Below are 72,089 nucleotides of genomic sequence, written 5' to 3'. Positions count from 1 at the left end.
TGGGTTGGAGAAGGAGAGTTTCCAAAATTTTGGAACTTTCTACTCTCTTGTTTTCAAATTTTTTTTAAACTCCTTTATGCTGACTTTTTTTTTTTAACTTTCCATTTTTTTTTAAAAGTCCTTTCTTAATCCCTCTTAGGTAAGAATAAAGACTCTTTTAATAAGTCCAAATCAACCCTAAAATAAACTTTCAGAATTAATAAAATTTTATTAAATAATTCAATAATTATTAATTACTTAAATAATTTTGAAATTCCAAAGTTAGTTTAATTACTATAAGAGTCTTTCTAACTCCAGCTAGCTTTAATTTAAAGCTTTAAACTGAATTTAAAGCTAAATTTTTATTGGACATAGATTTGGGTCTGGATCTGAATAAAAAATTCAAATCCATATCCAAAACAAAATTGGATCATGATCTGGATTAAATCCAAATTAAAATGGATCTTGAATAAGATCCAAATCCATATTAATTTGGATTATATGCATTGGATCCAATCCGATCTAACTTCGGATCCAGATCGACAAACTGCTCATTTAAAAAAAAATGCATTTTCTGGCCAACCAGAACTCAAATTTAGAAGAGTAAAACATCGTTGCTCTCAGAATCCTAAGACGCATCCAACAACATATTACATGAATATCAAATTCTGATTTTCGCTTGAAAATAACCTAAATTTTCTTCAAATTTTGCTTAAATTTAAAAATAAAAAACAAAACTTTTTTTCACGCTTCGATTGGTTCATTTCGACCTTGTCGATAAGACCTGGGCCAAGCTCAGATTCAAAAACATCGGTCTAAAATAGAGTTTCAAATGATTTTTCTCCCAGACAGCCAAATTTTTGAAAATCTCAAATTTAACTAAGTGTGAAAATACACGATATTACATCCCTACTCCCTTAAAAAAAATTTGTCCACAAACTTAGAACGTACCAAACAAATGTGGGTAGTGTTGATGCATATCCGCCTCAGGCTCCCAAGTGCACTCATTCAGTCCGTGATGCTGCCGGTGCACCTTCACGAACGAAATCATCTTTCACAATGTCTTCTCTTGACAATCCACAATCTCGACAGGTCTCACATCTGTCGTCAAGTTAGGTTGTACCTCGATCACCTCATAGTGAATCACATCTAAGGGGTCAGGTACATACTTCCTCAATATTGAGGCATGAAACACATCGTGGATCTGCAAAAACTGAGGAAGTGTTACTCGGTATACAGTCTTCCCAACTCGTTCAAGAACTTCAAAGGGTCCTACATACAGAGGACTCAACTTTCTCTCTTTTTAAACCGAAAGATACTCTTTGTAGGCAAAATCCGTATGAACATATGATCGCTAACCTCAAAACTGAGCTTTCTACGTCGCTGATCAGTATAGCTCTTCTGCCTACTCTGTGCTGCAACCAACCTCTGTCGGATCAAACACACCTGGTTCACATAATGCTAAATGACCTCTGGAGACTCCACTGCTCTCACTCCAACCTTATCTCAGCACACAGAGATCTATATGGTCAGCCATACAGAGCTTCATACGGGGCCATACCAATACTGACATGAAAGTTATTGTACAAAAACTCTGCAAGCTTCACATGCTTGTTCCAATCACCTGCCCAATCCAAAGGACACACTCTCAACATGTCTTTGAGCGTCTGGATCATGCGCTCCGATTGTCCGTCCATTTGTGGATGAAAAGTTACATTGAACTTCAAGGTAGTGCTAAGGGCTTTTTGAAGTTGGTGCCAAAATCGAGATGCGAAACACAGATCTCGATCTGCCACTATCGAACGCGACACCCCGTGAAGTCTAACGATTTCATCCACATAGAGATCAACCAAACTCACCAAGCTTTGACTGATTCTGATCGAAAGAAAGTGGGCATTCTTCGTTAAACGATCCAATATCACCAAAATGGCATCACACTCGTCGGGTCTTAGGTAATCCTACGATGAAATCCATCTAAATATCGTCCCACTTCCTCTCCAGGATCTCAAGTGACTGTATAAGTCCACCAGGTCTCTAGTACTCGATCTTCACCTGCTGACAAGTGAGACACCGGGACACGAACTCAGCGATGTCCCGCTTCATCCTATTTCACCAATAGGTTCTTTGAAGATCTTTGAACATCTTGGTGGAACCCGGGTGAACAGAATATCTAGACTTGTGAGCCTCACTCATCAGCTCCTCTCGCAACGCCTTTGGGACCCACTATCTATCTCCGAACATGATGGCCCCATCCTCCTCACGATAAAATAGTGCCTCTGGCTTCTGGGTACTCACGCATAACTTCTCAAAGTTTGAATCGGTTGACTGAAGCTCCTCGATCCTATCTATGATCTCTGGTCGTGATTGCATCCCAGCATAAAGGATGCGTTCAGAGTCATCAACAAAAGACTGTCATCTAACAAACTCCTCGACCAGATCTCAATTGCGTCCAATCAGGCTAACTGCTGTGACTGACGCCTTTCTATTAAGTGCATCTGCCACCATATTTGCCTTACTAGGATGGTAAGCGATGAAAAAGTTGTAATCCTTTAGAAACTCCAACCACCTATGTTGCCTCAAATTCAAATCATGCTGAGTGAATATGTACTTGAGGCTCTTGTGATCGGACAAGACCTTAAACTGCTCCCCATAAAGGTACTGGCGCCAGATCTTCAACATGAAGGCTAATGCTGTTAACTCCAAGTCATGCGTGGGGTAATTCTTCTCGTGCACCTTAGCTATCAAGAATCATACACAATAACATTTTTGTGTTGCATAAGGACACAACCCAGTCCGATCCCCGAATCATCGCTGTACACAACAAAACCATCTGTCCCAAAAGGCAACATCAAAACCAGTGTCGTGGTCAACCTCCTCTTCAGCTTCTGAAAGCTATCCTCACATCGAGGTGACCACTCAAACTTCACTTTTTTTGCAATAGTCGAGTAATTGGGGCAAATATACGCGAGTTCTGGATGAACCAATGATAGTAACCCGCCAATCCCAAGAAACTTCTGATGTCTGACACCATCTTTAGTTGCTTCCATGAGAAAACAACCTTCACCTTGGCCAGATCTACCTCCACACGCCCTTTGCAGAAATCACATGGTCGAGAAACATTACTCTATCGAGCCATCACTCGCATTTTGAGAACTTAGCATGGAGTTGATGTTCTCTCAGTGTCTGCAATATGATTCGTAGATGCTCTCGGTGCTCCTCCACACTCTCAGAGTAGATAAGAATGTCATCAATGAACATGATGACAAAGGAATCCAGCCATAAACTAAAAACCCAATTCATAAGGTTCATAAACGTTGCATGAGCATTGATGAGTCCAAAAGACATCACCAAGAACTCATAATGCCAGTATCTGGACCTAAATGCGGTCTTCGAAATATCCTCTGTCTTGATTTTTAACTGATGGTATCTAGAACAAAGGTCGATTTTCGATAACACCTTTGCCTCCCTCAGTTGATCAAACAAATCATTGATCCTAGGCAAGGGATACTTGTTCTTCACCGTCAGTTGGTTTAACATGTGGTAATCAATATAAAGCCGCATCGAACCATCCTTTTTCTTGACAAAGAGGATTAGTGCACCACAGAGAGATACACTCGGTATTCACACATGCCATACTGTGCACTTCGGATCCCTGTTAACCTGATTTTAGAAAACCTACCAAAAATCATAGGGTCTCCAAATTTTAGTGGGATTGCCTCATCATCTTAAAAACACTGTTCAAGAAACAGAATTGCAAAATTCGTTGCAATAAAATCTAAAAAATTACAAAACTAAACCCTCTTCAGAAAATATATCAGATAGATTCTATTAACTAAAGAAATTTAATCTGGTTTGAGGAATTTCTCAAGATTTACAGAAAAATCTTTTGACAAAATTCTTTTTATAGAATCTTTTTGTACATGTTATCTTTTGCCCAAATTTTTTAAAATTTATTTTGATCAGTGTTGATTAGGGTTTTATAGCTTTCAAAATCTTTGGTCGGAACAATCCTACTGACATGGTAGAAAATTTGTGCTCTATTACAATGGACATTTTGACCTCCAAACAGAGCCAAACGAAACAAAACAAGATTCTAAATTCAAGCCCTGGATATATAGAACATTCAGTATTTTTATTTTTATTTATTGACCTCATTTTTATAACGACATTGATTTCTTTTTGAGACTGGTCGGAACAAAAAAATAAAGACAGAATTACAACATCATACAACACATCTTTGATCATATTTAGGCTAATCTTGTTAAAATATTAACAAATATAATAAAAAATCATAAAACCTTCATGAAATATCTTAAATACGATTTCATCTATGCAAGAATCACAAGAAACATAAAAATAACATGAAATCATGAATTATTTATTCAATAACATGCTGTTTAATCATGCTATGCATGTCCTAAAATATTTTTGGCAAAACCTTCTTTCAAATGTTTTTTTGCATATTTTTAACCAAGATCTATGCATGAGACATATTTATAGCATCAAAATCCATGAAAAAACACTCAAAAACATGGTTCTACATCAATTATTTATGCTCAACAATCAAATGAAATACAAATCTATCTATTCATATGATTTTTGCTTTTTAAGGTTTTGGAGCTAGTCTTTTCTAAATTATTTTCTCAAAATCGATATTCTAAAACACCGTTTTGGGTTTTCGAAAATATTTTTCATGTAGATCCAAGTCTTGGATAAAAAGAGGGTATGCTAATGCATCCCGAAACATAACATCATAAAAGTAAAGATTTTCTAAGGAAAATACGCTTTCTGAAACGACATTATCACTTTTTTCTTCACTTGTACTTTGTTACAGGCTGGATTAGACCTTCACCAAGGTGGTTGAAGGTCTCTAATGGAGGTCTGGACTTCTCTAATGGCTTGGAGAAAGAAGGAGATGTGAAAAATAAGAGAGATATGTGCATCTCTCTCATGGGGGTCTCTATTTATAGATAGGCCTAGGCAAAAGTCTCATCTTTAATATAAGAAATTAATATCTATTAATATTTTTTATTAATAAAATAAATAAATAAATTATTGATTTTAACTTATTAAATTTTAAAATTGATTAAGCTAGAGAAGAATGGTGAGATCTTCTTACCTTAGCTTGGGTTCTAGTGACACAATAAGCTTTTGGGAGGCCTACAGACCTAAAGACTCAACAAAATTCGATGTTTAAATAGTCAATTTGATAGCCCTCAAAATGTAGATTGTCGTGGTGGTCTTATATTTTATCATATGCATATAGATCGGCAAAAAGATTTAGTTGATGTTGAAAAATATTGATTTTCTACCTACAATTAGGCATGAACTTCGGTCGATGATAAAATACTCAAATTGATACCAATTTGGGTATGTAGATAGTCGATTTCAATACCCTTGAAATGTGGAGCGTTGAGGTTGACTCCGATCTAATAGGTGAGCCACCGATCGGCCGAAATTTCTGTCAAAATAATAATAACATTGTTGAGAGCATCTGACCCTATGGGTTCAATCCAATGAGATTGGATTTAAATAACCTAAGTTATTTCTAACCCAATTAATCCTTAATTAGATCCAAATGTCATGAATTATATCCAACCTAATTGGGTTGGATCCAAATATCTTGAGTTAAATCCACTACCTAATATAAGGTTAAAATCCATATTAGACCCGAATGCTAATATTTAGATTCAAGTCCAATATCTTTAATCTAAACATATTAAAATAATTTACATTCTTGTTTATTCTACATGTTTTAAATTTTATAATTATTCTTGCATTGTTCTTTATAACTTGAGACTTAATTTCATAATAATTTGAAGTCAAGAAAATCAAGAATGTCAAGAATTTCAAGAAAACTAAGAAATTGCATTAATGGCATAGATGCAGTTAAAGTTCATCGTTTATTCATTTTAATTATCAAATAAAAATCTTGGATTTTACAGGAGAAGTGTATGTTTATATTTGAAATGAAGTTGAATGTTTGAGTAGGTTGGAGAGGATAGATGTTTAAGGAGGTTGGAGAAGTGTATGTTTATATTTGAATGTATGTTTCAGGATGTATAAACATTAATATATATTTATATTTTAATTGATGTTTGAAGTGTATGTTTATATTATATATGTTTGAGGAGGTTGGAGATGCTGAATGTTTGAGAAGGTTGGAGAAGTGTATTTATATTTGAATGTATGTTTCAGGATGTATAAACACTAGTGTATGTTTATATTTGAATTGATGTTTGAAGTGTATGTTTATATTTGAATGAATGAATGTTTGAGGATGTTTGAAGTGTATATTTGAACTTTATTTACCATTTTGTTTAATATAAAGTAAAAAAAAATAAACTAATATAAAAAATTTATTTTTACAGGTTTAAGGCCTATAACAGTGACATTCCTATGTCGTCATTATCGACCTTAACTCTATGTTGTTTTTATAGGTTGTAACAATGACTTAATTGTCGCCTTCATAGCCTATAACAATGAGTTAATTCTTCACGTTACAGGGTATAAGGGAGACATAAAAATGTCACCATTATAAGGTGGGTCATTGCTATTGGTGTTCTCAGTTTCAGCAAGATTCTTCTCCAGTGTTAGGTTACACATTAACAACGACCTATAAATGTCGCCATTATTACTCAACTGAGGCAAAAAGTTGTTTGTCATTCATTGTCGCCGTTATAGACCTATAACAACGATAAATAAGGCAAACTATTTAGATTACATATATGTGGGGTTTGAGACCCAAGGGGTTTGACCTAGTGGGATGGGGCCTAGACGGTTTTACAGGCAGTCTAGGTTCAAATCCCATGGGCATCACCTCCCGTGTAAGCCGAAGCTTGATGACTCATTGGGGTCGAGGGATAAGCCCTGAGAGTTTTACACCAACATAATCAATGACCATAAGTATGTCAGGCTGAGCCAGCGCGGCTAGGTCTCTAAGCCCAGACGGTTTGACGACCTTTAATATCAATCTGTTCCGTTAGTCAGTTCAGGGTTTACTAATTTCTACACGAGGAAATTAAGAGAACTTTTAGACCACTCAGGCTTTAAACATTGCTGCAACTTTCATGCATACCATGCTCTAGTGAAGTGGCTAAATGATAAAGCCAAGCTCCATATGAAAGCTTCGTTATTACAAGAATTTAAGGTCAAGTGGAGCATTGGGAGTTGGGGTGTTTATGGGTCGTGTATCCCAACGGTCAAGGTTCACCCTTACCCAGCAAATGAAAACTAGTAGGATAATCCAGATCCATTTGGGTCAAAAGAGAAAAACCTCAAACCCAACCCATATCACTTAAAGGGTATACACTTAAAAATTACATAGAAAATTATCAGGTCAGCCAAGTGGGAGCAGATAAAAGGCAAAATTATATGCCACAGTCAGCATGTACTCAAGTTGGGTCTGGATTGACCCAAATAATTGGGCCTGAATCAGGATAATTTGCATTTGGGTTGGGTCAGGTGTTCAACATGAACCTGTTCCATTGGCTGCACTAGTTGGGCAAATCGGTTCCACTCATCCCCGACGTCATCCCTATCTTGGTATCCTTGGGATTTCATTGATGCAAGTTGTTTGTTCAAATCGGACTCACAGATGTGATCCACATCATTCATTTAGTAAATATCAACATTTAAATCACCTAAATCTGACTCGTGTGCAAGACTTTTTGGCGATTTTAAAATCAACCGTTGACAAAATACAAATTTTTGCGATTTAAAAAATCACATTTTTTGTAGAAAAAATATGATCGAAGGATCAATTCTTGTTAAATAGAATGTGAAGTAATCGTAGCTCTTGGTTGGATGGCGCCGAATCGTCTTATGATCGATCCCATTGTAGTCGTGTGATGGGATCCATCTTCCCCTAAACCATTGAAATAATCCTTCAGAAAATAACACATGCCTAAGTTTAAGCCCAATTGTCCTCTCATAACTTAACAGGCCCTTATTGATCCAGCAACTTCATATCACTAAATCCCAACAAATCATATTTTTTTCATTTTTCATAAACTAAACCAATATAAAACAACTTTTTTCTTCTCTCATGAGCCATAAAGCAACATTATAAAGAGAGAAATAAAAGAATCTTATGTGCTTATCTCATAATCTATAAAAACCAGTCTCATGGTCTACAGAACTAGTAGTTAATGTATTACAGCAAATGGGAACAACAAAAAAAAAGAACAAGTACAAAAAAGTAGAAGAGGAGAACCCCAAAGATTTTCCAATCTCAGTTCTATCACTTGTACACACAATACCAGAAATCTTCAGGGAAGAACCTCCAAGAGTGCCAAAGATTCTGGGTTGCCCCTGATTGAGTGGATCATCTCTATCATCTATGAAAAACCACCACTCCACCAGCATCAAATGGACTCCAATCCTGGCTGAGAAGGGAGAGGGAATCGTCCATGGAGATATCTCCACCTGAGAGAGAGAGAGAGAGAGAGAGAGAGAGAGAGAGAGAGAGAGAGAGAGAGAGAGAGAGAGAGAGAGAGAGAGATGCCCTTTTCATGCTTTATCAAGAGGATCCAACAAGCATATGCTGCAGTCTCTCTTTTCCTTTATTATTCTATTGCTTCTGTCTTTTTCTTTCTTTTGATAAAAAAACAATAATTGGCATTGAGGATCCACTTAAAAAAAGAGTTGGGATAGTGAAGTATGTGTTGGCTGTAGATTGGGTGAGAATATGGCATTTAGACCACCAACTTATATATGTTTTTTAGGGAAGTGGAGCATAGCTCTTATGGCATTTGAATTGAGACCTTTCTTAAGGTATCATTTTACCATTTTTTTAGCTGTAACAGTTAACCGCCTGTTTGCTTCATTTTCATGACAAGGAAAGCTCTTTCATCCAGCTGAGCTTTTCCATGAAAATCCTTTGATAAGGTATTTTCATATGAAAAAGGGAAGGTGGTGGGAAAGACACTTTCCTACTATGATGCACAGGTCGTTTCACCCCATAGTGGGAAAGAGATGTCAGGTCAGCACTTTTACTTGAAGACTAAGGGGATTGTTAGTTTCAGGCAGGCAGTCATGCAAGAGACAGCTTTGTGGGTAGGTTTTAAGTAAATTAAATGCTCTTTAAAGTTTAGATTATAGGGGCCACATTTGAGATTCCATTTTATCAACCTAACATAAACCAAATGCAACTCAAAGTTATTTTATTTAGGTGGATGGGTGCAACCTAATGGGTCAGATACCTGAAAGCCCCTAATGTGTAACAGATTCTGAAATAGATTTGCTTCAAATGTGATTGCATACTTTATGGTGTGCCGCTGCACTTGATCACTCTCCATCTTTGAGATACAGCCTGTCATCTATGGGCGCAGACGATGATGGAGGGTGATCAGGTGCAGCATCACACTAAAAATATGCAATTACATTGCACCTGATCATCGTGAAAAGATCAGGTGCTATATGATTGCACAAATATTTGTGCATTAATCACCTGATCACCCTCCATCTTGGAGACAAGGCCTGTCAGTTGTGGGGCTCATAGTGACAAATGTTAAAAATGGCAAAATCTTGTTTTTCAAAAACTTGCGAGGATTTAAAATTTTTTCATAAATCTTATGTTTTTTTGGCAAAATTTTGACAATAAAAAATATATTTTTAGGAAAAAATAAATAAAAAATATATTTTTATGAAAAAATATTAATAAAAATACAGTGTTTTTTCATGATAAATAGCCGTTTAAAACGGAAATATCATGTTTAAATCATGGTATTTATGTTTTTCATAAATCTTGCAATATTTTAAAAATCTTGTGAGAAATTACTATTTAAAACTTTTAGGCAATTTCTCACGATATTATCGTGAGATTTTCATAAATCTCACGATATTTGTCACCATGGAAGGGCTCAAGGCCTGATGGAGGGCAATCAGGTGCTTAATGCACAAATTTTGTGCCATATGATTGCACTCGATCCGGACTCCTGGTCCTCCCTCCACAAGTTGTATGGCAGAAGAATGGAGCTTACATTCGGAACATGACTGCCCAAAAATTTTTCTCATAAAAAGAACCAAGGGTGCATTTGAATCCCTCATATCTGACATCCAAGGGAGATCCGCGGATCTCTCATCCATTTGGAGCGGAAAAAAGGCTCTGAACTCAGCATTTTAAATCCAGAATTTTAGTCCCATGGATCTTGCCACCTCTTATCCTGATTCAAATGATCTCTAATTGTAGATTCTTTTGGTACTTAGAACAATGTTGCTAAAATCGGTTCACTAGGTTTCTTAAAGAAATGAAAAAAATGGAATCGGATAGATATTGAATCGGCCCTTCTTTTTACCACATATGACATGTCATTAAGCATTCAAAATGTTAAAAATGTTTGAAAAAGTTTTAACTTGCTTAAAAAAATATTTAAAAAAATAAATTGAATCGACCTTGAATCGGTCCCTTTTGAATTGTCTTTGGACCGATTCCATCTGAATCGTTCCGAGTCAGACCCATTTTGACAACATTGATGCAGAGTGTCAGCTTAGAAGCTGGTTTTCATCTCGTTCAAATCATCAAATGGACTGAGCTATGACAAGTTCATCTAAAAGCTTTCTGATTATCTAGTTCCTGTTTTGTGCTTATTTACTTGAGAATATAAAAGAGAAGAGATGAAAAACAAAAGAAGTTACCTTGGCCTACCAGATCTTCCATGTGAACGTTTGCACAAAGTCATTGTCCTTTGCTGAAAAGTTGTACTTAAACCAAACTTACTTGTTTGCCTACATCCAAATTCGTAAAATTTTTGTTCCTTCATATATGAAAACTTTCTTTGAATTATGAGAATATGTGATTTTTTCTCAAATATATGAATTTTTTTCTTAAAATTATAAATTTTCTAAAAAAATATGAGAACATGTGCTTTTTTTTATGGAGGTTCGAAGATGTATGAGGACACTTGCAAATGTGAAAGTATTTAGTAAAAATGAGGTTTGCGCATTTTGGTGACAATCACAACAAAAAAGTATAGAATTTTTTTTATATATATAATGCAGTGAGTAGTAACTGCCTACCACTCACCTAGCGAGATACGAGTGGACTCACGTGAGCTAAAAGACATTGCTAAAGGCTTTAGCACTACTTTTGAGGCATAGCTCGAAGCTTTAGCGATGCTTTCAAAGCATTTCTAGAGGCTTTAGCACCGCTTTTGAAGTGGTGCTTTAAAAGCATCACTAAGTTTTTTTTTTTTAACCTTTAGCGATACTTTTGCAAATACTAGTTAGACGGCTATTTGCTTGCATGTTTTGGCATTCACAAATACATTACAAAATTTACAATCATGAGTTGCAAAAGTCTCTAAAATGTGCAAACCTCTTTTTATTAAAATCACATAAAAGGCAGAGGCAAGAGGATGTTTGCAAATGTGTGAGAAGATATTCATAAATACGAAAATATTTAGTTTAAAAAGGTATATACATTTTGGGGACCTTCACAGCTCATGGTTGTGAATGTCCTCAAAATGTGTGAGGCGTCTTTTAATAAAATCACATAAAGGGCACATGCACAAAGACATTTTGAAGCATGTATTTATATGACCTATTTTATTTTATTTTTAGGATGGATATCACATATTTAGATGAAAATTTATGTATTTAAAAGAAAATCACATATTTGAAAAAAAAAATCACATATTCACATATTTTGATTTTTTTTTATATTTGAAAGAAAATTGCATATTTACAAGAAAATTCTCATATTTGATAAAAAAAATTGGCATATTCTTATATTTGGGAGGAAGTTTGCATGTCAAAAGAAAATTCGCTTGTGTGAAAGGTAAAAATGTCATTTTAAAGCAAAAAATTTATGAATTTGAACAACGAACATATTTTAAAAATTATAGGGCATTTTTTTGTACAGTACAACAATTTTTCGTTAATTTAATACCCATTGAACAGAAAGACCTCTTTGCACTAACCTCAGATATGGCAAGGACGATATTGCAAAAAAGATAAGGCAAAGACATTTTTGCAAATTGCCGATGACACATAAATTATTTTGCTAAGCACCATTATTATTATTATTAGAGTTTACATGAGGCATCTAATGCGTGCCCAATTTTTAGCTACCTCTGGCTTCAAATATTTAGACATCCGACCTATTGAAAATTTGCTCCAACGACTGCCTGAGTTGTTTTTTGTTCCCACCTAACTCTAGCTGACTAAATTTGCAAATGATAATTTTGTTTTTTCTAGCCCTTTAATGTGGTAGCTACATTTAATGGCAAAATAAGTAATTTTAGAGAAAAAAGCAACTGAGGTAGTGATATGAGCAACTTCTTGAATTACTATGCATCTGTCTTAAATATTTGAAATCTTAGGTGGCTAAACAAAATATGTCCTAATTTGGCCTACATGTGACTTGCCCTTATTGTTTAAATAACCCCCAAAGAGAGAGAGAGAGAGAGAGAGAGAGAGAGAGAGAGAGAGAGATGCATATGAATGAAAAATGGGATGCATAAATAGATATGAGAAGCGATGAGTGATGCATATGAACAGTAAATCAAAATATGATGGTGAGGTTATTATTAGAGTCAACTGGTCGGGTTTGGTTAGGACCCATCTGGAATCAGACTTGGATCAGATGTTTTGGGTAGGTTTTCGGGTCCAGATCTAGGTCTAATCAGGTCCACTATAATAAAAACCATACCTCGACCCGATAAAAACTACATCAACCAAACCCGGTAAAACCATAACATTTTTTATCATTTTTATATTGAAAATTTGTGGGTTTTAATCAAAACTCAGGTCGGGTCGGGTCCTGGTCTGGTCTGGTATAAAATTTCACAAACAATACCCGGGTCCATGTATTAATCAGACCTTCAAGTCCTGACTCGGATCATAATCAGGTCTTCTTATTTATAACCATACCCGGACCCTATAGGGTTTGGTTCGGGTAAACCAGGCCGGTTGACACCCCTAGCAACTATGCAAGCGCATGAAAAATGAAAAGGATAAAGAAATGCAGAGCTTAGAGAATACACAAACAGTTATATGGTTCAGCTATATTGAGCCTACATCCACCGGGCCAAAACACATTGATTTTCTGGTACAGAATTTATACAGCAAGGAGACCAGCAATGGCACCAAAGAGATTGTGCCAAAAGAGGCAACAACTAAACAAAAAAGAAAGGGATATCATCCTAAGAGACGATCCCATGAATCAGGATTATCCTTCTTTCTTTTTCAAATTCTATTTTGCTCTTCCTTTCCAAGTTCTTTCTTCTGTCAAGTTTTCTTTCATTGAGGATAGGATTGAATTGATCTTTCTTATCTTTCCTTTTTCTGGATTGATTTCTCATCATCTTGCACCCTTTATTCATGTGATTGCTGGATTTAGCATCACAAACGTCATTCACATTATTGTTGGATTCACATTTCTTTCCTTCACATCCTTCATTCAAGTTTTTGTCAAATGGATCCCGCAATCACTTGATTGCTGGATTCACGTTTAATTTTTGCCTTCACAGTCTTGATCATCAGTGGATTGACTGGATTCCTGTTTCTTTCTTTCAATGGGCTTACCATAATTAATCTTCATTCACATGATTGCACCTTTCACTTTTGTGTTTTTTCATCTGTCACTCTTCCTCAAGCTTGGCCAGGAACATAGGCCAAGTTTGTTCAAGCTACTAAATTGAGCCTTTGAAATAGGTTTAGTGAAAATAGCTTCAAGTTGATTGAAGGATGGGACAAATTTAGTGATGTGTGAATTCTAAGCTACTCTTTCCCAAACATAATGATAATCGATTTGGATATGCTTGGATTTACTATTGAAACACAAGATGAATTGTCATATACAATGTACCGAGATTATCACAATGTAGAACAAGAGATAGAAGATAAAAATATCTTGATATCATGAAGCATGAAGGATATCCATGTAAGTTTTGGAATGGTCAAGGCCATGACCTAACAACATCCCTTTGCTTCTTAGCGCTCCAAGAAATACAATTGCTTCCAAGCAAGAAAGGTGCAAAACCTTGTTGTGGATCTTCTAGTAACTGAGCAACTAACCCAGTTCGCATTGGAGAAGGCATAGAGATCCATAGTGCATTGAGAAGTAATGCATAAACCATCTTTCATAGAATCTTTGACATACCTTAAGATTGTCTTAACTGCTTGAAAATGAAACTGCATGGGATTTTGCATAAAATGAATGACATAGTTAATACCTAAAGATAACTCTAGACTTGTAATAGTAAGGTATTGTAATAATTAAAGAGAAGCATCATAAAAATGAACATCTCCTTATCTTTCTTTTGTATTAATGGCAACGGGTGTAGAGATGGGTTTACAATCTTGCATTTTGGCCTTTTCAAAGATACCCCGTACATATTTTGTTTGACACAAAATACTCCATGTTTGTAGTATTGAACTTATTTTTAAGAAGAAATGAAGTTTGTCAAGGTATTTAATAGTGAATTCACTTCTTAATTTCAAGATGAACTCTTTTATGAATTCATTATTGTCATCACATAGATGAGAAGTATGAGACTACTCCTTTTGCTGCGATAAACAAACATGGATGGATCAACAACACTACAAAAGAACCCATACTCTATAAAAGCACCCAACGGGTCAAACCAAATGCAAGAGGCTTGTTTAAGCCCATACAAAGCTCTTTTAAGAGACATGTTCAGGATGCTTTGGATCTTCGTATCTGGGAGGTTGTTTCATAAACACTTTTTCATTTAAACTCATGTCAAAAAGCATTTTTGACATTGAGTTGTCTAATTTCTCATTTTTTATGGTAGCAACTGTGAGAACAACTCATATACTAGTAGGTCTAATAACGAGAGAAAACGTCTCATAAAGTCTATACCCTGACTTGAGTGAAGCCCTGTGCAACACTACCATCAGATTTTAATTTAATTTTGAAAACCCATTTTGACCCATGATATTCATGTTTGGCAATTTTGAAACAAGATCCCAGGTGTCATTTATTTGTTTCAATTTCTCATCTATTGTGGCTTTCCATCCAGGATGAGAGAGAGCAGCATGGATGTTGTTTGGCTCTTTTGGAATCTCATTTTCATGAATGAGATCTTATTTTGGATTGGGTCTAAAAATTTCATACATACTACGTGTTTCTATGGTTCTCACGCTTTGATTTGAAACAACATTTTTTATTATCGTTGAGACCTGAATTCTTACCTTGTTCATGATTTTCTACATGATCCAAACCTTCTTCATGATCATGTTGTAGAGGGTCACTTTGTTGTCGACTTTCTTCCTGATCTGACCAGCTTCCTTGATCACAACTCTCATTGATCACTCCATAATCATGTTCGATGCTCCCAAGACTTTCAAAAAGAAGCCGCTCGCTCTGATCAACGTGGTTAATGTGTTGCTCTTCTACTGATTGATTTCAGACCTCTTGATCTGCCCATATGGTTTCATTATGTTGATGTTGTTGAAGTATACATTCTACCGGTTGGAGAATCATAACACCTATAACCCTTACATTTGATACTGTATCCCAACAAAATGCATGGCAAGGACTTGGGATCAAATTTATTCTTAACATACCCTCTTAAATAAGGATAACATCTACAACAAAAATTTTAAAACTAAAATATAAAACTTGTCTTCTTCCTCAAGCATATCTTTAAGCATTTTTGCCCGTATGTAGGTTTTATAATAGTAAAAAACTATGCAACTTTTCTAAAACTTGCATTTCTAACGTCAACAGAAATTACAACATTTTATATTCAAGGAATAGAGCTTCTCATAAAAATTCCAAAAGCAAGAAGTGCATGGTTTGGCACTTTCCAAGCTAGTTTCCTAAAAAGCAAGCTTCCAAGTTTTGTATAAACTTATTGTAACTATGATCTAATTAAACATACCTTAGAAGGCTTGTTGGCAACTTGAGTTTGGCCAAGTTTTACTCACCTATGCTCATCAGTCAAAAGTCAAAGTTTGCTTAATCTCGATTGCCCAAATGCTAAGAGAATCCATGGGATGAGTTCAAACTTTCTACAATGACACAACTTACCTACAATGTATAGGATGTAAAAATGAACTTGACACAATCCATAAAAAAAATTGAATTTAACGCTATATATGCGTGGCAAGTGTGAAGGTGGTAGAATACAAATTAAGGGTGAGAAATTAGAAAATTGATCATGGCATCTCATTTTTTAACAACATGAGTAGAGTCATGAAATTGTGTTTCTATCATGTACCAAATGCAACTCACGTTGATTTTAAATTTCTTTAAGTAAACAAATGCAAAAAAAAGAAAGCCAAGTTGCTAAGAGTTATGGGTTTCTGCTGATATAGACCTCTCAATGTGATGGGTATAGATCTCACAGATGCTGATCAGATTAATTAATAATATCCAACTTAACGATCAAAACTCTCAAAACCCCATGTCGGGTTTGCTTGAACTCTGGTTTCGATGAGAGACCAAAAGACATATCATATGATTATTATTATTATTATTATTATATATATATATATATATATATATATATATATATATATATATATATATATATATATATATATATAGAGAGAGAGAGAGAGAGAGAGAGAGAGAGAGAGAGTATTTTAACTTTTGAGCTAATAATTGGGGTTTTAGTGGGGTATGATTATTCTTAGCCCATAGGTTTAGTTTATGTTTAGAGACTATCTAATCAATCAGTCCACATCACAACTCATTAGCACCATGTTGTTGCACTCATTATGGCTTTAACGTATTGATCATCATATCATGCAGCATAATAAGCAAAAGCTTCAAAAAGTCATGACAATGATTCATGACTTAATACAACCATAGCCATCTTGGTGATGGTTCTGCTTTAATTAAAGTGGACATCGGGCTGGGAAGGCCGCAAGTTGTTGGATACTGGGCTAGTGATAGGCTTATCTGAGCCTGTTCAGACAAGGTAATTGGGTCAGACCCATTTGCAAAATGAATAGGCCCCAACATGCACTGCCTATTAACTGGGTTGGGCTTAAAAGCCTCGGTTGAGCCCAATTGTAACTGGGTCCGAACGTGCTCAGTCCTGGGTATGGTCGGGCCCTAATCAGGGCCAGCCCCGCCTATCACTTCAACAACTTTTGCCCCAGACTCAAATCAATATGGGAAAGGCAACTAAGTAAGATGGGATCAGATGATGAGGGGCATCCCTGTCGATATTACTCAAACCACATGGGATGCCCATTTCTTAGATGCCATTAGGGGTGTCAACGGGTCTGGTTTACCCGGGCCAAACCTTATAGGGTCCGGGTATGGTTGTGACAAATAAGAAGACTCGATTAGGACCCGGGTCCAAACCCAAAGGTCCGATTAATACATGGAACCGGATATAGTTTGTAAAATTTTATACTAGACCCGGATCTGACCTGAGTTTCGATTAAGACCCACAATTTTCAATGTTAAAATGATAAAAAAATATTATTTTACCGGGTATGGTCCGAGTCTGGTTCATGTAATTCTTATCGGATCTGGTGATGGTTTCTCTTATAGTAGCACTACAACAAAGCAGTAGATTAGCGACGACCACATTCCGTCGCTAACCATGTTAGCGACGGATTAGCGACAACGCGGCGACAGTATGCTTACGTCGCGAATATTTCGACGCTAACTGGCGATGGAATAATTCCGTCGCCAAGTCCGTCGCTAATTGCGACGGAATAACGAGCGCTATATTCCGTCGCCAATCCGCCGGTACTAAACGGCGACCACGGCGTGGCGACGGATTTAATTCCGTCGCTAAGTCGTCGCTAGATTAATATGAATAGCGACAGAATCATCCGTCGCTAATCCGTCGCAAAAACGAAAAAAAATCAAAAAAAATTTATTTAAAAATTAATTACCGAGAACTGTACAATTTATATTTCCTGTACAATTTATATTTCCTGTAAATAAAAAACAAACCACACAAAAAAATTCATATAACAAGTATCTATAATAATTAATCGTTCCACCTTAAAACTAAGAAGTTTAATTATTTACAATTCAACAATTACAATTAGGAAAAATAAAAAAAATAGAACTTCTTCAACACAGTCCTCTAATCATCGCCAAGATTTTGTGCGTCTTCTTGTTCATTGTCTTTATCTGTCCCTTCAGCTCCACTACCCTGATTATCGCTAGCAGCCTACACAAGAAAAGAACAGTCAGTATTGATAAACAAAATATAATGAAATAAATTACACACTATATGTGATTCTATCATGTGCTCATGTGTGATCTAAGGCAATAAAAAAACTCTATATGTGATTCTATCATGCTCATATGTGTGCTAAGGCAGTCAAAAAATTGAATATGTGATTATAGCATGTTCATATGTGTTCTAAGGCATATAAAAAAACTCTATATGTGATTCTACCATGCTCAGATGTGCTTTAAGGCAGGCAAAAAACTATATATGTGATTCGATCATGCTCGTATGTGTGCTAAGGCAGTAAAAAAATTGAATATGTGAATATAGCATGCTCATATGTGCTCTAAGGCAGGCAAAGACAAAAATTTTATATTGATTCTATCATAAATGATATATAACATGTTCATATGTGTTCTAAGGCAGTTAAAAAACTCTATATGTTATTATAGCATGCTCATATGTGTGCTAAGGCAGTCAAAAAACAGAATATGTGATTATAATATGCTCATATGTGTTCTTAGGCAGTAAAAAAACTGAATATGTGATTATAGCATGCTTATGTGTTCTAATGCAATCAAAAAAACTTTATATGTGATTCTATTATGCTCATATGTGCTCTAAGACAGACAAAAAGTTAAATATATATATATATATATATATATATATATATATATATATATATATATATATATATATGATTCTATCATGCTCATATGTGTGCTAAGGCAGTCAAAAAATTGAATATGTGATTATAGCATGTTCATATGTGTTCTAAGGCATATAAAAAAACTCTATATGTGATTCTACCATGCTCAGATGTGCTTTAAGGCAGGCAAAAAACTATATATGTGATTCGATCATGCTCGTATGTGTGCTAAGGCAGTAAAAAAATTGAATATGTGAATATAGCATGCTCATATGTGCTCTAAGGCAGGCAAAGCAACTTTATATGTGATTCTATCATGCTCATATGTGTGCTAAGGCAGTAAAAAAATTGAATATGTGATTATAGCATGTTCATATGTGTTCTAAGGCATCTAGAAAAACTCTATATGTGATTCTACCATGCTCAGATGTGCTTTAAGACAGTCAAAAAAACTATATATGTGATTATACCTGAGAGGGACCTGAAATCGAAGATCCCCTATCCTGAACAGCGGCCTTGATCTCATTTCGGAGAAAGGGGGCGACGGTGTATTGGAAGTAGTTATTCAGTGATTCATTAATGATCTCGCGTACATCATCACCGGAAAGAATAGTCGGCTGCTTGGAGCTTATGTCGGCGCAAGAAGTCGGTGAGCCGTAACTGGAAGAACCAATAACTGGTGAAGTGTTCATATTACTCCCAAACCCGAACACGCGACCTTTTTTGGGTTCACCTGCTGCAGTCACCCATGCTGTAGGATCAAATGATGGATGCTGAGTAGCGTCTTCGCCATATCGCTCTACCATCTGTTGCTCATATGCCTCCTACAAAATAATGTTTAAAGTATTTATTAATAATTAATGATAACATTATGATAACTTGCATATATATTGCAATGATTATTAATAGAATTAATACATACCGTTGTCGTTCTCGCCTTCTCTGATACGAAGACTCCCGTGGTCTTCCGTTTATGTGTTTCTACAAACACATCCTTATATGGTACACTGCCTCATTTTTCTGCTTCCTGCGAAGTTAAATGATAAAAGATTTAGTACACAAATTTGCAACAATACTTATAAAATTAATATTATATATTGATGAGTTACCATTTTCTTTAGGTGGCGCCCAAATGTCTTAGATCCACCTGTGTGTAGATGGGCTTCGGGCATCTTCGATCGATTTTGTGAAGCCTTCGCAGAGCGATTTTTAAATGCATCTCCCGCCCACATATCGCACATTTCATCCCAGTAATCTCTCCTGATAGTAATAGGACTATGGCCCTTCCACAGTAATGGATCATCTACTACACCAGATGCTTTTTTTGCTGCAGTCTTCATAGTGTGCAGCATGTCTGCAAATCGATTGGCAGCCACCTTCTGCCACACCTTCCTTGCATCATTTTCTTCCACCGTAGTTGCAAAGCGATTCGAAGCCTACAAATATTTTCAGAAAGTTAGTAGACATTGCTTAAATAAATTAAATATGAAACACATTAACTATGAGGAACAACTGTATACCATGAATGAGGACCACAATATGTCTAACACCTCCTTTGGGTACTCTTTCCATTGAGCAACTGGTCCTGGTAGATGTTGAAGAAGTGAATTCCTAATCTCCCGTACTACTTCTTGTGGCTCAAACCTCGTGCTGCACATGAATTGTTACACAGTAAATATCAATATAAAATATTTAAAAGATATGCAATAATTGAAAACAAAATACTTACGGTCGATTATCGATATACACTATTCGAATGAGTCTTCTTGTGCCAGCCTGAGAAGACCCTGTTTCCTGTGTTGGCTGTTGACTTGTGCGATCAACTGGTGTAGGTGGGTCGTGTACAGGCGCAACATCATCTGTAAAAAAATACACACCAAGTTCTCAGAATGTGCATTTGAACTAATCACGCATCTAATTAGTTATATGATATACCTATCACAGGAGCCCGTGAAGATGAAGGTTGAGCCTGGCTACTACTGGATGAGCGACCACTATAACCTCCACGAACCATATTCTAACAAATAACATATGCCATACAATACATTCAAATAATTCACATCAAGTATTACAATGCATTCAAGTCATTCACATCAAGCATTGCAATGCATTCAAATAATTCAAATCATTGACATCAAGTATTGCACTAATTCAAATCATTCGTTAATTGCATAAATTATAATACATTCAGATAATTGAAATCATTCACATCAAGTATTACAATGCATTCGAATCATTCGTATCAAGTATTACAATACATTGAAATAAAATTTTTAATCATTCACACCAAGTATTGCAATACAACTCACATCAAGTATTACAATGCATTTAAATAGAGGTTTGTAGTATAAGATTTTGCTCACTAGCTTGAGAATTCTTCCTCGTCACTAGTTTGACTTTCTTCTTCTTCTTCTTCTTCATTGTTTACCCATCTACTTGGTACATTATTTGGATCACATTCCTCTATGAATGTTTCATCAGCCAATGGAGATATGACATGCATATCATGCGCAACATCGTGACCATAAGCGAAGTCACAGACATCATCTGATTGATAGTAATCACTGTCTTCAGCTAACTCATCTTCCTGTAACTGATCATACTCGGGGTATAGTTTGGATTTCACCTTGCAAACTGCCCACCATTCATTTCTATCTGACTTTTTTATACTCGGATATGAAGTATAATAAACTTGTTGAGCTTGCGAGGCTAATATGAATGGTTCATATGTTCCAAACCTGAATTTATGATTCACCTCCATAATGCCTGAAGCTTTGTCGAGTCTTGTTGCAGTTGGATCAAACCAATGACACTTGAATACCGTAACCCTGTTATTCAAGCATAAGTAAGTCAACTCCATTATTTCCTCTATAACAGCGTAGTAATCATGTTCATTTTCACCGTAGCTGCTACCCTTGACACACACGCCACTATTTATCGTTGATTTGTTTATACCGTAGTTTTTTGTATGGAATCGATAACCATTTACGATATACCCGTTGTAGCATTGCACAACTTTGGTCGGACCATTTTCTAAATCACATATTCCTTGATCTTTAACATCACCATTGCGAACCTACGCACAAACATAAACACTGATTGTGATCACGATCAATTAAGTAACTTAGTGTTGTTTATAAGTACAAAATTTATGTTAGCTTCTTTACCAACTGTTTCAACCACTCCACAAACTTAGTTTCACGTTTTTTTTGTACTTCTGCATCAGTGAGATGTGAAACTTCGTTTCGCAACTCTAGATCAAATCGTCTGCAAACCACAAATACTTATATTACCGAGTCATGTATCCACATATAGAACATAAAAGGATTTATAATTGAGTTGCATATACATATACTTACTCGATGTATGGGTCGATCGCTGAACAATTAAAAAGAATATAGATGTGTGCTGCATCTTGCTCTCGATCTGTCAATAGCCTTGATCGGCAACTACCAAATGCATGCCCAAGTGGTTGAAATATCGATAGCTTGTCAGCTACAGTTACTTGTTCTCCATCATCGTTACGGGGCCGGCATGTGTAACGTGTTGAAATATGAGGTTCGAAGTACATAGATGAGAAATTTGAAATCTCTTCTAAAGTGTACGCCTCACAAATAGAGCCTTCTACTCTTGCTTTATTACGAACCTTTTTTTTTAGGTCGAACATGCATCTGACAAGAATATACATTTCAAATTTTAAATATCTGTCATTAAAGAGACAAATATAAAAAAACATATACCTTTCAAATGGGTACATCCATCGATATTGCACAGGGCCACCAACCCTTAGTTCATATGGCAAATGTATGATCAAATGTTCCATAACATCGAAAAATGCTGGCGTAAATATCTTTTCTAACAGACAAACAGTGGTGATGACAGAGTCCTCGAGATTCTTTACATCTGATACAATGACCTCCGATGCGCACAATGTTCTGAAAAATCCGCTCAACTCAGACAATACCCCCCATATAGGTTTGTCTAACATATCATGGAATGCTAGGGGTATCAATCGTTGCATAAAGATATGACAATCATGGCTCTTCAACCCATATAATTGTCCATCGTCAATCTTCACAGCCCGAGCAATGTTAGAGACATATCCATCTGAAAATCTCAGTTGTCTCAACCATTGACATACATGTTTTATTTGATCAGGTCCGAGCACGTACTTCGCCTTTGGTTTCAGTACTTTGCCATTATACTCTTTGAGTTCCAATTCTGGTCTTTTACATATTAATTTTAAATCCATACGGGCCTTCGGATTATCCTTCGTTTTTCCTTTAATATTCATTACTGTATTGAACACATTATCAAACACATTTTTCTCTACATGCATCACATCCAAATTATGTCGTATCAATAGGGTCGGCCAATACGGTAGTTTCCAAAAAATAGATTTTTTCGTCCAATTGTGTTCCTTCCCAAATCCACGGAAGGGTGTAGGACTGCGGGCATCTGTTAATACATCTGAAAAGTATCGCAATCTTCTTAAAATCTCTATGCCAGACAATCTTGAGGATGGACCTTCCATTTCAGTTGTGCCTGCTGTAAATGCATTCTTTTGACGTCGGAACGGATGATCGCTGGGTAGAAATCGACGATGGCAATCAAACCAGCAAGGCTTCCTTCCATGCCTCAATCTAAAAGCTTTGAAATCCTCCATGCAGTACGGACAAGCCAACCTCCCATGTGTGCTCCAACCAGATAACATACCATATGCAGGGAAGTCACTGATTGTCCATAGAACAGCGGCCTTCATGTTGAAATTTTGTTTTTTGTGGGCATCATACGTGGTAACACCGTCATCCCACAGTACTTTTAATTCATCAATCAATGGCCTTAGATATACATCAAGATTTTGGCCAGGTGAGGTCAGACCAGGGATCAACAGAGACAAGAAAAGATTTGGACGTTTCATACACAAGCTTGGTGGAAGGTTGTATGGAGTTACAAATACTGGCCAGCATGAGTATGGAGTTGATCTACCCCCAAATGGATTAAATCCATCTGTACATAGACCGAGTCTAACATTTCGCACTTCCATTGCGAAGTTCTGATGAGTACGATCAAAGTGCTTCCAAGCTTCAGCGTCAACAGGATGCATGATCTTGTTTTCATCGTGTCGAACTTTATTTGCATGCCATCTCATGTGTTTAGCTGTCTTTGAAGACATATACAATCGCTGCAATCTAGGAGTGATAGGAAAGTAGCGGAGCGACTTGTATGAAACTTCCTTTGATCTCGTGCTACCATTGCCTCTTGTCTTTGGCTTGAACCGAGGATGCCCACATGACGGGCATGATATGTCGTTTTCCTGCTCCTTGAAATACAACATGCAGTGATTTAGACAAGCATCAATCTTTTTGTAACCCATACCTAGAGCGTTGACCATAACTTTCGCATGATAGAAATTTTGTGGCAATTTCTCATCTTTAGGCAACATACTCTTCACAATCATGCACAAACGGTCAAAACATGATTGACTCAAATTATACTCGGACTTCAAATTCATTAGTTGAAGAACTGCAGACAAGATAGTGTGACTCTCACAACCGTTCCAAAGTGGCTCATCAGCATCTTTAAGTAAATCATAAAATCTACTAGCTGCATCGTTTGGTGATTCTTCATCTACGACAGTTCTTACATCACTAGAACTCATAGCAGAACCCAGTTATGTTCCTGCAGCATCAAATATCAAATTCGTATATGGATTATCGTGCACCACATTCACCCGTGCATCAAAATCGTTTCTAAATTCTTCTCCATGAAACGTCCAGTTCTGATAATCACTCACAAAACCCTTCCTGTATAGGTGATGTCTAACGCCATGAGGTTCTACAAATCGATTATTCTTACAAATCTTGCAGGGACACCTAATCTGACCTGTGGGATCTACCGTACTGACACTCGCCGTTGCAAATTCAATAAAACTATCGACACCATCCATATATTCATGCGATAACTCATTGTCCACTATCCTACGGTACATCCATTCACGGTTTGCAGTCATTCTGTCGTATGATGTTACGAATAGTATCCTAACGAATTAAGAAAAAAAACAATCAGAATGCTACGATGAAGAAAATATCAAATTTATCATGCAATATACTATGTCAAACAATAACAAGAATTTTGATGCATGCATTGATAACTTAATATTTTCATGTGCAAACTATTAATGACATGATACAATCATTTGAAGCATGCTTTTATTATAAAATTTCACATGGAAGTCAAAATCAAATTGAAAGTAACTACATGCAAGCATGGATACAATTACATCAAACATTGCAATACATCATAATCATTCATATCAAATAAATGGCAAACATGTACCTGCAACAAACACACTTCAATATCTCACTAACTACTACCATGCTTAGCATGGACACCGTACTCCAAAAATAAGAACACTTCCATATTTCTACATTAAAATCATGTTCAGCATGATCTCCGAACTCCAACAAAGCAGTCCTAGATATCAACAACTAAGTGAGTGTGTGAACAATAAAGTGCTGCATTCAATAAATTAAATAACATGTGATACGTTTGCATCACTTACTCACCACGGGTATTTACCCGATTTGCATTGTTTTTGTCATTTACTTACCACAGGTGACCGAGCACGAGTTGGTTCCGTTGAAAAATCTGCACAAAAACAAAACAAATTAAGTAACAAACTAACTAATCATGAAACAAGATGAAACACTAACTAAAAAAATTAAAACAAATTAAAACAACTCTAACTAATTGAAAGAAGAGAAAAGAAAAATAGTATATATGTTAAGCCAAATCTAACTAGAAGATGCTAATTTAACAAACCAGCTATAACATGTTGAACCAGTCGACTAACATAAAGTCATAGACAATTTCTAATCTGAACTACTTAGCAAAGGAATAGTAAATCAATCAATTAGTTTACTAGAAAAGATGTGAACTCCGTTTAACCACCACTATCATAAAGAATTCAAATAGCTCTAATCTAACTAACTGATTGTGAGAACATTAAATACCAATCTATCTAAGAAAAATATAATTATAAAAGACTAATAGATTGAAATACTCTAACTAACCAGATTTCAAGAAAATAAATTGAAGTAAAACTAACTACCAGTAGACATTAACAAACTAACAAATTGAACAACATGGACAACTTGTATATATACATTACAAAAAAAATTTCAACTTAAAATCCATATGGACAACATATATGCAAACTACACTTAAAACCATATGGACATCTTATATACACATATTACAAACTTTTTTTCAAGCTAATCACATGGACAACATAGGGATCACATAATAACTTTTTTTTTTTTAAAAAGAGATCACATGGGCAGTATAGGTATCCATAACAAAAATTCTTTTCAAAACAGATCACATAGGCAACGTAGGTATCTCATAACAAATTTTTTTTCTTCAAACAAACACATAGGCAACATAGTATTCCTACTAAAGATTTTTTTTTTCAAACTGATTTACATAGGCAGCATATGCATTAAAAAACAGATTTTTTTGAAACCAATTCACATAGACAGCATAATATATCTCATAACAGATTGTTTTTTTCAAAAGCAATACACATCGGCAGCATGTTATTCCTACTACAGATTTTATTTTTCAAACGATTCATATAGGCAGCATAGGCATTCAAAAACAGAATTTTTTTTTGACAAGTCACTTAGGCAGCATAACGCAGGGGGTCGACCCCCCCTGCCGGAAAGCACGGCAGGGGGTTAAACCCCCTGCCTTTCCGGCAGGGAAGGGGGTTAAACCCTCTGCCGGAAAGGCAGTTCTGGCATGGGGGGTTGACCCCCTGCCGTGCCTTTACGGCAGGGGGGTCGACCCCCTGCATTTCCGGCAGGGGGTCGACCACCCATGCCTTTCCGGCAGGGGGTCGACCCCCCCTGCCGGAAACGCAGGAGGTCGACCCCCCCTGCCGGAAAGCACGGCAGGGGGTTAAACCCCCTGCGTTTCCGGCAGGGAAGGGGCGTACCGCCTGCGTTTAGAAGAAGAAGAAGAAGAAGAAGAAGAAGAAGAATATTACCTGCGCGTCGCCGGACAGTGACGGGTAGCGGCAGCTGGCGAGCGGTGGACGGGGAGCGGCGGCTGGCGAGCGGCGGCGGCCGGACGGTGGCGAGAGCCGACGGGCGGCGGGAGGGAGCAATACAGCGAAACAGGGAAAAGAGAAAGAGGGATGGGATTAGGGATTTACGCGACATTTAGCGACGGCTTAGCGACGGAATTTTTCCGTCGCTAAGCCGTCGCGAAACCAAAATACCAAAAAAGCGACGGAATATATTATGTCGCTACTCCGTCGCTAATTAGCGACGGATTAGCGACGACAGAGTTCCCTCTCTAAATCCGTCGCTAAAATGGTGTTCTTGTAATAAAAAGTAGCAACAAAAACATGCAGTCGCTAATCCGTCGCTAAGTAGCGACAGATTAGCGATAAAAGTTGTTTCCTCGCTAATCCGTCGCGAATTAGCGACAGATTCTATCTCTAGCTAATCTGTCGCTAAGTAGCGACGGGAAAAATCCGTCGCTAATTTCCGTCGCTAATTAACAGTTTTCTTGTAGTGTAGACCTGATTAAACCCAGGTTTGGACCCGATACCATACCCAAAAATCTGGTCTATGTCTGGTTTCACCTGGGTTCAAACCAAACCCGACCCGTTGACACCCCTACATGCAATGTTGTCATTATCGGTATCAGCCCTGAATCGTTTGGCCAATACTGATTCTCAAGTGTAAAAAATAACTAAAAATATTTCATGTCAATCAGAATGTGACACATGTTAAAACCATTTAAATAATATTAAAAAAATAATTTAATATTTTGTACATTTATCAAAAAATAACCGATTCAGGTTAGTATTGTATTGATTTTCTGCTGATATAGTACAGGCTGATACTGACAACATTGCTGTAGATGTGTCGCATATTGTTTTTTCAATGGTACAATGGTTTTGATGAGTGGCGTTTGAAGGGTTTAAAATAGCCATTACTGTGCTTCCGATGGATGCCGTTTATCTTGAAAATGAATGAGATCCAAGGTGCCCCTAACCTGATCTTATCTCTTGCTAAGTAGAGCTGGTAGACAAGCCGAACGAACGAACAGAGCATGTTGGTCGTTTCGTTTACCAGTGGATTGAGCATGTCGCTCAGCTCATGTTCATGTTTAGCCAAGCCAAGATTGAGCTCAGCTCGTGTAAAAACATTCCATGTTATATATATATATATATATATATATATATATATATATATATATATATATATATATATATATATATATATATATATATATATATATATATATATATATATATATATATATATATATATATATATATAAGCTCTCCCCAGCCAAACACAAGGTGTTCGGGCTCAACTTGTTTAAGCTAAACGAGATGCTTGTAGCTCAGATCGCCAACTATATGAACCAACCATGAATGAGTTCGTGACAAGCCGAACTGAACTGAGTCAGGAGGTGCTCAGTTTGTTTACCATCCCCACTGTCACTGTTGCCTTGCCGCACTATTTATCCCTTGACCAACTTACAAGAATCCCACTACTGCCGACCTCTGGGGACAGAAAGAGGCTCATAGTGACAAATATCATGATATTTATGAAAAATTTAGTGAAACTTCAATATTTTACCTCTAAAATCATCTTTTAAATATCATGAGATTTTTATTGTTTAAATGAATATGTTATGATTTTATAACTATGCATGCATTTTCAGTGAGAATGAGATACTTTTGCAAACCTTAAATTTATTTTTTCTGAGAGCGCAGGAGAGCAGGGAGCTCAAGGGAGATAGCTGGAGGCTAGCGAGAGATGATGAGAATGATAGGGGGCATGAGTTTATATAAGCCCAAGCCCAACGACTATAAATAAATCTTCCACAACTAGTAATAAAATTACAACGATAATAAGTAGTCAGCTCATCAGCTAGTGAAAGAGAATAAATGGGTTAGGTACAGCTAATGAACCAAAAGGTCAGTTATAAGGTCCAAAAATACCTTGAAAAGATTAAAAAAGTCTACCAAATGGAGTAGCCCATGGTCAACTGTAAGGTCAAACACTATGAGGAAATATTATGATCATTAAAGGGTGTTGAGTTGAATAGGTTTTGACGAGGCCAAATAGTTAAAGTGGACTAGGTTAAAGTCAGTCAAAATCATCTTAAGCCAACTAAGATTAGGTCCCTATAATTTTGAGACAATTACCCAACAAAATATCTTGATGTAGGGGATAAAAATTCTGTCACCAATATTACTTTATTTCAATCTGAACCTAACATGAGTAACATATGAGCTGGCTTAGCTCACAAGGACTCCTCCCCCACTTGAAAAGGTAGGTCTGTTTAAGACATTCAAGTTGAAGGATGTTGTGGGTTCTATATCGGTGCATGCATCTCTTACCGCAAGGTTAAGCCAGCATAAAACTTTCCCTGTGGATGGGAGAGTACTCAAGGAATTTTACACAATTAACAACAAAACAGGGCCACGGTCAATGTGGTACATCTAGGCCCATAACAGGATATCCCAACCATAATGGTGATTTCTCCTAGTTATAAAATAAAAAACAAATGAAACATATGGGTTGGGCTTTAGCTATGATTTATTGCTGGTGTCCAACCTGACCCAACTGGCCAGACTATCATGTTTGTGTTTTAAGTAAACTTCTATTTTTTAAACAATTTTTGCATCATATGGGTTGGGTTTTGCTTTCGTCTCTTTGACCTGACTAGGAATGTAAACGGTTTGGATTCATAATTGATGTTCGCAAATACCATATTTGACTAATAAGATGTTGGCTAAACCGATTTGGATTCACATTCGGATTTGTATGGTTAAAAGCCCATACCAAATCTGCTAATTTACAAGCAAACAGATTCCAATATCCGTTAATTTCAGATACTTGCTGAATTCGGTAGCAAAAAATCAAAACCATATCTACATCCTATTATAATCGGATTAAACAGAATCGGATACGGTCGGATATCATATAAAATCAAATTCATTGACAAACCTAGACCTGACTGCTTGTTATCTGGACATGTTTTAATCTTAGGTAGGGCCCGTTAGAGCAGGCCGTCGAGAATGCCTGGCCCAGCCAGCTTTTAACATGTTCATGCTAGGTTTGGGTCCACCGGCCAAGACACAAGCACCAAGATATGTACATATACCTTCCAAATGGGTTCGGAATGAGTCAGTTCAAGCCTATTGATTTTTTTTTACCTAAATCTCAATCCCCAAATCTAGTTCAATGCTCGGATCGGGCTTAAGGCTGCATATGCATATCCCAAACCACGCCAACCGTTTCCCACCCCTAACTGCTTTTTAAAGTTCTGAAGAAAAAGGAAAAAGAAATTATGGTGAGAAATGTAGAAAAATGGCCGTTTATTGGGCATGCATTTATAAAGAATTTTTAAGTATTTGCATTTTTATACGAGAAATTTGGTCTAAGATAAAACAAATTTACTATATCAAATAAATGTGTTAAAAAAACTTTACGGCAAAAGTAAAATGAAATTAAATTTTTTGAGAATTTTCAAGAATACCATTTTACATGCCATGTATGTACATTTTAATGACAGAATCACAATATTTTCCGCATATCATGATTTAAGTGCCATATTTAATTTTTGTAAAAATTATGGAATTATTGTCAACATATACCAAAAACATCTCAATCCCATCTTTTTTCCTTTCTCGTGGAAGAGAATGTCTTTTCATGGGATCTCCCCAAATCCTCCAGTAATGCCCAATTTGTTTTCTTTCCCATAGAAGAGAATGCCTTCTTGTAAAAAGAGATGCCAATGTAGCTTTTCTCATATATGAAAAGTCTTTGAGAACAGGCCTTACCCTTGGAAGCAACCACAGTGGAGGAAGAACATGTCATGAAATTGGAGAGAACAAAGACACAATGCGGAATGGGGAATGCAGCCTGTTACTTTCACATTCTGACTCTGTGGGCTGCCATGGGAGAGCTGAGGCCCTTGATCTCAGCCGTCCAGTTTTGGGGTTATAGACGCCGTTCACCTAGAGCATCAACGGCTCTGAAAGTTCTGAAACATAAGCAGTCCAACATGATGATTGGGCGCTATTTATCTATCTAGAAGATGAACGGCATCAGGGACCCTTGTTGAGAGTAATACCGTCAAGGTGGGGAAGACCTGATTCGCATACAAAGTCTGAGCATGGTAAAAAGCAACTCCAATATCTGATTTAGGGGCAGTTTTTTATACTCCCACTCAAGGGAAGCCTCTTTCCCTTGAAAGAGCCACTTTGAAGGGAAAATGCTTCCCCAAGGGAAAGGAATGAACCCATTTTGACAGGAAATCCATTTTTTTGCATTTATTACAAGGTCCCATCATATATTTCTCAGAGACATGTTTGTTTCACACTTTGTAGGAAAGAGGCCCTGTTTCCTAGGAAAGAGAGCATCTTTCATAGGAAAGGGCATGAAACAATCCTCTAAGGAAAACCAAATTGATCAGGAATTGGCTGTGGTTGACTTTCAATTGAATCCATGAGTTCAAGTCACATATTAGAAAACACAGTATGGATACGAGAATTCAACATATACCCCTACAAATATCATCTTTATCAAAATCCAACTATAATAATTTATATATCCTCCCTCAAGATCCATGCTTGAAAGAGCAGCCATCTACCTCCTTAGATTCTCTACAATGTATGTCGCATAGAGATCCCTGCACAACAAAGCCTAGATCAGTCACTAAAAGATGATGAGCATCAACATCTTGGAGCAGTTATCAGGCATCTCATAGGTATACAAATAATAACATTGCCGGCATCCTCAACGATACATAGCACCCATGGTTGTAAATACAAAGATAGTGGATGTTTTTTTTGCTTAAACTGTTAAACCCCCAGAAGCTTATGTAAAGATGACCTTGCCTGGCATCACACACAAGGGTGACCAACCAGGGAAATGTACCAGCCAATTTGAGCATGGCTTGGTTTTTTACCACATCTCCTGAATAGAACATATAATCTGAATGACCAAAATAGATCATTTGATACAACAATATGACGATCAAATACATTTCTCCAGGTGATCTTTTTCTTTGAGACAGTGCTGCTTCTCAGGAAAGAAACATTGACCGTTTATTATATGATCCATCCATCTCTGAAGAAACGGTATAAATGCATTTTTCCCTCCATAAAAACTACACAATGCCATATTTATGCAATTTTCTTCTGGATAGAAGACACGAGGGGATGGTTACAGGGTGCAACCCAACTCAAGTGTAGGCTACTTGAATGCATCAAGCTTGTGGCCAATGTGTATGGACCAAGGTTGCCAGACTAGGAAGCGGAAGCGGAAGCGGAAAACGATACGGGAACCGAAAGAGAGAAACAATGCATTTTAAAATGTACAAGAAGCGGGAAGCAAGGAATAAAAAAGCAATATAAGAATTGAATGGGAATCAAAATGCAACATAAATAAAAACTAAAATAAAAGTGATCATTCTTAAATTTCATGATTTTTTAGTGTAAGAATTAATTTTTTAACAAAATCTAAAAATGATGATTGCCAATTTAGAGAAAGTGAGAAGCATGAGAGGAAACACAAAAACATGAAAAGTAGAGTGAGAAAACATATAAGAAAAATAGATGATGCGTGTGAAAAGAATAGGAGAAGTGTGGGAGAATCGAGATTCCCATCAAGTTTCGGAAGCGAGAAGTATCGCACTTCCGAAACGAGTTTCGGGGAAGCGGGCTTCCCACCTATCTAAGAAGCTTCAGGTAACTCTGGTATGGACAATGATGGATCTAGAAACAGGCAACATCACCACAGTATCTACCAAGGTCTTTAAAGCAGTTATCAGATATGCATACAACCAAACAAAGTACAAAAAGTAAGGTAACATTATAAAAGTGGAAAGCAGCCTTACATTGAGTGTTGAATGGCTTCAAAGGCAGAAGAGGCTGGCAGGAAATCATTCACTGCAACTTCTTTGTTTTCATTCTTCTTGTCTGATTTTAAATTTGATCAAAGGAAAAAAAAATTCATGTCACAGAGAGAGAGAGAGAGAGAGAGAGAGAGAGAGAGAGAACAGCTCCAAAACATTATCTGAAGTTACACTTCCCTTGGAGATTTAAATGAATGAACCAGTGCTCTTGCCATGTCATAGTAATGTGGTAAAAACATGAGAATGATGATGTTATTGGCATTCATATGCAATTTGACAAATAATAAAGGATACAGTCTTCGAAAAAGCGTCTGATTTCAGCTAAGCGGTGAGGAGGTAGCTCCTTGATGTCTGTATAGTGCCGGTATTCGGGATCATCAGCACAAACTGCAATGATTTTATCATCTTTTTCTCCCTATATCACAAAACACTTAATCCATGAGGACCGCCTCCAACAAAGAGATAAAGAGAACAGGAAGATAGATCAAGCAGTCCCCACATAGCACCTGATCAATCATAGGCATGAGTCCTATAGCTTTAGCTCGCAAAAAACAGCCTGGAAGAACAGGTTCCTGTAAAATTCAAAGGGAAATTCAAAAGAGAATTCTTATATTGTTTTCAAGAAAAAGAAATTGCAAGAATATGTCTATGAAACTGCACCATCAAGAAAAAGGAATTGCAAAGTTATCCAAGAGAATAAAAACTAGAAGTTGATTATGCATTCCAGGGCAGCAAGAAAGTAACCAGAATACAAGTTGTTACGTGCAGTATGTATTGACCAAAATCAGTATGAGTTAGCTAAATAGGTCATATTCAACATTATCCCTAGAAGGGACTAAAAATGTAAGTCACCACTTCAGCACCAAGACAAATCAGTTTTAGTTGAATCTTTAGTCAATCCTCCAGGCCTCTAAATATTGTGTTTCCAACTTGTTATAAAACCTAGGTAGGTTAAAAAATGAACTCTTTACCTGCATAATGACTAAGACATCCATGGGATCACTGTCCTCACAAAGTGTACGCGGGATAAAGCCATAGTTCTGAGGGTACACAACTGATGAGTATAATACACGGTCCACCTGCATGCATGAATATCACATTAATAGTCCAGCAGACACAAAAAGAGCTCCTAGAAATAAAAAAGAGTACTATAATTACCTTAATCAGACCTGTTTTCTTGTCCAGCTCATATTTTACCTTGCTACCTTTTGCAATCTCCACAACCTAAAGAAGTCAACCATTTGGATGTTACCAGCCAAGCTTTACTGATGCATGTTCTCCAAAAAACATAACAGAAGAAGCATAAAATAAATCAAAGACATGAATAATACATAACATTATGGGTTGCTGGTCTCCCGACATTCTACAGAGAAGAAACCAGGATGAGCTGGGCATTACTCTGGGTGAAATTATTTTAGTAAGTTAAGGCCGTTTGTATACATAAGCAGCTTCACCTTTAGGCAACTCAAAACATAAGATGCAGGATAGCTGGCTTCCCCAAACCACAACAGGCACACACACACACACACACACACACACACACACACACACACACACACGTGCGTGTGTACACATACGCATGCATACAGCCCAGGTTCAAAAACATTGGACTCCCTAAAATCCTTATGCATTATAACTGGCAACTTAAAACAAACATTAATTGCTGAATGTGGTACTGGTTGAGGCAAAATTAAGATAAAATTTAAGGCATACCTAGGGCTGGTAAACAAGTTGATAGAACTGAACAAGGCACGTGTGGGCTCGGCTCATTTATCAGTAGATTGAGCTCGTGTTCGTGTTTAGCTGAGCAAAGCTCAAGCTCGGCTTGTCCCTGAATGAGACGAGCCAAACACGAGCTGGCTCGTGTAAAAACATTTCATGTTATTTATACATGGAATATATATATATATATTATTTATTACACTTAATAGTTCATATTTTATGTATATATTTTGAAAAAGTACGGTTCATTATATTTTTGGGTCTGGACATTACACCAGACCCGTGTCCATGTTGTGTATAGTATACATTGTATTCTGGGTCTGGATATTATACCAGACCCGGACCCATATTGTATAACCAAACACTATTTATACATGTTTTAGGTCACGATTTCATTATTGAAATCGTGACAGCCGCAACCCTCATTTTCTTTGCTTTCTCTTTCTCACAGGGCAGATTCTCAAGAGAAATCTCACATGGTATCAGAGCGGAGATCCACCTAGGATTCGAAGGGGCCTCCAAGAAAGGTACGACCAGAACCAGAGATTTGAGGTTTTGATTTCTTATTTCTCTCATCTTCTTCACTTTCGTTTCTCCAAAAAAAAAGGGTTCGACCAGACTCGTTTCCTATGTCTCTTTTCTGGTGGATTCATGTCTCACGTGAAGTCCAATACCATCACGTCTAACGTGAATCCCTTAAGTATCAAAAAAATTTCACATGGCTCCTGTTTCACGTGAATCCCCAAAGTTGATCCCCTCAGTCTGATCTGGTATTGGAAATATATTCAAATATTTTCCAATATTCGATTCTTCCCCTTCTCCTGGTATATCCAGATCTGATCGTGCCTTTGCACCAGATCTGGATCACTTCCCTTCTGCGCATTCTTCTTCTTCGTCTGGGGGCATTCTTCCTTTTGCTGTTTTTTTTTTACAGAAGTTTTCAATCTGATCCTATTTCTATCCAGCGTCTTCATCTTCAGTCTGTTTCTCCCCGCTGATACAACTGACATTCACATAGCGGTTGTCTGCCCACATCATATTCATCTACGTTTTGTCTAAAACACAGTCAGTTTAATATAAAAAAAAAACTCTGTTCAGTGTGTGGATCATTCTTATTGCATCAATCTCAAACCTAGGAAAGGAAAATTCTGACCTGCTTCCTTTTTTGAATCTGACAGTCTCCGATGGACTGTTTCTTAAGGTTGCTCAGCCGCAAAAAAAAAAAAGTAACCAGCACCCTTCTCAGGCAATAGACTGAGCACCTAAGCTTTTCTTCTCTCCATTTCTTTCATGGATTCTCATTTTTCTCAATCAAGTCTTTCTTCGAGTTTTCTCAATCAGCTTGTTTCCGAAAAGTTAACCACCTCAAACTTCTTGATTTGAAAAAGACAAATCATTCCTTTTATAAGGAGCCAAAGTCTCTTAGGTCACCTGGATGAAACCACTCCAGTCCCGCTAGAATTTGTTACGAGAGAAGAGAAAGATGATAAAAGGGCAAGTTCAATTGTGTATGTCAAAAATGCAGAATATCTCAACTGGGAAAGGAGAGACCAATCAATAGTTGCATACATCACATCTACCTTGTCGCAAGAGGTTCTTGTTGCAATTCCTGACAATTGTACAACTCTGCAACTCTGAGAGAGATTGGTTCAGACGTATTCACAAGTCTCACGGGCGAAGATGGTTTTCCTTAAGAGAGAATTTCAGATGCTGAAAAATGACTCCATGACCATCATGGAATATCTAAACAAGATGAAGACTATCACAGATCAACTTGCAGTTATAGAATGTGCACTGAGTGACAGTGATATGGTGCAACAAACTCTGAGTGGATTGGGATCCGACTATAATATGATCGTCACTTCACTACTGTGTCCGCCTGCTCTTCCTACTTTTGATGAGTTGCGAGCTAAATTGATCCAGTATGAAATGACTCTGAAGGGATTTGCTGAAGAAACCCACATTTATACAAATTCTCAAGAAGTTTTTGCCATAGGGGTGACTTATGGTCGAGGAAGGGGGCGAGAGGGACAAGGGCGAAATGGACACGGAGGACGTGGATTGCTTCCCACTCCAAATATGTTGATCCATGCTTAGGGACAAAAATCTATCCCCACTTGCTTTCTTTGTAACAAAAGGAGGCATATTAAAGCGAATTGTTGGCACAATCCTGAAAATAAAGGAAAGACTCCACAGTCCGAACAAAAAAAAAAGTCCAACAACATCAGAGACAGTGGAGAGCTTAGAGATCTGTTGATATCTGCCTTGTCAGAATTGAATTTAAAGCAGAATGATCAAGGAACTTGGTTCGTCGACTCAGGGGCAGCAACTCACGTGACTGGCGATGCAGGTAAACTTTCTAAACCTATTCCTTATTTTGGCAAAAGTAAGATTGTCACTAGAGATGGATCCTACCATTCTGTTTCTCATATTGGAAAATCTGTCATTCCCATGTCATATTCTACTCCTGAACTTTCTGATGTCCTGCATGCTCCAAATATCAAGAAAAATATTGTCTCTGTTTCTAAACTTGTCGATGATAATCATGCTTCAGTCGAATTCACTCCCTTCTCTGTGCAGGTCAAGGACCTTCGCACGAGGGAAATGTTTTTAGTATTTCTGAATGTAATAAACCTTACCTATGACACAGTCGGTTAGGACATTGTGAGAGTCATTTTATTGAGAAACTTGTTTCTAATAATCTCATTCCAAAAGAAAGTCTCAATGTGGATGAGAAAAGTCAGAAGTGTTCCAGTTGTCTTTTATGCAAAAGTCAGTTATTGCTTTTCATTCTGTTAATAAGAGAGCTTCAAAGCCTTTTGAGATAATATGTTCTGATGTATGGGGACCTGCCCCGATTGTCTCTGAATCCGGAAGCAAATACTACTTAATTTTTGTTGATAGCTACTCTCGATACACCTGAATATATTTCATGAAGAATAAGTCAGAAGTTTTCCTTTTGTTCCAAAACTTACTTTTTTTAGTAAAAAATCAATTCTCTGAGTCCATCCAATTCTTCCAATGTGATGGAGGTGGGGAGTTCTCATCTAGTGACTTTATTTCTTTTCTTCAAAATAATGGGATAGGAAGAAGGGTGTCCTGCCCACACACACCTCAACAAAATGGGATTACTGAGCGAAAACACAGGCATATTGTCGAAAGTGCCATGAGTATGCTCCATGACAGTAATCTTCTCATTAATTTGTGGACAGAGGCCTTCCATTCTGCCGTACATGTGATAAATAGATTGCCTATGGTTGTTTCGAAAAATAAGTCTCTTTATTACTGTCTTTTTCGGGTTCATCCCAGTTATCATGATTTACGTGTCTTCAGTTGTGTTTGTTATGTGCACATTGATCAGTCCCTGAGGAACAAGTTTCAGGACAAGGCTCAAAAATGTAGATTTGTGGGATATGCAGATGACTACAAAGGATATAGGTGTTATGATCCCGCCAACAGACGTATCAGAATATCAAGAAATGTTGTCTTTGATGAACAAAATTTTGATCACCAAGCTGGGACAACGGATATGTCCTCTACCACAATTGAAGTTTATTATCCTTGGATGAATTCAGAACTTTTTGCTAGTTCTGATGCAGTCTGTGCTCCAGATTGTGTGCAGCAGGATGGAAAAATGTTCGAGACTATTGGCACATCGGGAGCACAGAATGGGGAAGAAGTACCATCATCGGTACCGAGCAGATACAAGCGCATTTCCTATACTAGACAGAGAACGACAACGTCTGGCCCTTTAAATCGCGCCCTAGTAGCTGCACCTACTTCATCTCATACTCTCGAGGTCAGAAGATCGAATCGCATGCAACATCCTATTGATAGGTGGGTCAGCTATAACAACTTCTCATTTGATTTTCAGCTTTTCTTAACTGCCGTTAATAAGGAAGATGAACCTATCATGTACTATCAGACAACCACTTCTGCCAAATAGGTAGAAGCCATGAATGATGAAATCCAGGCCTTACATGAATGTGGAACTTGAGAAATTATCCCTAGATCACCTGACAAAAATGTTATTGGAAGAAACTTAGTCTCTTGTAGTAGAAAACAAAAGGTTGTCGCTAGATCAAGCACTGAGGCTGAGTATAGATCCATGGCTGCTGCTACTGCCGAAGTCACATGGGTCAGGCATTTACTAACTGAAGTGGGAGAAACGATTTCTCGTTCTACCTTGTTGTGTGACAATCAAAGTGCTCTCAACATGTCATTCAATCCAGTACATCACAGTTGTGCTAAGCATATTGAGATCGACCAACATTTTGTAAGACAAAAGGTTGCAGAAAAGGAGATCGAGCCTGAATTTGTTAATACTGAAAAACAAGTTGCAGACATATTTACAAAGAGCATGACAAAAGATCGTTTTTGGATGCTTAAAAGCAAGTTGTTCACGGTTTAAGACCATGATCAACTTGAGGGGGGGTAAAAAAGTACGGTTCATTATATTTGTGGGTCTGGACATTACACCAGAACCGTGTCCATGTTGTGTATAGTATACATTGTATTTTGGGTCTGGATATTATACCAGACCCGGACTCATATTGTATAACCAAACACTATTAATACATGTTTTAGGTCACGATTTCATTATTGAAATCGTGACAGCCGCAACCCTCATTCTCTTTGCTTTCTCTTTCTCACAGGGCAGATTCTCAAGAGAAATCTCACATATTTTTCATGCATCCTACTCTTTGTATATATATTTTATGCATTCTTTATTATATATATATATGTATATATGAACTCTTTCGAGACGAACCAAGCTGAACAACCTATGTTCTAGTTCGACTCGTTTAAGCTAAATGAGCTGCTTATAGCTCATCTCACCAACTATACAAACTGATCACGAACGAGTTTGTGATGAGTCAAACCGAACTGAGTCACGAGCTGTCCGGTTTGTTTACCAGCCTTAGGCATATCACAATAAATACCAATATGATACAACATGACCAAGTAATGAAAAGATGTCCAAAAGAGATGAAGACATTGGTAGTAAACAGGACATTCATAAAAGTGATTCCAATAAACATATAGAAAAGAATAAAGTGGACCAGAACAAATAACAAAGGGGGATTGACCACGAAAAGCATTGGGCACCAATAAGAAAAGTGATCAATCGCATACCTATCAAACTATGTCACACTAACTCTTAAAACGGGTTGCCGGCCCAGCGTTGTCAACCATATACCTAACAAACTATGTCACATGGACTCTTTAAATGGGCTGCCGCACCCGTGTCGATGCGATGCAACGCGGGTGCGGCACCTGGTGCGGTCAACCCGTACCCAGGGTCATATTTGACCAAAATAGACTCGGTCAACTCTGACCGAGTCTATTTTTGTCAAGGTTGTAAATATCGTATCGTAACCCATATCTATCAGACCCAAAATAAGATATGTATCGTATTGTAAAAAAATGTAAATTTTGAAAAAAAAAATTATAAAAAATAGCAAAAAACCTAAAATTTCATAACACACAAAACAATGATGAAATGCACAAAATGTAACCATAAATCACATATGAAGCATTTATGCCTTTATGAGCTACATAAGACACCACCAATCATCAACTATCTAACAAGAACAATGCAAAATATTAATAGGTTTTTTTTATCTTAACCCACTTATTTGAGTGAAAAATGGTGGACATGCACTCTTACTTGATGAAGTTGCAAAAGCCTTCTCCCTTGCGCACAGGTTGGCCCCCAAATCGCTCTCACAACTCATACGATATGGATACGATACATGCTCGTATCGCGATATGAGTATGTATCATATCATTTTTCTAAAAAGTAATAATATGTATCGTATCGTATCATACGATACAAACAACATTGATTTTGGTCCAAATTTTAAAAAATATGGGTTGGGGTGAGGTTTAGGGTATAATCACGCCATAACCCCCCCCCCCCCCCCCGGACCCCTTCTCCTCACCTCCCCTCTTTGACTCCTCCTCCTCGACTCCTCTTTTCTAACAACGATGACAAAGGGCCCCCTCCCTAACTCCTCTTCTCCTCCTCTTTAGACGGCAAAGACGAAGGCGGCTTAGGTACCTCTCTCTCTGTTCCTCCTCTTCTTCCTCCTTTGCATCATCTTTTCTTTCTTCTTCTTCCTTCTCCTTGTTTTGTCCTTTTTCTTCCTTCTCCTCTTTCGACGACGGCAAATATATATATATATATATATATATATATATATATATATATATATATATATATATATATATATATATATATATAACTAAGATAGTAACTAGGTTAGGTTAGTTAGGATTTCTTTTTTTTAGTTGGGTGGGACTAGTCAACCCATAGAGTTGTTAGGAGTCCAACAGCTCTATTTAGAGCCGTTAGACCCCCCAACGACTATCCCTTTTTGAGATCCTACTTTATGTATAAATAAGGGGCAAAACCCCCACATTATGTATGCTTCTTGCATGAGCATTAATTAATAAAATATCATTTTTTATCCCTTTTGTTTGCCCCTTTAGTGAGTGTTTGTGTGTAAGCCCATCTTGTGGCTTGTGTGTGTTTTTGGTGAAACTCTTTTGAGTGTCCACAATGTTGTTCTTGGTGAACATCTTCGGAGGATCTTGTTTCTTTTCATGGTATTAGAGCTTGAAGATCAAGTTGATTTTTCGATGCATTGGGAAGCATGTCACTCAAGATTTTGAAGAGATAAAGTCTCTTTTGCAAAGTTCACTTAAGTGCTTGTGAGATTGTGGTGCTCTCTTAGTGGTGGAGTGCTCCTGTGTTCGTGCTTTTCATTAGAGGTGCTCTCTTTGTGGTAGAGTGCTCGTGATTTTTTTTTCTTTCTTCTCCCTCTCAATCTTCTATTCTCTTTTTTAGCCCTTGTAAACATGGATGACAATGATAATGTCACCCTAAAACCCATCATGCTCAATGAAACAAACTTTGTAACATGAGCTTCTATCATGAAGCACTTCATATGAGAAAAATGGTTATGGAGATTAGTGGATGGATCAGATTTGGAACCCAAACTAATTCTTACTAAGATAGAAAGAGAAAAAGAATTACCTCTTATGGAAGCAGAAAGGACCAAGGCTATGGTCTCCTATGAGAAAAAAATGAAAAAGTAGAGAATAGGGCATGCCAAGATTACTTCTTGGCTCATTAATAGTGTTGACATCAAGAAGTGCTCGAGTCTTGCTAAATTTGAACATGCAAATAAAGCATGAGACTATCTTAAGAGAATGTACTATCTTAAAGATATTGTTCATGTTTGCAATTTGCAAGGCAAAGTGTGTACTATGACTCAAGGAGGAAAAAGTATTAGAGAATACTTTAGTGAGTTGTCCAATCTTTGGAATGATTTGGCTCTTCTTGAGCCACAATGGCATTGCCCCAAAGATATAGAAATCTGCCAAAAACATTGATGCAGAACATTTCTATCAATTCATCAATGGTTTAAGGCCAGAGTTTGAGTCTACTTAATCGGTTATTCTTTGTAGAGGGAAAGTCCCTTCTATTGAAGATATTATTGAAGAACCAAGTATGGAGAAAAATATACAAAAAAAAGACATTTAAAGATGATGGTGACTCAGTCCTGGCGGTGTATAGGCCAGAAAACTATGTTCATGCTTACAAACCACCACTTTATGGAAGACCGAACAACAAGCAGCATAAAAGACAAGACAATGACTTTGAGAAGAAGAAAATTATGTTACTATTATCGTGAACTAGGACATGTCAAGACATATTATCCTAAATAGAAGAAACCCTACGAGAAGAAGGTAGCCTCGGTTACACAAGAAGCGAGTCCAAAGCTTCATAAGAATCAAACATCATGAGCATGTCTTTAAGTCAACTTGTTGAAGCCCTTCAACCTTTACACAAAAGAGCTCCATCAACCGGAGTCGCAGTCTCTTCAGTTGGCATCTCTGTCCCTAGTAAGTCTCCTTGGCTTCTTGACTCAGGTACCTCTTTTCATATGACACCAAATTATGATATTTTATCCAAATGTCGTAACTCAAGTGGGTCAAACGTTTTTCCTGTTGCTGGAAAATCCCTTGAGATTAAGGGAATAAGAAATTTTGAAAATGTTTCAAAAAGATTTTTTATTCCAAAAATTAGATATATTCCTAAACTAAACTTAAATCTTTTGTTTGTTTATCAATTATCTGACCATGGGTATATATAATGTTTTCTTTTTCTTCTAGTGGTTGTCGGGTGCAGGATCGCCAGTCAAGAAAGTTGATTGGGAAAGACCATAAAAATGAGGTTTATAATACATGGATTTTTTGGAAATACCCAAGAATATTTTTTGTTGTAATATTCATAAACTGAATTTGGATTTATGGCATAAAAGACTTGGCCATCCTAATGTATTCAAAATCCAACACTTTCCAAATATGAAATTTTTTTGTAATATTGAAAATTTTACTTGTGAATATTGTATTCTTGGCAAAATGAAAAGATTGTCATTTCAGAAAAGAACTTTTGTCTCTACACAACCGCTTAAGTTAGTACATTCGGATGTTTGGGGTCCAACACCTATTATATCTAAGGGTGGGTTTGCATATTATGCCATATTTGTTGATGATTTTACTAGACACACATGGATCTACTTTCTCAAACATAAATCTAAAGTTTTTTCATATTTCAAATATTTCATAAATTGGTTAAAAATAAATTTCAACAAGATATATCTATCTTTCGTATTGATTCAAGGGGATAATTTTTATCAAAAGATTTTAAAGATTATCTAGAATCAAATGGCATCACACACCAAAGATCATGTCCCTACACTCCTCGACAAAATGGCTTAGCTGAAAGAAAATATAGGCACATCATCAAAACCACAAGAACCTTATTTATCTCAAACCAAGAATTTAAAGAATTTTGGGCCGCAACCACATTGACTACAGTTTTATCTTATTAATAGAATGCCATCTGTCTTCCTGAGAAATATATCACCAGTTAAGAAACTTTTCAAACTCACTCCTGATTATTCAAGATTAAGAGTTTTTGGATGCAAATGTTTTATTTTTATAGATAAAAATGATAATTTTTCTCCTCGCTCTATTTCTTTTGTATTAGTGGGATATGCAAATAACTAAAAAAGCTGTAGATGCTTTGACTTTAAAAATAAAAAATATATGTTTCAAGAAATGTATCTTTCTTAGAAAAAGAAAAGGAAAAATTCTTTGAATCTGAAAATCCTAAGGAACCCATTGAGTATTCTTTTATGTTGGATCTAATTCCAAAGTTTGATGATAGTATTGTTGATCGTGATGAAGATCAGGATATCAGTAATGATCTGGTAAGTGAAGAAGAATATCATGGTAATAAAATGAGAAAAGAACAATCTCAAGACTGTATCCAATATTTCAGGCGAGTATTTTCGAACATCCTTGTGCACTAGAAAAATATACTAATGATGAAAACTATGAAGAAATACAAACTAGATCATCTAGAGTATCTAAACCCCCTGGAAAATTTGTGTCCTATGAGTCATTTTCACCTTGATATATTCCTATATAGAACCCGCAAACCACGTTGAAGCAAAGAAATATTCTAAATGGGTAGAAGCCATGAGGGTAGAATTGAATACTTAAAAAAAGGTGAATACTTGAACTATCCAAGATATTCTCATAGGAAATAAACTCATAGGTTGTTGATGGGTATATAAGATAAAAACCAAGAATGATGTAACTCTTAAAATATACAAAGCTAGGTTAATTGCCAAGGGATACTTTCAAGAGTATGAAATATATTATGAGAAAACATTTGCTCCTGTTGCTAGGATAACCACAGTTAGAACTGCAGTAGCCCTTGCTTCTGTAAAAAAATGGTTTATATATCAAACGGATGTTAAGAATGCATTTCTAAATGAAAAATTAATTGAAGAAGTATATATGGAAGCATCGCCTGGTATAATCATTCATAAAGGAAAAGCTCTTCGGTTGGATAAGGCTTTGTATGACCTTCAAACAAGCTCCAAAGGCTTGGTATGATAGGTTTAGTCAAGTTATACTTAATGTTGGATTTCAATCTTGTTTAATTAACACAATTTTATTTGTTAAGATTTCTGATGTAGGTATTATTATTATTCTCTTCTACGTGGACGATGTGATCATCATTGAAAGTGATAAACAGATAGTTGAACATATTAAAGAGCTTCTTAAAACTCATTTTGAAATGACTGGTTTGAAATTTTTGATTTTTTTTTTATAGAAGTTTATTCTTCCAGAAGATATTTGTTGATTCAATCTAAATTTGCTTTAGATATTGTTGTCAGGTCCGGTATCTCAGATGATAAGGTCGACACTCCTAAAGTTGTCAATGTCTAAATGAAAATTGATGATAGGAAACCACTTGAAAACCCAACACCTTACAGACAACTTATCGGGGCACTGTCACATCTCTCAATTATAAGGCCAAACATTACGCATGCAATCACACACTGAGCCAGTTTCAGCAAGTTCCCACCACTGTTCATATGGGAGCAATTTTGCACATTATTAGATATATCAAAACTTCTATTTTTTGAGGACTTTTCTAGTCTTCTTATTCCTTATCCTCAGATTTACTTGCTTATGCAAACTAAGGAGGAGACCCCAATAACTGACACTCAACTATTGATTTTTGTGTAATTTTAAGTGACTCATTGATCTCCTGCAGGTGTAAGAAGCAGTAGAAAGTTTTTCTCTCTTCAACACTGAAGTCGAATACTAAGTCATGGCTACAACCACTATGAAAGTGGTCCAGTTGAGAAGATTTGTTGGCTGACATGGGCATTAAAATTCAAGGAGCATCACAACTTTGATGTGAAAACAAAAGTTTAATCTAATCGCCAACAACCAGACTTTACACGAATGAACCAAACACATTGAGATGGATTGTCACTATGTACGAGAGGAGCACCTACATAACAACATTGATCTTCCCTATGTTACTTCAGAATATCAATTGGCAAATTTTTTCATCAAACCTCTCACTGCTCCTAGATTTCACTTTCTCTTAGGAAAACTTTTGGTTATCCAATCATAAGATTGAGAGGGAGTGTTAAAAATGTAAATATATATATATATATTTGTATATATATATTTGTATATATATATATATATTTGAATATAACTAGGATAGTAACTAGATTAGGTTAGTTAGGATTTCTTTTTTGTTTTTTAGTTGGGATGGGACTAGGCAACAAAGGTTGACTAGTCAACCCATAGAGTCGTTGGGAGTTCAACGACTCTCCCTTTTTAAGCTCCTACTTTGTGTATAAATAAGGGGAAAACCCCCCACATTATGTATGCTTCTTGCATGAGCATTGATCAATAAAATATTATTTTTTATCCCTTTTGTTTGCCCCTTTAGTGGGTGTTCGTATGTAAGCCCATCTTGTGGCTTGTGTGTGTTCTTTTGGTACTTTGGTGGAACTTTTTTTAGTGTCCACATTGTTGTTCTTAGTAAACATCTTCGAAAGATTTTGTTTCCTTTCAACGACAACAACGAAGGCGGCTTCTCTCTCTCTCTCTCTCTCTCTCTCTCTCTCTCTCTCTCTCTCTCTCTCTCTCTCTTCCTTTTCCTCCTCCTTTCTTCTTCCTTCTTCTCTTGCTCCTCTCTTTCTTCTTCCTTCTCTTCCTTCCTCCTCCTCTCCTAGTTGGTGCAAGGGCTGAACCAAGGCCAACTAATAATTTTTTTTATTTCATTAGTGTTAACTTAAAATGGTTAAAAACTATATTTATATTTATATATACCCTGCCTGCACCCCAACACCCAAGTTTTTTTAAAGTGCCGCATCGCCGCATCCGTGCCCGTATCTACACCCGCACCTATGTGATATAGCTGACAAAATACTAGTGATATCACACAAACCTCAAACAACAACAATAATGACGAGGAAGATGGATTTTATTACACTTTTCTTCACAATTTAGTGCATTCTATCATCTTAATGCTGCAGAATATCATCTTCGTTATTTCAAAATTTCAACATAAAAAAGTTATATTAAATAAGCTATATAGCACAACACAACCAACTGAGCTGAAACAAAAAGTTACGAAGTACAAAAGTAAAGCTGAAAATAAAAATTTACCATAGTTCTACATGAAAAAACAATGACATACTGATGATCATGATCAGTATTGGGTAAACTTTATGATTTATTGGTGCAATGAGCTAAGGTTACGGATACTTTAGTTTCAATTTCTAAACTCTAACATTTAATTAGTTAATATTTATTCCTTTTGTTCATGAGCATAAATAACCATATATGGATACTGAATTCTTGTGAACTAATCAGAAAAGGCATTAACACATTTTGAAAAGATAACCAATTCAACTATGGAAGCAAGAGAGAGAGAGCATTAAAAAAAGGACTAACAAATGTTGACTTGGAAAAGAAAAAGTAAGTTGAACATGTTGCCTGGGCAGATTTCACCAAGCACCCAACCTAATCAGGCATCAATTTTAGACATTAAATTCGGTAACTATTTCATCAGCATGTTGAGTAAATGACTCTAAATGCCTGTGATCCAAGATGAATTTTTTATATTAAACTGCAGGTCAAGAATGACAAAATTAATATGTTTTCACGTCCAGACTCTAGACAGTAAGTCATGCATTCACAGGAGTTCCAATGTCACCTGCATTGCAAACACATTCTCCAACATGACCACTAATGATTAACTCTTACAAGACAGAACGGAGGCAAAGGATACACTGAATTCTCAAAATGACTAATTATGTAAAGAAGGGATCAAATTAAATTCTTGAGCATACAAGTCTTTAATTTGAAATCTTTGCATTAACAGCATAACAATAAAATTAGTCTTTGGATATTTAACAATACACTCAGAGTCTTTAACCAAATGTTTTTCTCATAATCAAGTAATAAAATTCAAAAGCTAATCTAAAAAAAACAGAAAACATACTGTCACATATTTAATCAATTGCAAGCTATTGAATTGAAGGCCATTGAAATTGAAGATTTTCTTACACAATTGAAAATGGTAGGAGCTCCAGGTCCTGCATCCACAACATCAAATATAAAGTGAGACTAAATGGCAGCAACATAAAATATAGATTGTATTGAACTCAACAGCCTCAATTACTACAAAGAGAAAATCTAGAAAACAAAGGTTGAAAATACTAGTTGTGACAAGGAAACATACCTATCTCAAGATCATGCCAGGGATGAGCAGCAACAGACCTTCTGGACAAAGATGAGAGTATCCTCTCATTGAGAGGAGGATGTGTATGGTTAGCATCGTTAGATTTGATTGTGTTTTCAAGTGGTGAAGACATCTCTACAACCTGAAAATAGAAATCTTGTCACAATTATTTTCATATATAATAGTATCAAATAGTCAATTATCTTTATCTTTTAACATGTGTAACTATAGTTACCATAAAGTTTCTTAAAATGTTGCAAACTTGTTTTGGAAGCCTGAAACTGCATATTCCTCTCGTGCTTCTGAAGCATATTGTGTGTGTGTATTAGGGCGCAGTTTCAAGGTAAAGAAGTATATTTTGTGTGTGTATTAGTGTGCAGTTCCAAAGGGTGCTTCTAATATCTAATTAGTTTGTTTTCGTAGGAAAAGAAGTAAGTTTCCCTTTTTAGGAAGTGAGATTCTCATTAAGATTTTGTGTGTTTACAATGTGTTTGTATGTATGTACATCTGCATGTTATTATGTATGTATGTATGCATAGCTATACCTCGACCCATAATTTTAAAATTTTCCATGTAAGACCATACATACCCACACATGTACCTATTATTAAGATGAATAGGGACTCTATGAGTCCAGCATGTAAGAAGATGCATATGAGAAATCCTATGAGATTGACTCGTATTAATTCAAATAGAAAAGAAGATAAGAACCAAGTTCCTTGTAACAACCAAACTCGTGTGATTGAAAGCCCTCATGTAACGTGTGGTGAACAGGACTCTTTATGTAACAAATCTTATAAATAAGCTATGTCACACGGACTCGGCTAGGGAGGCGCCGCACCCGAGTCGACACGCCCCGACACGGGTGCGGCTTCGGACATGACCCGGACTCGGTCAACGAGTCGGACTCGGTCAACGAGGCCGAGCCCGTCCTTGTTTTGGACTCGGTCAACGTTGACCGAGTCCAAAAATATCCATTTTTAGGGTAAAAAACAAAAAAAAAACAATCTTTTTATATATTTTTAAAATATATATATATATATAGCATGAGTCTCAAACATAAGCCCCAGAAGAAAAAAAATTCCGGGGGGCGCTGCCCTCCTATGGCCCCCCGCCAGGGGCGGCCCCCCTGGACCCCCACCCGCTAACCGCGCAGCGGGACCCGCGCCGGGGGGAGCCCCCGGACCCCCCTTTCTGCAAGGGCAAAAGTACAATTTGCAAAGTTTATAAAAACACTCATGCTGGTGCCAAACTTTAGAGGACAATATCCACGTATATGCACACAGGATATATTATTATTATATATATATTTTTTAAAATATATATATAGCCGAGTCCTCATGTCCAAAATTTTTAAAATTGCGCCGCACCCGTGTCGCACCCGCACCCATGTGACAGTAAATAAGATCACATGATTTGAATACAGCGGCCTGGTTCACGCCCAAACAGCAACAGGCAGGAAATGGAGTCACGCCAGCTGCAACTCCACTCGATTCTGGTCACAAGCTTGACCACCAAGCTTCACGCCAATGAAGGGACAGCCTGGATTGGGGTCACGCCCACTCAGCTCCACCAGTCTTAACCCCACCAAAACTTGCAGCTCACAGTGTGCAAGCTCTCCAGTCTCCACGAACCATAGATACACAAGTTTCCAAATCCCACAAGTGCTCACGATTTTCACTATCTCAAATCACCAAGTTCTCAAGGGGGGAGACAAAACAGCCTTTCAAACACTTCATAAAATTTCAAGTAGAGGGAAAAAGTCCCTTTAAGTTTCCTTTATAGAAGAGCTTATGACAACGCTTGGCTGTCATTGGTTCTTGGTCTCACTTTCCAAGAGGCCAAGATTTGAATTGCTTTGACTCTTCCTCTTGGCTGACCAATGAGGGAGTAGGATTTGAATTTTCTTGTCACTTCTATTTTTGGTTGGACAATAAGAGAGCAAGATTTGAATTTTTTTGCCTCTTCTCTTTTTGGTTGGCCAATGAGAGAGCAACATTTGAATTTTCTTGTCTCTTCTCTCTCAAAACCCAATCATCTTCATCCACATGGCATGTGGGGGGGGGGGGGGGGGGGCTGAGATACATACATGGATCTAGATTTGGATCTAAAAATTAAAACCCTACCCATTACACCCTCTAGCACCACAAAATAAATCCTACTGGATACTAGAACTATCCGGATCCGTAGGATCCGATTCCTAGAAAAATAAAATAAAATACATATACAAATGTTTTTATGTATGTTTTCAAAAGTCACAAAATTGGAACCATACATCAAAATGGATTTTCTGAGATGCATAAAACAAAATTCTCCAAAAATGAATGTGTGAAATGATGATTCTACCCTTGAGATCCATTTGGACCCAAATGGCCCAGATTTTGGTTGAATCTTGGGTATGTCTTTCCAGATCGAGTTATCAATAACGGATCATCCTCCAACTCCTCGCATATGTGGAGATGATTTGGATGCTCTACATCAACCTATAGCTATATTCATAATGTTAAAAGAAATAAGCTTAATGAAGATCGTGTTGATACCTTTGTGTATATTCATTCGAATCTTCGATTGATTGACAGGTATAATTAAAGTGTTTTGTCATTTTGTTTGTATTAAGATAAGTGACTACTTTAGAGTTTATTTATTCTTAAGGTTGGATTTGATATTTTATGAATAATGAAGGACCCAAATGTAAATTTATTCTTTTGGCTAATCTCTATTTATACTGAAGGGGATTAGACCTAATTAAGTGATTTACGTCCGTCTCTCTCTCTCTCTCTCTCTCTCTCTCTCTCTCTCTCTCTCTCGTTTCTTATTCTTCTATTCGTTTTGCTATCTACATGGTATCAGAGCAATCGACCTTGGGAGCGTGATTTCGGGTTCTGCACCAAAGCTCGCATGAAGGGCATCAGATCCAAGAGTATCAGATCCAAAGTGTGTCGGGTTTTATTTTTGAGGAACCGAGTGGGACAGATTTGATAACAGAGCTGTAGTCTGACAAGAGTCATGACTCAAATCTAAATGTCGTGATGAAACCATGTGTTTTTGTCGACCAGATCTGGTGGGTACAGGTATGGGTGTTGTGATGATGTCGTGAAGTGGGTGACAGTCAGATTTGACAGTCATTTTTTTTGGCGTCATGGTGAAGATTAAATATAGTATATAGTCGTGGATCTGCATACTGATTTTTTTTATCAGATCTGATCGTATGTTCTAGATTGTTCAGATCTGATCACAGATCTGGGTGTGGTGAAGATTAAATACATTATATAGTCGTGGATCTGCATACTGGAAAATTATTTTTTCAGATCTGATCGTATGTTCTGGATTGTTCAAATCTGATCAGAGATCTGAGTGTCGTGGTGAGGATTAAACACCGTCGTGTATCTGCATATCGTGGAGTAGATCGTAAGTTCTGGGAGAACTCAGATCTGATCTCTTAGTAGATCGGGAGAGTAGATCTGAACGACTCTATTGCTGGTAGTCGACCCGATATACAAACTGTGATTGAATTTCTTTTTTTTTGTGCACGTGGAAGTCTATTGTAGCAGCAATATTGGTTATATTGTTATTCATTATGGGTGAAGTTCCAAAATTTGATTACAAGAATGAGGTTATTGGGGAATATAAAGTCTTCGCCAATCCCTTCTCATATGTTTCTTCCGTGAAATTAAATGAAACAAATTATGCAAGGTGGTCCAGAACGTTTATGATGTCGGTGTTTGGACATCGTAGAAAACATATTATGTTGGAATCTGAACCAATAAAACAGAAAAATACAATACTTGGGAAGAAGATAATGACATTGTTATGTCGTGGATCATAAATAACATTGAACCTCATACTGTTGATGGCCTGATTTATTACACAACTACTAAATAGATGTGGGACAATCTTTGAGATACGTACTCTCAAGAGACTAATGTGAGTCGAATTCTCCAAGTTGAACAAGAGATATATAATTTGCAGCAAGGAGATCAAACCTTGGCCCAGTACTATGCCTCCGTTACGGTTGCCTTTGAGAGACTTAATACTCATAGGCCTCTATGTTGCTCAAAACAAAAGGACCATCAATAACAGACTATGGTTGCTCGGTTCCTCACAGGCCTATCGTCAGAGTTCTCAGTCGCTAAAGTTCAAATGTTGATTGGGTCTGATGTTCCTACTCTTGTTGATGCATACAATCGGTTGAGTAGACTTGCCATCTTTCTTCCACAATCTCAACCTAAAACTCAGTCATTTGCTTTAGCTGTTCCATCTGGTTATGGACGAGAAAATACTCTGAATGTTAGAGGAAGAGGTCGTGGAAGAGGTATGGGAGGTAGAGGTAAACTCCAATGTACCCATTATGGAAAATCAGGACATTTAGAAGATTGTTGTTGGGATAAACATGGACAACCTGCCTCTCCTCCATTGAAGTCAAATGTTCCAAAAGCGAATGTTACAAAACTAGAGGTAGAGAATAAAATTGATTCTCCTAGTTATTCTATTACTCTTAGTCGTGCAGAATATGATGAGTTGGTTGCACATCATCCTTCAAGTTCCTCTAGGTGTGGCCTACTCAACAAGAGACAACTTGTCTTCCCATGATAGTAAGTGGATTATTGATTCTCGTGCATCTAGACATCTATGTGGAAACTTTCAAAAAATTTCAGAGTTAAAGGCTATTACTGCACATCGGAGTATCTCTTTAGCTGATGGGAGCTCCTCCCCTGTTGTTGGTCAGAGAAATGTTTTTATATCCTCTTCCTTGCAGTTGAACAATGTCCTTCATGCTCCTTCATTTCCTCGAAGTTTACTCTCAGTTAGTTGCCATACTAAAGAGCTAAACTGTAGAGTGATATTTGATCCTATGTGTTGTCATTTTCAGGATTTGCTGACGGGGAAGAAGATTGGTGGAGGCTATGGAGAAAATGGAGTCTACTATCTACATCACCCAGTGGGAAATATTTATGTTGCAATCAATTACTCCTCTAGTTCTGTTCAGTGGCATTGTTGTCTCGAACACCCTTCATTGTCGAAGCTTCGTCGTGTCATTCCTCAAATTCCGTCTACTACATCATTCCAGTGTGAAGCATGTCAGTTGGGCAAGCATCATAGGAGTTCGTTTCCTTCTAGTCAGAATTAGTCGAGTCATAAAGTCTTTGAACTTCTTTATGCTGATGTATAGGGTCCTAGTAAGATTCCTACCAGGGCCTAATGTCGTTATTATCTTGTTATTGTTGATGATTTTTCTAAGTTATCCTGGGTGTTCTTAATAAAAGAAAGATCAGAAGTTCTGAGTATCCTCAAATCATTGGTTATTGAAATAAAAACTCAGTTTGAGTTCGTTGTCAAGATTATCTGCACTGATAATGCCCTTGAGTTTAAAACCAAAGAATTGTTGCAATTTTATTGAGACCATGGCATTCAACCTCAAACCACCAGTGCCTATACTTCCCAACAAAATGGGGTGGTTGAGCGAAAACAAAGGCATCTCCTTGATGTAGCCTGCACCCTTACGATCCAATCCAATTTTCTTACTTCATATTGGGGTGATGCAGTTACCACAACCTGCTATTTGATCAACCGCATGCCTTCATCATCCATGGAAGACCAAATTCCTTTGCAAATCTTGTATCCTAATGTACCTCTCTTCTCTCTTTCGCCCAAGGTATTTGGGTGCGTTTGTTTTATGCACAGACTTGGACTTGACCGTGATAAATTAGCAACTCAAGCCACTAAGTGTATTTTTATAGGCTATCCCAAAAATCAAAAGGGGTATCGCTCTTATGATCTGATTTCTCGTCGAGAGTATGTTAGTGCAGATGTATCCTTCTTGGAGTCTCTTCCATATTATTCCAATACTGGTGCTAGGATGCAAGCTGATCCAGATGACTCATTTCCACTTCATATTCCTTCTTTTCCCTTGGAATCGGTGCCCCCATTACCGAATCCAACTCCACCTACCTCACGGTTTCACAATCCTCCATTGGTGTATGTGCATAGAGCTCCACCTCCTCCAGTGCTTCTATCTTCTTCTCCTAAGGTAAGTGCTCCTGATAGCATTGACATTCCTGTTGATGATAACAGACCAATCGCACTGCGAAAAGGGAAATGACAATGTACCTTATATCCTATGTCTCAGTTTGTGTGAGATGACAGAATTGGTAATCAGATGAAAGCATTTATTTCAACTTTATCTGCTGAAACTATTCCTCTAAGTTATCAAAAGGCAGTACTCGATAGCAGGTGAAAGCTTTACTGTCTCAACAGACATGGGACCTCATTGATCCTCCATTGGATGCGGACATTGTTGGATACAAATGGGTATATACCATTAAGTACAACTCAGATGGTTCAATTGAGAGGTACAAGGCCAGGTTAGTAGCAAAAGGTTATACTCAGACATATGGCGTTGATTTTTTTGAAACATTTTCTTCAGTGGCACAGATGGGCACCATTCGTCTTGTTCTTTCCGTAGTCGTTCACTATGGATGGAGTTTGTGTCAGCTAGATGTGAAAAATGCATTCCTATATGGGGATCTGTCTGAGACAGTCTACATGCAACAACCTCCTGCGTTCGAGGTTGAGGAGGAGTGTCAGAAGGTGTGAAGATTAAGAAAGGCAATATATGGTCTAAAGCAAAGTCCTCGTGCATGGTTTCAAAAGTTGTTTGAGGTGATGTCAAAGTTTGGTTCTAATAGGTCAGCGTCAGGCCACACATTATTTATTAAGAAAACTAACTCAGGCATAGTAGTTATGGTGGTATATGTAGATGACATCAACATGAAAGATATTACAGCTACGAAAGCTCATCTTCAAAAAACATTTTGTTACAAAAGATCTTGGTTTCCTTAGATACTTTTTGGGCATAGAAGTGGCCAGGAGCCGTGAGGGCGTGGTTTTGTCTCAACGGAAGTATGTTCTTGATTTATTAAAAGAGACAGGAGTGTTGGGAGCTAAACCAACAAATATTCCAATGGATCACAAAGTTCATTTATTGGATGAGAGGTCAAAACCTATTGATAGCAAGAGCTATCGCTCATTGGTAGGGAAATTACTATATGTGACGGTGACTATACCTAATATTGCTTTGGCTGTAAGCAAGGTTAGCCAATTTGTGGACAAACCGACTGAGGTACACTGGAATGTTGCAATGATGATACTCAGGTACTTGAAATCTTCTCCTGAAAAAGGATTATTATTCAAGAAAGGAGGCTCTCTGGATGTAGTTGCTTACTTTGATGTTGATTATGCTGGATCTGTAGAAGATAGGAAGTCTACCACAGGATTCTGTGTATTTGTGGGGGGTAACTTAATTTTTTGGAGGAGCAAGAAGCAAACCGTTGTTGCTAGGTCAAGTGCTGAATCAGAATATAGGGCTATGTCCCAAACAACAACTAAATTGATGTGGGTTCAAACTATGCTGACAAATCTTCGAGTAAAGGTTTTATCTCCTATAGTGATGATGTGTGATAACAAGGCAGCCACATATATAGCAAATAATCTGGTATTTCATGAGAGAACAAAACATATTGAAGTTGACTGCCACTACATACAAGATATGGTTCAAGCTGAACATATCTCTACCAAGCATAGTTGCAGATATTTTTACAAAGCCTCTTGCTAGGTCCAGTTTCTCTAAATGTTGCGGCAAGCTGAGCATGATTGATATCTATGCTCCAGCTTGAGGGGGAGTGCTAAGATAAGTGACTACTTTAGAGTTTATTTATTCTTAAGGTTGGATTTGATATTTTATGAATAATGAAGGACCCAAATGTAAATTTATTCTTTTGGCTAATCTCTATTTAAACTAAAGGGGATTAGACCTAATTAAGTGATTGACGTCTTTCCCTTTCTCTCTCTCGTTTCTTATTCTTCTATTCGTTTTGCTATCTACAGTTTGGATATCTTGTAAAATATTTATCTAACATTGATTATTTTTTAGCATTCATATTTTATAATTTTGTTATAAAAAGGTGCAACAAGCGCTACAAAGAAGAACCTAATAAAAAATGGGATATCGATCCAGAACTTCCTATTATAGAAGAAAATAGGTTGAGATTAAAGGACATGCGTTGAGGAGATTTGGATGATAGTGCACAACAATCAAGCACTATTTCCAAATCCAAAACAAAAGATGCACAACCAAGAGCTTCATTGCCTCCAATAATTATATGTATAAATAAGGTTGAAGAGGATACAAATCAATTCAACAGAGCTAAGTAGAACTAGTGCAGATATACAAGAGTGGCCATCAGTTCCCCAAAACCGGATTGATCGTTTCTTTAGTAAGAGACCTAGGCAAGGTATGCATTATGCATCTTGTGTTTATTATTTTCATTTTCTTCTATTTATATATTTTTTATATTTTAAATTAAGGTTTTTAAACATTTTAAGTTTTTAACATATTCATCACAGGAAATGAAGGAAGGAACAGAGGGTGTGGTCGTGGAGGACGTGAAGGACATGATGATGCAAGAAGTTCTTCTCGATCTATTGCTGACCTGGAGGGAAAGAAAAAGATGGCAGATTATTGATTGTTGACAACAAAATGAACTCTTGAATTCTTGATTACTCTTTTGATTATGTAGTTGGAGTAGTCCAACTTAGAAACTCTTATGTTCCTTTAGCCGTTTGGCGGTGACTTTTTTGTCATGGACTTGTAGTATTTTGTTGGTTTGATTTTGGTGACATGTAATTTTGTTTTGAAGTTTGATGAAGTAGTTGATTATGTTAATTTTAAAGTTTAAAGTTCATAACTTTATACTTTAATTAAACTTTGAAATGCTTAAAATTAAATTATGTTTTTACTTTTTAGTGCTTAAATATGTAATTTATTTTGTGCACTTAAAAATTTAACTATATCTTATGTAATTTTTTAGTTTATTGATTTCTCATTTTCTATGTTACAAAGATCACAACATTAAATAACAAGTCATTTGATTCTTTCTTGAAAAAAGCATGCTTCTAAATTAAATTTATTAGTTTTCTTAATGCATTATTTATTAAATGCTTGCATGCATTTGTTAAATGGCTGTAACAAGAACGTGAATTATGATTTTTTTTATGTATTATTTATTAAATGCTTGCATGTTGCAACATGATGCATTTGTTAAATAGTTGCAATCAGAATATGAATTATGGATCTTTTTGATATATTATTTATTAAATGTTTGCAACATGATGCATTTTTTAAATGGTTGCAACATGAATATGAATTTTGAATTTTACTTCATATATTATTTATTAAATGCTTGCAATAGATGTATTTGTTGAATGATTGCACTTTGCATATATGATTTGGTTTTTAGATATTCATGTTTTATTTTGTCAATGATGACATAAATCTTATATTTTGGTAAATTAGAAAAAATATAAGTACATTTTTGTTTTCCTTTCGATTCCTATTTGCTTCTCACTCGAATCCTAGGTTGCTTCCTTCTTCGTCCCCCCTTTGAATCCTGATTCGCTTTCTAGGTCGCCTTTGGTTCGCTTTCGAGACAAGTCTCGATTCGCTTCTAAGTTGTCATGCGCTTCTCGCTTCCTAAAATTTTAGAAGTGCCTCGCTTTCCGCTTCCTCGTTCTGCTTCCCGAATCGCTTCTTTAACTGACAAGTTTGTATCATACCAAGCTTTTGGAGCTTGTTTAAGACCATACAAAGCCTTTCTAAGGCATAAAACTTTTCCCTTATGAACATTATATCTAGGGGTGAATCCATACCTACTTCTTCTTTTAAATCATCATTTAAAAATGCATTTTTAACATCCATTTGATAAATTTGTCACTTTCTAACAGAAGCTATGGCTATGAGAATTCTAACAGTAGTCATTTGTGCTACAAGAGCAAATGTTTCATCATAGTTAATATCATATTTTTAAGCATATCCTTTAACGACTAACTTAGCTTTATGTTTTTTTAGAGATCCATCACTTTTAGTTTTGACTTTAAAAACCCAACTACATCCTATTGATTTTTTGTTGGTTGATATATCAGACAATCCCCAAGTTTTAGATTTTTCTAAGGCTCTAACTTCTTCACTTATTGCATTTTGCCATTCAGGATCGTCCTTTGCTTGATTATATGTGGAAGGTTCAAAGTATGAATAATTTTTTGTTAAACAAGCTCTACAGTGAGGTTCGAAAGATTCATAAGACAAATCTATCTGGAACTCTATGTGGTTTCTCTGAGTGCCTAATTCTTGTGTTTTCTTGTTCTTCTATGGTTGAATATTTTTTAAAAGCATTTAGTTATTAATTATCTTGTCTTCTTTGATATTGAATGACATTTGAATGATCGTTGGGCTCAGTAGTTTGAGATGCATTGCAAGTTATTTCATTAATGTCTACATTTAGTGGGGATATTTATAAAAACTTGTATTCAGTTTCATCTTTGGATGAGACAATGTCAAAACCATTTTCTTGTTCTAGAAATGTGGCATTCCTAAAAATATAAAGTTTGTTATTTTTAGTATCATAACACCTAAATCCTTTTTGGCTTTCTCCATATATGCTAGGAATATACATGAAATTGTTTTAGGAGATAATTTATCATTCTTATGGGTGAGAACAAAGAATCTATACCTAAAGACCCTCAGGAGAGTCATTATAAATCTTTTCATATGGTGAAAGATTTTGAATTTTTGAAGATAGCCTATTTATAAGATATACTGCGGTGAGAGCTGCTTCAGCCCAAAAATATTTGGGAACACTTTTAGACATGAGAAGAGTTTTAGCATTCTCTATTATGTGTTGATGCTTTCTTTCGGCCAAACCATTTTGTTGTGCCGTATTTACACATGACCTTTGATGAAGTATTTTATTTTCTCTTAGATATTGTTGAAAGTCATTAGATATGTATTCACCCCCTGAGTCAGAACGAAAAGTGGATACATTAGACTTTAAAAGATTTGTCACTAACTTATGAAAATTTTAAAATTCTCAAATACTTCATGTTTATATTTGAGAAAATATATCCAAATATAGCGAGAGTAATCATTCACAAAAATAACATAATAAGTGCATCCTCTCTTGGAGGAAACATGGGCAAGACCCCAGATAACAGAATGAATTAATTCACTCAGCTTAGTAGCAGAAAAAGACAACTCTTGATATGAAATTGATTTCATTTTGCGAGAATACAATCGGTACAAGAGATTTATTCATTACAAAAGATCCTCAGACGAAGAATATTGGATAATTTATAGATACTAGGGTGTCCTAGTCTTTGATGCTACAAAACTTTATTCAATTTTTGAACATTAAGGCAAAAAGTCTTGACAAAAATTTTTAACTGATCCATATAGTATAAGTCTCCTTCTCTATGCCCTTCCCCAATTTGCCTCCCGAACTGGAGATATTGTATTAAGCATTGGTTAGAAGTGAAGGAAACTCTACATTCATGATCACTAATTTGAGAAACAAAAAGTAAATTTAAATTTAGTTTTGAAACAAATCTTACTTGAGGAATACTAAAACTAGGACATTTTTCAAAATTTTCTCATCGACAGTACAAACATTTCTTTTACTATTAGAACTTCTACAATTGAAAAATATATATTTATCATATGTCATATGAAATGATGCACCAAGGTCTATAAGCCAATGAGACATACCTCGAGGAGAAGAGGAGGAGACGACGATACCGGTCACAGATTGTCTTTTGAGTAGAGGTTGCAAAGCCTCCATGAGTTGAGAAAGAGACATGTTCGAAATTGATTTGCTTGAAGAATCTTGGTCAACTTGTGAAGTACCAACCGAAGCAACCTTCTTTTCATATTTGTTCTTGAATTCTGGACAAAAAGGTTTAATATGTCATGGTTTCCCACAATTACGGCAAAAAATACCTCCTCATTTTCTTCCATGCCCTTTTTTTTCATACACACGATTCTTCCCATAGTTATTGTTTTTATAAAAGTGTGGGGGTTTGTATGTAAGAGTGTTAGCACCTGGTTTTGAGACGGCCTTATTTTGCTTCATTTTGAGACCTTACTCTAGTCTCCTTCATGCAAACTTGAGCTAAAACCTCTTGAATAAGAGGAAGCTCATCGTGTCTTCAATGTATGATGTTGCTTCTCATTTATTCAAACTCAAACCACAACCCTCTCATAAATTGAAAGAATTGTTCATTGTTTATTTGCTTCTTTCTAGTTTGAGCATCATTGGGAGTTTCTCTAACGAGCTCTAACCTTGCCATTTGATCTTACAACTTCTTTAAAGAGCCAAAGTACTCTCTAATACTCGTGTCACCTTGTTTACAATTGAGTATCTTGTCTTGAAGCTCCCATCAAAATGCAATGTTGCATTGAGTATATATTTGTTTAATAAAGAGTCATGCTTCATTGGCTCTTTTAAACTCCAAAATAGTTTTCACATGTATCTTCATGATTCATGATCACTGATTTGAGAAACAAAAAGTAAATTTAAATTTAGTTTTGAAACAAATCTTAATTGAGGAATACTAAAACTAGGACATTTTTCAAAAAATTTAATTCCATTAATATCAAGAGAGGTTTCATCGACAGTGCAAACATTTCTTTTACTATTAGAACTTCTCCAATTGAAAAGTATATATTTATCATATGTCATATCAAATGATGCACCCGAGTCTAAAAGCCAATAAGACATACCTCAAGGAGAAGAGGAGGAGACGACGGTACCGGTCACGGATTGTCTTTTGAGTAGAGGTTGCAAAGCCTCCACGAGTTGAGAAAGAGACATGTTCGAAATTGATTTACTTGAAGAATCTAGGTCAACTTGTGAAGTACCAACCGAAGCAACCTTCTTTTCATATTTGTTCTTGAATTCTAGACAAAAAGGTTTAATATGTCATGGTTTCCCACAATTACGACAAAAAATACCTCCTCTTTTTCTTCCATGGCCTTTTCCTTCATACACACGATTCTTTCCATAGTTATTGTTCTTATAAAAGTGTGGGGGTTTATATGTAAGAGTGTTAGCACCTGGTTTTGAGACTGCCTTATTTTGCTTCATTTTGAGACCTTACTCTAGTCTCTTCCACGCAAACTTGAGCTAAAACCTCTTGAATAAGAGAAAGCTCATCTTGTCTTCAATGTATGATGTTGCTTCTCATTTATTCAAACTCAAACCACAACCCTCTCATAAATTGAAAGAACCGCTCATTGTTTATTTGCTTCTTTCTAGTTTGAGCATCATTGGGAGTTTCTCTAACGGGCTCTAACTTAGCCATTTGATCTTACAACTTCTTTAAAGAGCCAAAGTACTCTTTAATACTCTTGTCACCTTGTTTACAATTGTGTATCTTGTCTTGAAGCTCCCATCAAAATGCAATGTCGCATTGAGTATATATTTGTTTAATGAAGAGTCATGCTTCATTGACTCTTCCAAACTCCAAAATAGTTTTTCACATGTATTTTCACTTATACTTCCCATAAATAAGGAAAGTACCTTAGCATGGGCAATTTCTTATTCCTTCAAACCTTTCTTATAACCTATAAGAGTTTTTTCCTTTTCTTCTCCTTTAAGAACCTCCTCTTTAATGGTTTCATTCTTTTCTTTAATGGATTTTATGAAAGTGAGTTGTGGTTCGCTCCCACAGTCCTTTACTAATAATTTTTTTTTGATGGTGGTAGCCCATAAATTGTAGTTCGTTCCATCAAATTTTATTAAGATTACTGTCACCACTTTTTTTTCGGCCATAGAACCAAAGAATACAAAGCACGAGAGAAGAAAGACGAAGAAAAATAAATCCTTGAGCAAACTTTCAACTCGTTTTGAAGCACCAATGTCTCTATGCATTTATAAGAAGACCAATCTTCAAGAAGGTTGGTAGGCATGTTTCCTGAGGCAAAACCCGATCTTCACGCCAACTCAAAATACGCTTGAAAAAGAGTTGAATAACACTAAGAATTCAATGGGCTCCGATACCATATCACAAACTGAAGAATATGCCTAGCTGTGCCACTTATGGGCAAAAGAACACTTAGAAAATCTGACCTCTTATGGGTCAATACATGAAAACACAAGAATGAGCCACTAAGGGCCGAGAACACACATGAAAATAATGGATATTATTGGGTTATAATCCCTTTTAGAATTCATACATAGAGAGAGGGGTCTCACCCCTTTATATATATAAAGGAGGCTCTAGAGAGCCGTTGGTTAGAGTCCCAACGACTCTATCCTAATTCCCAAGAAGCCTATATGGCTGGGAATATTTACACTATTTGAAATAAAAAGAATAAAAATAAAGAAAGCAAAAAATACATTATTTCTAGATTTTATATGTAAAAGACTAAAATACCCCTAACTAACATATGTACAGAAAAACATATGTAAACATATATGTTTACGTTAACAATTATTCCACCTTCCAATTGGGCCCTTCCTAGTGTCATACCCGATCTTGCCCCTCCACCTATTTACTTGTTTGTACCCACCATATGGTATTGGTAACTCAGTTTCAAGATGGTACCTTAAAACCAAAGACCTTCCTTAGCACCCGTTATCCTCTACCACTTGTCTTCTTAGTCGAATACACCAGAGACCCGGAACCCACCTGTTTTACTGAAGCTCGCAAACACTCTCATTGACGCTCAACTATGGCATATGAATTTAATGCTCTCATTCAAAATGGCACTTGGAAGATCATCCCTCCTAATCCATCTTATAACGCTATTGGCACTAAGTGGATTTATAAAATTAAAGAGAAGGTTGATGGCATGTTGAAAAGGTATAAAGCTCAACTTGTTGCTAAGGGCTATTCACAACAAGAAGGTCTTGACTATTTTGATATTTTCAATCTTGTCCAACCCACCACTATTCGGATGACTCTTGCTTACACCATTAGTCAGGGATGGCAGATTCGTCAGCTTGATTTCAACAATGCTTTCCTCCAGGGCAATCTATCGGAAGAGGTCTATCTTGAACAATCACAGAGCTTCAAGGATCCATGTTATCCTACTTATGTGTGCCATATCTGTAAATCCCTCTATGGGCTTAAGCAAGCTCCACGAGCATGGTACCAACGATTGAGCGATTTCTTACTTTCATTGGGGTTTCAAGCATAAAAAATTGATACCTCTTTGTTTATTTTTCGGTCCTCCACTGTGGTTGTTTTTATACTCATTTATGTTGATGATATTATTGTCATGGGAAATTGTCTTAGTCATATTGATTGTTTGTTGTCATGGTTTGCTCGCACCTTTGCTATTAAAGATCTGGGACAACTACATTTCTTTTTGGGCATTGAATCTGCATCTAATTCAATTGGTCTCATCCTCTCACAAAGGAGATATATTATTGAGCTTTTACAAAGAAAAGGTAGGACAGGTCGCAAGCCTATCTCATCTCCTATGCCTATTAATGCCAAGTTGTTTTCTGGAGATAGTCTGCAATTTTTTTACCCCACATTATATCGGAGCATCATGGGTGCCCTTCATTATGTTACTATGACATGACCTGATGTTGCATATTCAGTCAATAAAGTCTGCCAATTCATGCATTCCCTCACTGAAATACATTGGCCATTATGTCAAACGAATTTTGTGTTATCTCAAACACACTCCACATGCTTTGCTCTTCGATTTCACAAGTCCAGTTATGTGGTTCTTACGGGGTATACTGGTACTGATTTAGTCGGCTGTCTTGATGATCACAAATCCACTTGAGGTTACGCTATATATCTTGGTACAATTCTCATATCATGGAGCTCCAAAAAGCAACAAATTGTAGCTCGATCCAACACTGAAGCAAAATATCGTGCTCTCGCTAATGGTGCTACTGAGGTTCTCTAGTTGAAGTATCTCCTTACGAAAATGGGCGTCCAATTGTCCTCTCCCCAGATCTTTGGTGTGATAATGTTGGTGTTGCTTATCTTGTTGTCCACCCAGTCTTCCACACTCGCAATACACATATTGAGGTTGATATTCATTTTGCCCGCGATCAAGTTGCTAAAGGACAACTACGGGTTAGCTATGTGCCTTCTCTTGATCAAATTGTTGATATTCTCACCAAGCCTCTTACCTCGGCTCGATATGAGTTTCTTTGTACCAAGCTCAATGTGCACTCTAGCCCAATAAGCTTGAGGGGGGCTGTTAACTTAAGATGAATAGGAACTCTACGAGTCCAGCATGTGAAGAAGACGCATATAAGAAGACTCCTATGAGATCGACTCATATTATCTCAAATGTAAAAGAAGATAAGAACCAAGAGCCTTGTAACAACCAAACTCGTGTGATTGAAAGTCCTCATGTAACATGTGGTGAACAAGACTCTTTATGTAACAAATCTTATAAATAAGATTAATCTCTCCTCTCTCATAATTGTCACCTAGAGAGAGAGAGTGCCTTCACAGTGGACATAGGTTCCTCAAGGAACAGAACCACATTAAACTGGGCGTTGTGCGTGTGCTTTGTGATTGTGTGCATCTGCGCATGATTCTTTCACCTATGTGACGCAGTGCATAACTAGGAAGTCTGACATAAAGGAATACAAATGATCACACCTATCAAGCAAAAGGAAAAGAAAGTAATACTAGATCAACAAGGAGGGACCAATATTAACACACAAATACAACAAAGAATCCAGTCACACACAATGTGAACTAGAACAGTTGGTGTTTCTATCAAGTTTTGATCACAACATAACGATTATCAGAAGAAAAGATAGTCCAGAATGATAAACATTTAATCAACATTAGAAAGATCACATAAACTGCAGATCGAAATTCATAATAAGATCTGCCAAAAAAAATAAGTAAAACAGAAAGATTCTGTTTCACGAAAAACATGAATATGACGATGAAAACGATATGCATCTACACTATTGTGAATATGATAAACGAAACTAACGTCATTAGATCGATTACAATAAAGAATCACAGAAAATCTGCCAGATCAGAACCCTAACTCCCTAGGACCGCACCCAAACACTAACACCGAAATTTCTAAACTCTAGATAGACGGGTGGATGAAAATAGGGGGAACAATGAAATCAACAACACACAAGATATAAAAACAACAAAATGTGAACTCGAATCACAAATCCAAACCTTAAAATCGATCAACACAAAACCTTACGATAAATCCGATCCCGAATCCACAAAATCATCGAAACTTTTTTATCAATCTCCAAAACTAAAAGAAAGGAAAAACTACTAGCTTCTTAAAAACCATCAAATACAGAAATATGCCACCAACAAAACGAATCGTAAAAATCAATTCACAGATCTAGAAATCACGCGTCATTTGACACCGTACAGGAAGAAAACAAGCTCGAGAACAGCCCACAGGACCCAGATTCTCACTCAGAGAGAAAGATCACTCGGATAAATAAGATATCTGGGGACAAGGGGTAAGCCTCCGGAGTTTTAAGCTGCCAAGACAGTGATCGTAAGTACGGCAGGCATAGCGCGGCTAGGTCTATGAACCTGGGGTGGTTTCTCCATGTAAATACAAAATAATATATCTGGCATAATTTCTCACTTATAGAGGCGATTCCCTCTCATAAATACGATATCTCCGCGCATTTTCCCACATACTGATAGAGGCGATTCTCTCTGAGAATACAATATCTCGGCATAATTTCTTTTTTCCTCTTCTAAAAAAGCATCTCCCCGAATTTCTCGCTGTGTCACCTCACTCTGGCCCGTGCGCACACATACACACGCAGAGCGTAGGGCCCAAGGGAAACCTCATTCCCTCCAAGAAATGAGACTTCTCCGTGAAGATTTTCAGAGAGACGGCAAGAAGTCACACTGAGCTTCATTAACTCTGAACAACGAGATCTCCATGAAAATTCCGCACTGAGAGAGAGAGAGAGGTACCGTTAGAAGACGAGCTCACGGATGCTAACGAAAACCCTGATTCTCTCCGATCAACGGATGATCTCCGTCAAAATGAAGTTGCTAACACATACAACAGGCAGGCACAGAGAAGAGAAAAGAAGAGAGAGAGAGAGAGAGACTTCGCTCTCTGCAGAGAATCCCAAGCTCCAGAGCAAGGAGACGAGGAGGAAACGCACTCCAGAGTCAGGGGACAAGGACGAGGAGGGAACGCGCTTTTCCTTTTAAAACCCCACCACCTTCAAGTCATTGGAGCGAACATAGCGGAAAGTCCGCATCGAGTAATCGAGATTGGAGCGTGGGCCAACTTGGACACATGTCAAAGTTTCCTTGGCGATCCGCGTAAGCTGAAAGCCAGAGGGAATCTTGATTGGGAATCTTGATTCTGGCTAGAGAAAGAGACTATGACTGAGGTGAAAACAATCGTCTCCAAGGCTAACATGAAACGGGGATGGAGGTTAAAATAAAAACGGGTGCGGGATGGAGGTCGGGATGAACTTACGCTTTCTCCCGTCCCACCCCGCCTCATCCTCGTCCCAATCCTCACCTTAACTCACCTTGCCTCATCCCGGCCCATCCCAATCCCTATCTTATGTGAACACTTGATAAGAATGTTGTTTCCGTAATGATCGCAACTCATACTTGTGAAAAAGGGAAAAAAATTAAAATAATTGCAAAAACCCAAGATCGTATAATCATAACACATTCATAATCATAAGAAATCTTAAACCACCATCATCCAAATCAAAATAACTTTATTCATTAATCTATAATAGTCTGAGTACAATAAGCAAAAGAATATCAAATAAGCAAAATATAGAGTCAATCTATCATAAGATAAATAGTCAACTAGTCACGCGGTCCTCGTAGCTCTCAATAGCAGTATGTCTCATCATTGGGCATTAAAGGCTGTAAAAAATATAAAATATACAATGTCAGAATCATAGATTTTGTGTACGAATTTCTCTAATAAATAAAATAAGCAAGAAGAACTTAAATCAAATTTATGCACATTTTAGAAAAAATACAACAACAAAAATATTTAGTATTCAAATAACTATTTATTCATTAGCAAATAATTATTATGCAACAATATTATATCACAGTTAAAAGAACAGGTAAAGATGCATGATCTAATGCAGAACAGGAATATGTATGATATCAATGCACATGCATGAGTGACTTGTTATTTTTTATCAGTTTTTTTATATGCATGTCTATATTAAATGCACACAAATTTGGTTTCACTTTTCATTAAAACCCGCGGATAATAAAAAATGGGTACAATAATTTTCAAGTTTAAGTTATGTTCTCAGTTGTAGCTTAACACATAATTTTATTTTATTATTGGGCTTCACACTTGGTCTTCGACCGATATCAGGAATCAACATCATCCATCAGAACATTACAATTCAACATTTAATACCGAAACATTATAAAAATCAGCATCCACTAATGCTACTTTCTTGGTATACCAATAACAACAACTGTGTCTACACACCACCCCAAGCAAAGTGGCAGAATCTCCCTGAAATTGTGGCTGGAAGATGAACCACCTAGTTGGATTTAGGGGCATAATCGCAGACAAAGTTTTAATATCCTCACGGTTCTCTAAAACCGTAATCCAGGATTTCCCTTCTGTGAAAAGGATATCAAAAAAAAATTATTAATTACAGTTTTTTTTATCTTTTTAGAAAAAGAAAGATTTTATTTCTCAATATTCATTTTGCAATTCAACATGCAAAACATAACACCAAAATTCATTTTGCAAATCAACATGCAAAACACAGCTCGGGACCACAACCCGTTATAATATAAACAGTGCAATTAATTCAAATAATGTCAAATTGATTTTTGCAATACATATAACAAAATATAAAGCACCCCTGGGCCCACACGGCTTACAACGGTTCACTTTTATCCACTGATGCACCTTACGCAAAAACCACCATGAGCATATGCACACATGACATCATTCATTATGCTCAACAATGCACATGCATGCAACCAAAATGAGAATGCACATGTATAGCTATTTCACATAAGCATAATGTCACATGCTTGTAAATACATCATTCTTTTCATGATACATCCCATGCACTCTATGCAAACATGCATGTGATCATGCAAGTATAACAACAATATAAATTTCATTATTCACGTTTTCATTACCTGCACATGTCTATACATTCACATGCATAAAAGCTAAACCTTTAATATATGTAAATCTTAAAATAACATGAGCACTTTACATAGAAGAATTTGGACATAACCATGTGCAATTTCAATATTAAATTCATGCATAATCATGAGCCTTTGACACGTCAAATTCTGAACATACATATAAGTCTAAACACATGTATAACTCTCGACATAATTAAAGGTGTAAAACTGCACCTATGTTACATGTAAATTGTATATTCATTACATGTAAATCTCGACATACCCATCATGTTCACTATATATACCTATATTTCTTTTTTATTGAAATATGTCCAGTTTTTAATTTTTTTTATTGTCAAAGCCTACTTTATGCAAATGAAATATCTAAGCTTCATGGAACATGGTTATTAGGAAAAGAAATGAATACAAGGGAGCAAGCAAGTGGCTTAAAAAACACACATTGGATTGGTGCTAAAAGAATCAGTGTTTAGGAAAACTTTGCATTCAGTGTTATTGTAACAAACTTTAGCATGATATATATATATATATATATATATATATATATATATATATATATATATATATATATATATATATATATATATATATATATATATATATATATTAAATCTGCTCAACCGAAAGCGAGTACAACTGGGCTTGACATGCTTTGTATCTGCTTAACAGAACACTCTCGATTGAGCTCCTAATTTGGTGTTTGCCTAGCCAACAATTAACTGGGCTTGATCAGTCCAATAACTACCCAACCGACAGTTGGCTGGGCCCATATGTATATATATATATATTTTGGTTTAATGTTGTCGGTTGGGCTCTCTTTTCTTTTGACGGGCATAATGTTAGTTACATCATACCATTATATTTTGAACTTGCAACATCGCAACATCTGGTGACGCACACTAACAGGTCACACTAATAACCAGGGCCAGATCTACACATGTGTGTACATGAGAGATCTATCCATAGTGCATGTGGCAGATCTGTCTACCTATAAAAGTAGACAGATCAGCCCAAATCGACACATCTGAATGTATAAATATATATAGTTTATATTCTCATAAAAGGAAAATCGTTAACATGCATATACATCTTGATAGAAAAGAGTAAATCTGTATATATTTATTTATTTATATGTATACAAAATTAGATTTCACTTTTTTTCTTTACTTTTACTAAAACATTGCATAAAACCCAATCTATGCTCTTTTTCCTTATTCAAAAAAAGAAAAGAACCTGTACCTTGTTTTGAGTTCAAAAAAGAGACCGAAAAAAGCTCACCATTCTTCTTTTCTTTTTCTCATTTTCTCTCTCTCTCTCTCTTCCTTTCTTTCTTTCTTTCTCTTTCTTTTTTTTTCTTAGGTTTATATAAGAGAATCTAGGGGGTGACACCTCCCCCTCTTTTACCTTTTCTAAAAAGGGCTGGAGATAGATTTTCCTATATGAGAGTCTATCTCCAACTCCATTCTTAATTCCATAAAAATTCTAAATTTTTTACTTTTTCAAACTTTTTTTTTCTTTATTCACTTACCATTTTTCTTTCTCATAACCATTATGGACTCTTCTAGAGACCCCACCATTTGGTAATTTTTAAATTTCAGAATTAAATAATATTTAATATTAATTTAATTATTTATTTATTAATAAATAAATATTTAAAAACTTTTAGAGGGTGCCTTATCCCTCTGGGAGTCTTTGTAGCTTTAAGATTTTTTAATTTAAACCTGCATATTGAATTTAAAGTTTTATTTTGGTTGGATCTGAATTTTGGATTTGGACCTAGATCCAAGATCTAAATTCATATCCAAAATTTTATTTGGATCCTAAACTGGATTGGATCCCAATTAATACGGGTCTTGGGCTGAGTCCAGATCCATATTAATTTGGGTCATATGGATTGGACCCAGTCCGATCCAATCCAGACCCGGTCCAATCGAGACAAGCCTTTTTTGAAAAATTATGATTTTCAAACTAACCATAGTACAAATTCGAAAAAGTAAAATACTGTTGAACTCAAAATTTTGAGGCGCATCTTATGGTATATAACTCGGTTTTTGCCTTAAAAATTTGCCTGAATTTAACTTGAATTTTGCTTGATTTTAAAGGTTGAAAATAAAAAAAAATTGTCATGTATTATTTGGCTCGTTTAGGTCTTGTCAATCATACCTGGGCCAAGCCCAGACTCAAATATCATACCCTACTATTCAGGGTTCCATCTATATTTCTACAACACTTAGCCAAATTTTAGAATTCTCCAAATTTAACTAAGTATAAAAACACATGATATTACATCTCTACCCCCATAAGATAATTTCGTCCACAAAATTAGAACTATCGAATAAGTATGGGTAGTGATGATGCATATCGGCCTTGAGCGCTCAGGTGCACTAATCTAATCCATGATGTTGTCAATGCACCTTCACGAACATGATCGTCCTACTACGCAGTGTCCCCTCGTAGTGATCCACAATCTCTACTGGCCTCTCCTTTATCGTCAAGTTAGGTTGTACCTCGATCGTCTCATAGTGGATCACATGTGAGGGTTCAGGCACATACTTTCTCAACATCGAGACGTAAAAGACATTGTGAATCTGCGAGAACTGAGGAGGAAGTACCACACGGTACGCGGTTTCTGCAACACGCTCAAGGATTTCGAAAGGTCCAACATACCAAGAACTCAGGTTGCCCTTCTCTCCGAACCAAAAAATACTTTTTGTAGGCAAGATTCAAATGAATACATAATCGATCAGATCAATGCTAAGCTCCCTACGTCACTGATCGGTATAGCTCTTCTATATTCTCTGTGTTGCGACCAACCTATGCTAGATCAACCGCACCTGGTTCGAGTAGTGCTTGATGACCTCTAGAGACTTTAATGCTCTCACACCAACCACATCCCAGCACACCGGGGATCTGCATGGTCTGCTACACAGAGCTTCATATGGGGCCATACTGATACTGGCATGGTAACTGTTATTTTATGAAAACTTCGCTAGTTTCACATGCCTATCCCAATCTCTTGCCCAATCTAAAGCGCACACTCTTAGTATATCCTCAAGTGTCTGTATAGTGTGCTCTGTCTGCCCATCTATTTGTGGGTGAAAGGTCATGCTAAACTTCAACGTGGTATCAAGGGCCTTCTAAAAGTTCTCCTCACACTGAGGTGACCAATCAAACTTCACCCATTTATACAATAGTTGAATCATTGGGGCAGTGATACGTGAGAAGTCTTGGATAAATCGATGGTAGTATCCTGCTAATCCCAAAAAACTCCTGATCTCTGTATCAATCTTTTGTTGCTCTCAAAACAATACTGCCTCCACCTTGGTTGGATCAACTTCAATGCCTTTCTCGGAGATCACGTGGCCAAAAAATATCACTCTTGTCGAGCCAAAACTCACACTTTGAGAACTTAATATAAAGTTGATGTTCTATCAGTGTCTACAACATAATCCATAGATGCTCTTGGTGTTCCTCCACGCTCTCAGAGTATATAAGAATATCATCGATAAACATGATGACAAAAGAATCTAGCCACAAACTGAAGACCTGATTCATTAGGTTCATGAATGTTGCAGGGGCATTGGTGAGTCCAAAAGACATCACCAGAAATTCATAATGCTCGTATCTGGACATGAATGCGATCTTCAGAATATCCTCTGCCCTGATCTGCAACTGATGGTACTTGGAATGAAGGTTTATCTTGGAGAACACCTTTGCCTTCCTCAGTTGGTCAAACATATTATCGATCCTAGGCAAAAGGTACTTGTTTTTCACTGTCACTTGATTCAACATGCGATAATCAATACAGAGCCACATTGATCCATCATTCTTCTTGACAAAGAGAACTGATACACCCTAAGGGGATACACTCTGCTTGATGAATCTTTTGTAAAGAAACTTTTGTAGCTACTTCTTCAGCTCTACTAGGTCTGTAGGTGCCATGCGGTACAGTGCTCAGGAAACTGGTGTCGTGCTTGGCACTAGTTCGATTGAGAACTCGATCTCCTTGTGAGGTGGCAAACCAGACAAGTCCTCAGAAAAGACATCCAAAAAATCGTAAACCACGTCAAACTGCTCCAAGGGTATCTCCTGACTGTCCTTTGCAGACACACTGGCTAAGAACACCATACAATCTTGCTTGTGGTACTTGAAGATTTTCAAGGCTAAAATAATCTTCACCTCACTCATCGGTCTAGTCGTTTGGAACACTAGTGCAGACAAATAAGGGTGCTCCAACAAAACTTTCTTTCCCCGACACTGAAGGGTAACATTGTGTCTGGACAACAAGCTCATACCCAAAATGACAACATAGAAAGTCATATCTTGTATGACCAGTTTGACAGACAACTCATGCCCCTCGATAACCACATGAATTGTAGGAAAATATTTCCTACAAGAAGAGGATATGCCCATAAGAAACATCACATCAAGAGCCTTCTCGAGGCTAGATGGAACCAGATCAAGAAGGCTCGTAGACGAAGAAGATATAAAGGAATGGGTAGCACCTGAATCAAACATCACACAAGCATAATGATCA

General features: G+C 36.7%; 2 protein-coding genes across 2 annotated transcripts; both read right to left on the bottom strand.

The window, feature by feature from the left end:
- Positions 1-17,796: 17,796 nt before the first annotated feature.
- On the bottom strand, positions 17,797-20,772 carry LOC149839744 (uncharacterized). Its single transcript, XM_090004216.1, has 3 exons — positions 20,680-20,772; positions 20,474-20,603; positions 17,797-18,092 (listed from the first exon to the last, which is right to left on the bottom strand). Exons 1-3 carry the CDS (start codon positions 20,756-20,758, stop codon positions 17,993-17,995), a joined length of 309 nt encoding a protein of 102 aa, XP_089860342.1. The 5' UTR covers positions 20,759-20,772; the 3' UTR covers positions 17,797-17,992.
- A 10,477-nt stretch (positions 20,773-31,249) lies between these two features.
- LOC149839743 (soluble inorganic pyrophosphatase 4-like) lies at positions 31,250-65,623 on the bottom strand. The gene is made up of 9 exons (XM_090002790.1): positions 65,354-65,623; positions 47,567-47,708; positions 47,392-47,420; positions 33,859-33,924; positions 33,672-33,779; positions 33,207-33,272; positions 32,995-33,115; positions 32,683-32,764; positions 31,250-31,473 (listed from the first exon to the last, which is right to left on the bottom strand). The coding sequence occupies exons 2-9, from the start codon at positions 47,697-47,699 to the stop codon at positions 31,431-31,433; spliced, it is 648 nt and encodes a 215-aa protein (XP_089858916.1). The 5' UTR covers positions 47,700-47,708; positions 65,354-65,623; the 3' UTR covers positions 31,250-31,430.
- Positions 65,624-72,089: the final 6,466 nt, after the last annotated feature.

This window comes from Nuphar pumila, chromosome 4, assembly GCF_984573655.1.
Source record: "Nuphar pumila chromosome 4, dmNupPumi1.hap1.1, whole genome shotgun sequence".
NCBI lineage: Eukaryota > Viridiplantae > Streptophyta > Magnoliopsida > Nymphaeales > Nymphaeaceae > Nuphar > Nuphar pumila.
This window is presented reverse-complemented; position numbering and strand designations above follow the sequence as displayed.

Excerpts from the sequence above, each read along its gene's own strand:
- LOC149839744 (XM_090004216.1), bottom strand. The coding sequence starts at position 20,758 with ATGGTTCGTGGAGGTTATAGTGGTCGCTCATCCAGTAGTAGCCAGGCT. Across the intron at positions 20,604-20,679 it reads TTCACGGGCTCCTGTGATAG|ATGATGTTGCGCCTGTACAC; the intron begins GTATATCATATA and ends ATTTTTTTACAG. Across the intron at positions 18,093-20,473 it reads GTGTATATCGATAATCGACC|GCTGCTAGCGATAATCAGGG; the intron begins GTAAGTATTTTG and ends TTTCTTGTGTAG.
- LOC149839743 (XM_090002790.1), bottom strand. The coding sequence starts at position 47,699 with ATGTCTTCACCACTTGAAAACACAATCAAATCTAACGATGCTAACCAT. Across the intron at positions 33,925-47,391 it reads CTCCTACCATTTTCAATTGT|GTTGTGGAGATTGCAAAAGG; the intron begins GTAAGAAAATCT and ends TGACTTCTTTAG. Across the intron at positions 33,780-33,858 it reads AGAAAACAGGTCTGATTAAG|GTGGACCGTGTATTATACTC; the intron begins GTAATTATAGTA and ends TCATGCATGCAG.